The sequence below is a fragment of the Phyllobates terribilis genome, unplaced genomic scaffold (assembly GCF_046119375.1).
Source record: "Phyllobates terribilis strain yellow unplaced genomic scaffold, ASM4611937v1 Scaffold_2__4_contigs__length_985480577, whole genome shotgun sequence".
In the NCBI taxonomy this organism is placed as follows: Eukaryota; Metazoa; Chordata; class Amphibia; order Anura; family Dendrobatidae; genus Phyllobates; species Phyllobates terribilis.
Window position 1 is genome coordinate 443,339,869 of NW_027362762.1, and position 72,089 is coordinate 443,411,957.

The 72,089-nt window shown below is 43.9% G+C and overlaps 1 protein-coding gene across 1 annotated transcript; it reads right to left on the reverse strand.

The window, feature by feature from the left end:
- Positions 1–27,926: 27,926 nt before the first annotated feature.
- UNC45B (unc-45 myosin chaperone B) lies at positions 27,927–53,482 on the reverse strand. The gene is made up of 20 exons (XM_073670564.1): positions 53,370–53,482; positions 46,806–46,967; positions 44,747–44,783; positions 43,008–43,183; positions 40,875–40,964; positions 40,193–40,360; positions 39,470–39,635; positions 37,921–38,091; positions 36,816–36,987; positions 36,368–36,668; positions 35,839–35,933; positions 35,501–35,642; positions 35,278–35,418; positions 34,969–35,096; positions 33,653–33,719; positions 33,428–33,541; positions 31,367–31,482; positions 30,458–30,575; positions 29,420–29,578; positions 27,927–29,218 (listed from the first exon to the last, which is right to left on the reverse strand). Exons 1-20 carry the CDS (start codon positions 53,379–53,381, stop codon positions 28,958–28,960), a joined length of 2,796 nt encoding a protein of 931 aa, XP_073526665.1. The 5' UTR covers positions 53,382–53,482; the 3' UTR covers positions 27,927–28,957.
- Positions 53,483–72,089: the final 18,607 nt, after the last annotated feature.

Consider the following 72,089-nt stretch of genomic DNA (forward strand, 5'->3'; position numbering starts at 1 on the left):
GATGATGGATACCGATTCCTGGTCTGCGGCGGGCCAGGTTTCAACTTCCCGCTCTGCGGCACCAGTCAATTGTCCCAGCACAACAGCGGCTCTCTGTTTACCGGTCATAGAATACATGTCTAGCACACCGCATATTCTTCTCTTGAATCCGGACAGGGTGTCTGGTTTGCCGTTATACTGGGGGAGCCACTTCGCTCCAGGGATATACGGCAGGGCCATAGGTACTAATGGGGTCGCGACCCCTGCTGGTGGTGCGGCAGCTCCGGCCTGTGCAGCGACGGGCGCAGGTTGGGCATCAGGAGCGTTAACCGGTGCTCCGGCGGCTTGCTGGTCGTTGGCCATGGTTGCGCCCCCCTAGTGAACCGGAGCCTACCTTCTTCACTTTTCTTTATTAGGTAGGCCGCAGCTCCGCGGGCGACGGTCTTCTTCCAGGACCTTGCGTTGCTCGCGTCTGACGTCAGAGCGTCTTCTGGGCTCCTTTCAGGACCTGACGCTTCCTGGTTCGACGCCAGGGGCGGGGCGTGTCCTGGGCTTTGTGCGCTTCCAGCGGTTACGCCTCTCCGATTCCCGCGGTTACGCCCCTCTTCTTCCCGCGCGGCAACAGGAAGATAGCGGACAATGGCAGGAAATCTTGGGAATGGCGGGAAAACTTCACCACAGTGAGTACTACAGTTTCTTAAGGCGCACAGTACCCGGTGGCAGCGGGCACGGAATCCTGTTCGTGACGCCAAGGCTGACGCGCCCCCTGGGCCGTGGGGTACTTGGCAACCGGGCCTCTGGATGCCGGGGGATATCACGGTAGCTGGCCCGGTCCGTGACCCAGGGCAGTCAGTAAAAAGCGCGATTTTTATAAGGGATTTGGGAAAGTGTTCGTGATGCCACCTGTGGATTGCGGCTAGAGGGAGCCGCCGCTGCGGAGGAGTCCGCTGGAGCTGGTGTTATGGCAGCAGGGATGGTGTGGCTCTCCACAGATAGAGCCAGCTCCAGGGCAGCGTGGGGTGTAGTGGATGGTGGTGCAGGGGAGAGACGGCAGGACGGTCCCGGAGGAAAGACGGACACTCACACGGGGGTAAGTTTCAGTACCTTTACTGGTGATGCTGCAGGCACAGTCCAGGGTACTCCAGGTGAAGGGCGCACTTTTGGACTCTCCCCAGTGAGCGGGTATAGGGCCTCCTGATCCTTGGCTTTACTTGTTAAGCTTCTGACCTGCCTGGAGCTAGGCTTAGTTTGGTTACTGTCTCTCTTTGCACCTGCTGACCTGGTGGTAGGGCCTTCTCTTTGGAGATCACTCTCCCTGGACGCTGGGACCTCCGTGACTCCTAGCCCTGGTACTGCAATCAGCGTTTGGTGAACCTGGGACCTGTAGTCCTCCAGGGGTTCCGGTGGTTCCTACTGGGTGTAAAGGGTCCCTGTAGGCGCAGACCCGGTGTCCGGTATATATATCGGGGTGAGCCTGGTATGCTCCTCTGCCCACTCACTACTTCTTCCTTCTCCTCTCGCCTTCGGCCCACTCAAGGCCCTCACTAGGCCTTCGCACGTGCTGTAGGCCTTGGCTCGCCTAATCACAGCAGCCAGCTCGCTGCCTCTTCACTGCTCTCTCAGCGTCAGCACCCTCTCTGCTCAACTCTGAGCTGTGTTCCTCTCTGTCTCTGAACACTGACTGAACTCACTCTAAACTGAGCTGCCTGGCTCCACCCTCCCTATATATATCCCTAAAGGGCTCCCTCTGCTGGTCTGAGGTGGTAGGGTTGAGGTGTGTGAATGTGTGAGGGCCTCTTGTGGAGAAGTCCATCCATGCAACCTTCTGGGTTCTGTGGCACCAATGTGCAGCAGGGCGCCACATGTGAGCGGCCGCAATCTTGGACACGAAGAGACTCATCCCTGGATCCTGCCTCCGCTCCTGTCGCGCTTCACTGACAGGAGAATCTACCAGCCAGGGGTGAGTGCTTTGGAGCGGCTCCCCCCGGACACTTCTAGGGGGGCACTCACCTCATCCTCCCCGGTGATCCGGAGACAGCAGGGCGACCGGTGTGGAGCGCACCGTGGCCCCTGTGAAATCTTGCAGCGCGGAACGGTGGGGCTTCCCCTTGGACTGTGTGCTGGCAGGGGCAATGCTGGTCATGAGCTCTATATCTGCCCAGCAGAAATAGAGTGGAGAGGGGCTGAAGACCAGGGATCAGTCTATGGCCCGCCTCTCTCTGAAGATTTAACACCGTGAGTGAGGTAGAGTAACAGAGACTTTTGGGTCTGTAAGTGTGCCTTGAATCTGGCACAAGCAGAGTGCCAAAACTCTGAGAATACTCCTTTATTGAACTCTGATCATTACAGTAACACCTCTCACTTATTCAGTGGGGTTATACAGGAGTGTGTTAAACACCAAGTAACCAGTCTCCATTGCTGATTTCTGAGTGCGCTTCACTGTTCACCTTCACTGTCCATGTGGTCTTAACCAGGGTCTCTGCTACCATCTAGTATCCAGTCCTGGTATTGCATCTTAAATTTATAGCTGCTGCCATCTAATATCCAGTCCTGGTGCTGCATCTAAAATTTTATAACTGCTGCCACCTAGTATTCAGTCCTGGTACTGCATCGAAAATGTATAACTGCTGCCATCTAGTATCCAGTCCTGGTACTGCATTGAAAATGTATAACTGCTGCCATCTAGTATCCAGTCCTGGCATTGCATCTAAAATTTATAACTGGACAATAGGCAGTTTGCTTTGGTGAACTTTATTTTCTTTTTTTCTCTAAGCATGAGATAAGTGTTATGTTCTGCTACCAAAGCTAAGGAAAGAGAGGAGATCTGTCCCTACTATAAGACTCAGCTGAATCCCTACGAAGTAACAGGGAACCTGATCCTGCGATCAGACCTGCTAAAGTCCTAATCTAGTCTGTACGGAGACCTATAGATTTGGGGAGGGAATCCCTACAAGTACTAAGGACTGGGAGGAATATGGGACACCTCCTAACAGAAATAGCAGCAGACAGACGAACAAACAAAATAGATAGAACCTAGAGGTCCGTAGACCAAGCAAACTAACAGAGTTAGATACAGAGCACAGGCTAGCTAGAAAGTAGATATACAATGAAGTCCAGCAAAGCCAGAAGGGCGGAGCAGGATTAAATAGGCCAACAAGGTCATGTGACCAACAAAGGAAAAAAAACCTAACAGCAAGGTTCTAACAATAAGAACAGTTCGCAAACTATGAATCTTTGAGTCTTCCGGTTCAGGCGCTGACCATGTGAATCCTAATTAACCGCTTATTTTCTCCCCCCTTGTATTTCATCCAGCCACCTGATCTCCGAATTCTGAGTCCTCATGGTCTTTGAAACTGACACCAAGCTGAAGGCTATCTTTAAATATTAACACTTGTATATATGGACCGCTACCTCCTTCGTAGTGGGCAAAACAGCCCACCTCTTTTTGCCATATTAACAGTTCTAATCCCACCAAGATGGCCCCCACTCTTGACCAAGAGAAACAGCTTTCCAAAACAGAGGGTGGAGAGGAGTCGTGCCACCCCCTCAAGCCACCCCACATTTCTACCTCAAGGAAAGGGGAAGCACAAATGAACCCTTCAGAACTGGCAGCTGAGGTCATGACTTAATTACTACCAGAAATTAAAACCATAATTCAATCCACGCTTAACTCTGCCCTGATGGACCTACAGGTTAGGCAAGATGAACAAGCCGAACAGCTGACTGAATTAGAATCGCGAGTATCGACCATTGAGGATGATTCAAAGGAGGACCAAGCGAAAATGACAGCTATCGCTCGTGAATACATGTACTTGAGAGACCACATTAATGACTTGGAGAATCGCTCCCGTAGGAGTAACTTACGTTTGGTGGGATTACCAGAATCGTATCTACAAAATACTTTGAAGCCATTATGTGAAAACGATATTCCAAGGGCTCTAAAACTACCCGAGGGCAAAAAGGTGGAAAGAGTCCACAGGATTGGCCCCCTGCCCTCAACCTACCTGAACCGGGATGCATCCAGACCAAGACAGGTCATCATGAAATTGCTGGATTTTAAAAGCAGACATTATACGAGCATATAAGCAACTGAATCACCCACTGGTCATTCAAGGTCATAAAATCTTACTTTTTGAGGATTACTCCATCGAAGTGACCAGAAAACGCAAGGCCTTCACTCCATCTGCACTAGGCTCCATAAGGAAAAGGTCCGCTTTCAACTTCTTTACCCAGCTACTCTACGGTTGAAAGACTCAGATGGTTCCTTCCTTTAATTTATATTACCTGACAAGGTGGAGACTTTTGTCAACCACCTTCTGTGCCGAGGGGCCAGTCCTGAATGGACCCCCCAGGCTGATAACGAGTCTTCCTGTTCGCGGACCCCAGAGTCGGGCAGGTAAAGGAGAAAAGAGACCTAACAAAAATATGATTCAAATAGTTAATTAATCAGTAAACTATCTTCTCTATATATGGGGACATCAATGTGAGATGTCATTTGGAAACTGTTGCTCCCGCCCTTCTCTGTCTGGACTCTTAGTACATATGCCGATGGATTTAACTCATTGGGGGAGGGGAGGGGGGCGGAAATCGGGAGAAGATGAGGGGGGGAAACAAAAATGAAAATAAAATAATAGGGGAGGCTAATTGGAAATCTTATACACATGGTCGGGCAGAAGTGAAGCCCAGTAGAAAGGTTTTCCTAGCAAGCTGGAACAAAATGTCTCTGCTCCTGCTAGGACAAATATTTTCTAATGTTTTGTATGTTTGCTGTTTAATTTTGTTACACAATGTTGAGAATTGTTTCCTTTTTTATAATCTAGCTGAATGCCATCATTATCTTATAAGTACCTTACCAGCTCTGTCTAACCATACTGTTTCTGAATATGTTTATTGTGTCCTGGAATGTAAAGGTTTGAGATCTCCTCAAAATGCATGAAAATCCTCAGACATCTAAAACGCTTAAAACCTGACATAGCCCTCCTTCAGAGGTTACACCTCCCAGAGGCAGATTTCCCTCAGATGAAAAAATTATGGGCGGGTGGCATTTATGGTTCCTCTTCGGTGGATAGAAAAGCTGGGGTCCTAATCCTTATCAATAAACACTTCTCACACCAGATTATCAGCCAGCAAACATATAGTGAGGGTATATTGGCTCACCTAACAATATCTACGCCTTGTGGGGTTTTATCCATTTATAATGTCTATGCACCTAATGTAGGGAATAAATCCTTTTTCAAATAGTTGGAAACTAGACTTTTGCTCGATCAAAATTCTAATAAAATAGTAGGTGGTGACTTTCATTCAATATTATCGGTACATGAAGACAGGAAAAATATGACAGGCACCATCCAATTAACAACTACACATGACAAGGCGCTGTCGCCTCTTATGTCCACCTGGCAGCTAGTCGAGATTCCTTAATCCTAGCAATAGAGAGTATACACATTTCTCACACACCAATGATTCCAGGTCTCGAATTGACTATATATTTGTCTCCCCCTCCCTGTTGGACAAATTGATCTCTATACACATCGATAACATTGCTATTTCAGACCATGCTCCAGTAATTTTGGAATTATCAAAGCTTTTCCCCCGAGGCCCAGACTTTTTATGGAGATTCCCCAATTACTTTTGAAAGATGACTTTTTCATCTTCTCTCTCAAATTATGGTGGCAACAATTCATGTCGGACAACTCGGCACACCAAAATGATCCTATGTTACTATGAGAGTGGGCCAAGGCAGTGCTTAGTGGGAAAATTTTGGCGCATACATTTTCCCACAAAAAAAAAAAGTTCTAAAAAGATATGGTGAACTCTCTACTGACTTAAAACAAGACTACACCAAATTTTTACTTGACCCATCCACCATAAATAAAAAACACTCGTCGCAAAAACAAGTGGAGTTCAACCAATATGCAGACTTGAGGGACAAATTTCACCTATCTAAATCAGAAGCTTATTTTTATAGATTTGGTAACAAATCAGGGCAGATGTTGGCTAATTTGACAATAGTGATGAGAAAACCACAGGGAATTTTTCAATTAAAAAGTACCAGTGGGGAAATTCACACCAACCCTAAAACAATAAATGAGATATTAGGTTCTTTTTATAAGGACCTTTACAAGAATCCAAAATAAACCACTCCCTCTTCAGTTACAGTTTTAGATAGGGTCAAGCTGCCCTTCTTCTCAGAGGAACAAAAATCTATATTGAACAAACCTATCTCTTTGGAAGATGTCACGAGTACAATGAAGAAACTAAAACCAAATAAAGCACCCCGCCCAGATGGATACACAAATGAATTTTTCAAATCTTTAAGGGAGGAAATCTCCCCATTATTGGAATCAATCGTCAATAAAATATCTCAAGGCGATCCCATTTTTCCTTCTGCAAACATAGTGTTGTGGGCCACTGGGGAGGTGCCAGATGTTGCAGAAGGGCCAGCTGGGGTGTGTAGCCTCACTGGCAGCAGATAATGATGTCACGGTAGCTGAAGTGGGTCTTGTTAGAATCTATGTTGTTTTACTTTTCGGCCATCTTTTTGTGGTTTGCTGGCTTCTAGTCTTTTCCTCTGGTGCTGGGTGTCTTGGTCACGTGATCTCCTCACTCTTTATTACTCAGCACCTGTCTTCCATTCCTTGCTGGACATCAGTGTTGTTACGCTTGTGCTCTGGCTAAGTTGCCTTGTTAGTTCTTTGTGCTTAGGACAATTGATATCCTGGGACTTCTTGTTCCACCAGTTTTGTTCCCTTTAATCTTCGTTTCTGCAACTAACTTTTCTGTTAGGAGGTCTCCTGTTTTTGCTCCCAGTCCTTAGATCTTTTAGGGACCCCTTTCCCCTTCAGGTCTTCTTTTGAGTTCAGTGCAGGAGTGTCGGTGGGGCTATTCACAAGGAATAGGGCACCCACCCCAGCGTAGGGTTTAAGCTGAGTCTCAGTGCAGGGACAGCTTTTCCCTCCTATTCCTTAGTTCTTAGTTACAGTACATAACAGTATGTCCAGCCACGTTTAAAAAAAAAAAAGAAAAATTTTTTATTTTATTTTTTCTTCCTCTTCCTGGGTTTTCTTCAGTATGAGTACCATCCAGGAGCTTGCTCAACGCTTGAAAGGGTTTACTCTGGAGGTTGCCGGTCTTCAGCAGTACGTGAGTAAATACCCTGCAGAACGCTATGAAGAACCTAAGGTAGGATTACCTGAGTGTTTCTCGAGGAAACGATAGGATTTTTTTTTCATTTAAAAATGCTTGTTTGTTGTATTTTCGGCTCAGACCTAGATCTACAGTGTGTAGGGATTATTATGTCTCTATTGCGTAAAGAACCTCAAATCAGGGTGTTTTCCTTGTCTCCTGATGATCATTTTCTGAGGTCTGTGGAGGCATTTTTTGATGCCATGAGTTTGCTGTATGATGATCCTGATCGGGTTACATCAGCTGAGGCAGAGCTCAGTTGTCTCAAACAGGGTTCTCTTGATGCTGAGAGTTATTGCACCCTGTTCAGACGATGATCTGCAGAGGTCAAGTGGAACGACCCTGCACTCAAGTTTCAGTTTCTGGCAGGCTTGAGTGAAAGGGTTAAAGATTTGCTCATTGCATTCTCTGCACCTGATACTTTGCAAGTTGCCATGCAGTTAGCTATCCGTGTGGATAGAAGGTTGAGGGCCAGACAGAATGAGGAGAGGTTTCCTGTATTGCTGGATTCTGTTTCTCACGATAATCCTGCCGACACTGGGGAACCTATGCAGGTGGGGGCAATGTCATCCCATTCCAAGGAGAGGGACAGGAGGTTCTCTGAGGGACTTTGCTTGTATTGCGGTAAGGCTGATCATTTTTTAAAGCAATGTGAGGTTCGCTTAAGGAAAGAAAAAAAAATGGTCAGTAGAAATAACACTCCGCTTCGCATTGCGTTTTTACGTTCTGCTGGGGTGTTTTTTCCTGGTAATACCACCTGTCAGGGTCATTCGATTTAGTTTCAGGTAATGGTGGATTGTGGTTCTGCACTTAGTTTGATTGATCAACAATTTCTTGAAAAGTATAAGTTCGGTTCTGAACCTTTGTCGTCTCCTTTTCCTGTGGTGGCAATTGATAATACTCCCCTGGAGCATGGGAGCATTCTTCGAAAGGTCACTGGGTTTCCGCTTACTATGAATATGGAACATCAGGAGCAGATTGACTTATTTGTACTTGCTAAATTGCCTTCCTCGGTCGTCCTGGGGTTGCCCTGGTTAAAAGTGCATAATCCTTTGCTGGACTGGTCGTCTGGTTCCATAAGATCCTGGGGTCAGGGGTATTATGGTAAGTGTTGTAATGTTCACATTGTGGCTGTTGTGAAGGGGGAGTTACCTGAACCCATTCAGGATTTTTGGAAGTTTTTTTCGGAGGTGGAGTCGAAAGCTTTACCACCTCATAGAGATTATGATTGCGCTATTGAGTTCGTCCCTGATGCTAAGCTCCCAAAGAGTCGGTTGTTTAATCTGACAATTCCCGAGAGGGAGGCTTTGAAACAATACCTTCAGACTAGTATAGCTGCAGGTCACATAAGAGCCTCTAAGTCTCCTGTGGGGGTTTGGTTCTTTTTTGTCACTGTGCGCAATCCTTACCCGTTACCACTTATTCCGGATTTGTTTAACCAATTGACCGGAGCTAAATGGTTTTCTAAGATTGACCTTCGTGGGGCATATAATTTTCTGCGGGTGAAGGACGGAGATGAATTGAAGACAGCTTTTAACACCCTGGAAGGTCATTTTGAGTGTTTGGTGATGCCTTTTGGGCTTACTAACGCTCCTGCATTTTTTCAAAATTTCATCAATGACATTCTGAGACCTTTGATCGGTAGGAGTGTTATTGTTCATCTGGATGATATTTTGATTTATTCATCGGATCTTGAGTCTCATTGGCAGAGAGTCCGCGAAGTTCTTCAGATACTGAGAGATAACACACTCTTTGCTAAATTGGAGAAGTGTCAGTTTGCTGTCCAGAAAATTAGTTTTTTGGGTTACTTTGTCTCTTGTGATGGTTTTGAGATGGACCCGGTGAAAGTTCAGGCTGTGCTGGAATGGCCGAGGTCTGAAGGTTTGAAGTCCGTACAGAGGTTTTTGGGGTTTGCCAATTATCACAGGAAATTCATAAAGAATTTCTCTGTCATCGCTAAACCCATTACTGATCTCACCAAGAAGGGTGCTAATATAGTCCAATGGTCCACTGAGGCTATTGAAGCGTTTAAGTATCTCAAGAAGAGGTTCAGCTCTGCTTCTGTTCTTATCCAGACGGATGAGACCAAGCCATTTTTGGTGGAGGTGGATGCCTCATCTATAGGCGTGGGGGCAGTTCTGTCCCATGAGGGAGAGGATGGGGTGCATCCCTGTGCTTTTCAAAAAAAATTTCTGAGACAGAGCTCAACTATGATGTTGGGAATCATGAGTTGTTGGCTATTAAACTCGCGTTCGAGCATTGGCGACATTTTTTGGAGGGGGCTCGACATCCTATACAGGTTTTCACTGATCATAAGAATTTGATTTATCTGGACGCAGCTAAACGTTTGAATGCCTGTCAGGCTAGGTGGGCACTGTTTTTTGCTCGGTGAAAATTTTGCCATAACCGTTGTCCCGGGGACAAAGAATGTTAAGGCTGACACTTTGTCTCGTAGTTTCTCTCCAGCGGTGAATGCTGAGAGGAAGGAGTGTATTTTGCAGAGAGGGGTGGTGGTGGCCGCATTGGATTTTGAGTTGGAGAATAGCATCCTAGGAGCTCAGAGTGCGGCACCAACTAACACTCCGTGTGGTAAATTGTTTGTGCCTAGAGTCTTGAGGAGAGCGTTGTTTATTGAATGCCATGAGTCTTGGTTGGCGGGTCTCCCTGTGATTTCGGAAACTAGCAAGTCTATCGGTCGGAGTTTCTGGTGGCCAGGGTGGCAAAGGGAAGTCATCAAGTGGGTGCGTCAGTGTTCTGTGTGCGCTAGGTCGAAGGCCTCTCACGCTCCGGCTGCGGGGTTGCTGTGCCCCTTGGAAGTTCCTAGATCGCCATGGACGCACCTTGCCATGGATTTTATCACTGTATCGGAGGGTTTTTCTGTCATCTGGGTTGTTGTGGACCGGTTTAGTAAAATGTGCCATCTGGTTCCATTCAACAAATTACCTTGCGCCAAGACTCTTGCTAAGGCGCTTGTGAAGGAGATTGTCAGGCTCCATGGTGTTCCCACAGACATTGTTTCCGATAGAGGACCACAGTTTGTGGCTCGCTTTTGGTGTGCTTTTTGTGACGGATTGAAAATGAATTTGTCATTCTCGTCGGGGTATCATCCAGAGTCCAATGGACAGACTGAAAGGAGGAACCAGGATGTCGAGCAGTTTTTGAGATGTTTTGTGGCAGACAATCAGGAAATGTGGTCGGAATTTCTACCACTTGCGGAGTTTGCCCTTAATAATCATACTTCTTCCTCGGCTGGGTGTTCTCCTTTTTTTTGTTGTACTGGCAGGTATCCATCTTTTGGTCCATTTTCCAAAGTTGGGGCTGCTGTACCGGAGGAGGAAAATTTTTCTGGTGATTTGGAGAGGGTTTGGACCAGTTTACACCTGAACCTTAAAGAGGCTAACAGGAGATCAAAAAGGTATTTTGACAAAAAAAGAAAGGAGTCCTTGTTTGCTGTTGGGGACATGGTTTCGTTGTCCTCTAGGAATCTTTGTTTGAAAATTCCTTCTAAAAAACTGGGGCCTAAATTTGTGGGTCCTTTCAAAGTGGTTCAGATTGTTAACTCGGCAGCGGTGAGGTTGGGCATTCCCTCATCCTGGAGGATTAATTCTGTTTTTCATGTGTCGTTACTTAAGAAGGCAGACACGCCTGATAAGCAGCCTACTGTTCCTCCAGTTGATGAGGACGGTGAATTTGAGATTTCTCGCATTTTGGATTCCAGGTGGCATAGAGGGAGATTACAGTATCTTGTGTCCTGGAGAGGTTTCAGCCCCGAGGATAATTTCTGGGTGATGGCCGAGGACGTCTCGGCCTCAAGGCTAATTAAGGCTTTTCACAGGAGATTTCCTGGTAAGGCTCGGCCTAGAGGATCCGGAGGATCCTCGTAAAAGGGGAGGTACTGTTAGAATCTATGTTGTTTTACTTTTCGGCCATCTTTTTGTGGTTTGCTGGCTTCTAGTCTTTTCCTCTAGTGCTGGGTGTCTTGGTCATGTGATCTCCGCACTTTTTATTACTCAGCAGCTGTCTCCCATTCCTTGCTGGACATCAGTGTTGTTATGCTTGTGCTCTGGCTAAGTTGCCTTGTTAGTTCTTTGTGCTTAGGACAATTGATATCCTGGGACTTCTTGTTCCACCAGTTTTGTTCCCTTTAATCTTCGTTTCTGCAACTAACTTTTCTGTTAGGAGGTCTCCTGTTTTTGCTCCCAGTGCTTAGATCTTTTAGGGACCCCTTTCCCCTTCAGGTCTTCTTTTGAGTTCAGTGCAGGAGTGTTGGTGGGGCTATTCACAAGGAATAGGGCACCCACCCCAGCGTAGGGTTTAAGCTGAGTCTCAGTGCAGGGACAGCTTTTCCCACCTATTCCTTAGTTCTTAGTTGCAGTACATAACAGGTCGCTGGACTCCTCAACGCTTCCCTCATGTCCACAACAATTTTAAAAGCGGGAAGTGGCACTTGTGGATGGTATAGGATCCCCCGGGGGCACTCCTGTAGTGGTGGTGTATGGGTGCAGGTTTTCGAATACCAGTGATGTTTGTGCAATCTCAAGCAGCCAGACACGCAGGTGACCTTGTAAACATAACAATTTTATGAATGCGGTAACAGGCTCTCTTACATGCAAAGTTCACAGTATATTGTGCATACGGACGTTATGGTTTTCTCCTCATGAGACAAGCATTGTTATTGTCCAGCGTGACTTGATCAGAGTTCTCTTCGCTTGCTTGTACAGGAAATGCCATGCACAGTCCAGGAAATATTAAACTGATGGAGGGACAGTCACAGATTGGCTCTCTGTGGAAAACACACTAAAGTGTGGATGTACTTACAGTTTTCATCCCATCGTTCCCTCTTGCAGGGGGTAGGTTTAAACAAAGTCGGTGGCATGGCAGCCACGTGGATCTGGTCCTGGCTAGAAGCGATCAGGTTAACCAGAGAGCAGGAGAGTCCATGTACAGCTTTCTCTCTCCTAACTAGAAGACACTTCACTCTTTTTGTGAAGGAGATTATGTGAGGAAAAATGTCTCCTCAGCGTAGACTGGCATTGAAAACACTTCTCTGGGAGAATAATGTCTCTCCTCAATCTTCCTGAGGCAACAGGAACCACCCACAACTGGTCTGTACCAGAGTTTAGTCAGAGTGAGAGCCCTGAGCTGGGAGACTCCTCTCAGTCGTTGCTATGGCCACCACTTGTCGTGAGGAGAATAATCATTACTTCATATACACACATTGGCCAGTAGATGGAAGGAAAGTACAATTTACAATGCAATGTATTATATCCCCTAATTCAGTGCACAAAATGGAACAAATCTAGTACCACACTACAACTGTCTCATTTAGCAGCAGTAGAACGGGTACCGGGATGCCACAATAGCATATATTAAATTGTTAATAAAACCAGACAAAGACCCGTTATCCCCCAGCTCGTACAGACCAATCTCTCTCATTAATACAGACATTAAGATCATATCTAAAATAATGGCCGACAGACTGGCCTCCATTTTACCCCATCTCATATCTCCCGCCCAAGCAGGTTTTGTAAAAGGTCGCTCTGCCATGCTGAATATCAGAAAAGTACTATTGGTACTGGATAAAATCTACTCCTTATCTAACTGAAAAGGCTCCCCAGCGATTGTTTTATTGGACACGGAAAAGGCCTTTGATAACATAAATTGGGAGTGGCTATACAAGGTCTTAGCAAAAATGTAATTAACAGGCCCCTTCTTTAATTACATACGCAATTTATATTCGTCTCCAAGGGCTCAGGTATACACCCTGGGTTTTTTTGTCCACTCCCTTTCCCTTTGAGAAGGGAACGAGACAGGGTTGTCCGTTGTCCCCCCTCCTCTTCAACTTAGCTCTGGAACCCTTAGTCCGCATTTTGTCGGATCCAAGCACTTTCTCAGGTATCCAGTTTACTCGGAGATCAATTCAGGCGGCTTTTTTTTGCAGATGACGTCATTCTGTTTATGTCTGATCTCATTCAACATTTGCCAATAGTATTGGACTTGCTTAAAAATTTTGGTTCTTATTCTGGGTTTAAAATCAATATTAAAAAATGTGAAATACTCCCATTAACCGAGAAGGGAATAAAACTCTGCCCAAACGGGTATTTAAATGGTATATCCTTAGCACTCTTGCATATCACCTACCTGGGAATTAAAATAGGTCGCTCAACTTCATCTATCCCCCTCTTATAAAAAAAAATCATTAGCCAATTGAAGTCATGGCAAGATTTGCCCTTATCTTTTATGGGTAGGGCACATTTGGTAAAAATGATTAGTTCAGCCAGGATTATGTATCAACTACAAACCTTACCATTACTCCTGAAACACTCTGACGTAACTATACTCAATAGGGTCTTCAGTTATTTTATCTGGAGGGGAAAACGTCCTAGGATTAGTCTGAACAAACTTATGGCTTCAAAAGATGACGGATGCATTCATTTTCCAAGCATCAGAAATTACAATCTTGCCTCTTTAGTTACATAATAGTCTGGTTCCACAAGAGACATACGTATTCTGACTACACATTGAAATCCGACTTTCCATTCCCCTTTAACTTAACTGCCCTGCTTCATTCTCGGTTTACTTCGTTACCCCTGGCAGTTAAAAAAGTCAACGATCCTTACGGACACTATTTCCGCATTGAAGGCATTCAGGAAAAAATATGGCCTTTCCTTCAGAATCTCAAAGTACCTTCCAATATGCCAGAACCCAGAATTCCCCCAGGGTAGTGAAAATAAACTATTTTTAAATGGCAGCAGGCAGATGTACACAACGTATCCCATCTTCTCCATCCAACTTAGCAGAGATGGCTGACCTGTACAAACTCTCCATTATGGCCAATTTAAAAGACGTTACCTTTGAGGTTTCCCAAAACGAGTTGGATGTCATTTTGCTATCTCCAATGGGTACCCCTTCAATATCTGTTCTTTATTCTGTAATGAGGTCTAATATACTAGGGGTGCACCTGGATGTTTTTTTTAAATATTGGAGGCAACAGTTGGAGGATGTGGAGATTCCCGATAAGGTCAGGACAGGTTTGAATTTATTAAGAAAACACATTATAAATGAAGCGTGGAGAGAAACTCAGTATAAAATTATGAATGGGGCCATTTATGCCTTTAACATACCGAAAAAAGATCCACTATCAAATAGGCTAACTGCGTGTCCTAAATGCCACCATCCTTATTCCGACCTTATACACAGCCTTTGGTCATGCCCTGCGTCAGTATCATATTGGGGACAGGTATCAGATATGATTAACACCATTTGGGGTCCAGGATATACCCTTTATCCTTACCTAGCCTTGTTGCACTTCTACAGTAACACAGAGAACCTTGGTGGGAAGATGGGAGGCCCACCCAAGTTGCTCCACACTCTGCTTATACTGGCAAAGAAACAGTTACTTAAATATTGGTTAGACCCCAACACTCCCCCCCCATTGCAGAATTGACAGCTAAAATGAAACATTTATGGGAGTAGAGCAACAAGACACACTTAGTAAAAAGGAAACGCAAGCTGGCAAATTTCTTCCGAAATGGAAACAGTTTATTGTGAACTGTTGCTCATTAAAAACCCTGCTGTTCTGTTCGGGTCCATATGACCTGAAATTAAATTTGAGACCCTGCAGATTATTTATTATGCGGATCTGAAACTTGTGATTAATTGACTTTTCCTCATTTGAGGGGTTCTTACTGTGAGTGTTGTTTTTTTTTTTTGTTTTACTTTTTGCTACACGCTGATTGTTACACTTAATGTAATACTGTTCAACAGGTCACTAATTATTTCTGCCTGCAAAATGTATTTGTTTTCCTGTGTACTTCATCTCATTATTCAAAAGGGTGGTGGTTTCACTGTTCTAATCAGTGAGCAAGTACTTATCCAGTCATTTCTCTTTCAATTCTGTGAGAGAGGACACTGAGTTGTGAATACACATCTTTACAGGTATGTAGCATATAAGCTATGCTTTTCTTCTCAAATTATTTAATTCTGTTCTTTAGATTGCATATTGTAAAGCCATTTTTTGATTACTGTGTCATGATGTAAGCTAATGTGTGCCCGTCTAAAGGTACCCTTGTGTAGGCTTGTGTAGACTGAATTTTTGTCTAGGAGGAGGTGTATTCTCACTGATGTGATATATTGATTGCAAGGATGAGCATTGAGTACAGATTTGAACAGTGTCTGTTTTAGGGCCCCATCACACACACAGATGCACCCTTCGATTGCGATGCTGCAATGTCACAAACGCAAGGCTCCAGCATCACAAGCGTAGCGGTCACACTGCACTTTCTTCATCGCTGGGAGAGCGATGGGGCCCTTACTGTAGTATATAAGCTCTTTTTGTTGTGAAACTGGTTATAGATTTTTTTCTCTTTTATTGTTATTTATTTATATTCTTTGTTTTTTTCATTATTTTTCATTTGTTGTTTTATAAAATATGTTAACGCAAAGTTATATTTAGTTAGATTTCATGTTATAGTAATACAAATCTAAAGCATGTTTGTTATTTGTGTGCAGAATGCTATAAAGCGAACATAATTGCAAACAGCCCGTGTAACCTTTTTCTGAAAAAAAAAAAAAAAAAATTACGTTTTAATTTCATTTTTCATTTGTTTATGATCAACCATGTTCACATACAGTTTAATAATGAAATAGGTATTCAAATAAAACACTAGCTAAAATCAACATTTTTATAGGTCGGATCATATTGACATGAAACAGTACAAGTGTATAGTAAATGCAATCAGAACAGCAGGGTTAAGTGAAAATAAGAAAATGGTGGAACCCTTCATTTCTACAGCTTGGTATATACACTGCTCAAAAAAAGAAAGGGAACACTCAAATAACACATCCTATATCTGAATGAATGAAATATTCTCATTGAATACTTTGTTCTGTACAAAGTTGAATGTGCTGACAACAAAATCGCACAAAAATCATCAATGGAAATCAAATTTATTAACCAATGGAGGCCTGGATTTGGAGTCACCCCCAAAATTAAAATGGAAAAACACACTACAGGCTGATCCAACTTTGATGTAATGTCCTTAAAACAAGTCAAAATGAGGCTCAGTATTGTGTGTGATCTCCACGTGCCTGTATGACCTCCCTACAACGCCTGGGCATGCTCCTGATGAGGTTGCGGGTGGTCTCCTGTGGGATCTCCTCCCAGACCTGGACTAAAGCATCCGCCAACTCCTGGACAGTCTGTGGTGCAACGTGACGTTGATGGATGGAGCGAGACATGATGTCCCAGATGTGCTCTATCGGATTTAGGTCTGGGGAACGGGCGGGCCAGTCCATAGCTTCAATGCCTTCATCTTGCAGGAACTGCTGACACACTCCAGCCACATGAGGTCTGGCATTGTCCTGCATTAGGAGGAACCCAGGGCCAACCGCACCAGGTCTCACAAGGGGTCTGAGGATCTCATCTCGGTACCTAATGGCAGTCAGGCTACCTCTGGCGAGCACATGGAGGGCTGTGCGGCCCTCTAAAGAAATGTCATCCCACACCATTACTGACCCACTGCCAAACCGGTCATGCTGAAGGACGTTGCAGGCGTCTCCAGACTCTGTCACGTCTGTCACATGTGCTCAGTGTGAACCTGCTTTCATCTGTGAAGAGCACAGGGCCCCAGTGGCGACTTTGCCAATCCTGGTGTTCTGTGGCAAATGCCAAGCGTCCTGTACGGTGTTGGGCTGTGAGCACAACCCCCCTCTGTGGACATTGGGCCCTCATACCACCCTCATGGAGTCGGTTTCTAACCATTTGTGCAGACACATGCACATTTGTGGCCTGCTGGAGGTCATTTTGCAGGGCTCTGGCAGTGCTCCTCCTGTTCTCCTTGCACAAAGGCCAAAGTAGCGGTCCTGTTGCTGGGTTGCTGCCCTCCTACGGGCCCCTCCACGTCTTCTGGTGTACTGGCCTGTCTCCTGGTTGCATGTCCAGCCTCTGGACACTACGCTGACAGACACAGCAAACCTTCTTGCCACAGCTCGCATTGATGTGCCATCCTGGATGAGCTGCAATATCTGAGCAACTTCTGTGGGTTGTAGAGTCCGTCTCATGATACCATGAATGTGAAAGCACAAGCAACATTCAAAAGTGACCAAAACATCAGCCAGAAAGCATTGGTACTGAGATGTGGTCTGTGGTCCCCACCTGCAGAACCACTCCTTAATTGAGGGTGTCTTGATAATTGCCAATAATTTCCATCTATTGTCTATTCCATTTGCACAACAGCATGTGAAATTGATTGTCAATCAGTGTTGCTTCCTAAGTGGGCAGTTTGATTTCACTGAAGTTTCATTTACTTGGAGTTATATTCTGTTATTTAAGTGTTCCCTTTATTTTTTTGAGCTGTGTATTAGAGAAAATCAAAAGTAGCCGGGACTACTACGCCTAAATTAAAGAAGGTGAAGAAAGAGTAGGGTAGAGAAATCATTAGGCAAGGGTTTATAGTATGAGTATAGAAGGATTACTTCATCACGATGGCTTCAATAAGTTAGAATATCAGCTAGATTTTATGACAGCTTAGTTGATGTAAATTATAAAGTTATATGATTCTTAATTCTTGTATTGTTTGTATTACCAGTCAATGAGCAATGTCATTATATACCCAGTCTGCGTACGGGTATCTGATTATCGTCTTTAATCTGGTTTGTTCTTATGTTTTATGAAAATACCAATAAAAATTATACATAAAAAAAAAAAGACAGTGAGTACATGGTGCATTCACATTGGGATTGCACAGCCATGTACGATCCCAGATACTTGATTTAGCTGTTAGCAGCATAATCACATATAGCCCCCTACTGCAGTATAAACACCCCCCCTCTTATTTAATAATCACATTCCCACCACTTACTATAATCACACACAAGCACTTCTGCATACACTCATTGCAGTATGACCACTCCCTCTGTAACATAATTGCATATACAAAAGGTATTTATTGTTTGTACTAATACAAATATACCCCTTGCAGTAATATTTACCCGATGTAGTATAATAATCATTACGCTTTATAATGCTACTAATACTACAGTCCTACTATCACAAGAACTGTCACTCAAGGAGGAATGCCCGACCCACTAGAAAACAGTAAGTGAAAGAGACAATTGAGAATAACCTATTAAAGGGGTGCTTCGAAAATTAATCTTTATTTGTAATCCTAAATTTCTATTTATTGTCATCATCTAATCTATTTACTAATACACTGTAATTAAAAAGTCCCTATCGTTCACTCTCTACTCTGCTTTATTTATTTTTATCTTTTACTACTTCCTGTGCGATGATGCTTTGAGAATCTTAGTACAGTTACATAGTTACATAAGTTGAAAAAAGACCTAGGTTCATCAAGTTCAACCTTTCTCCACTAATTGTACACTTTGTCACTAATTGAACTATAACCCACAATGTTATGTTTACTGAAGAATCATCCAGCCCTTTTTTAAAAGGTGTTATAGAGTCTGCCATTACTACCTCTTGTGGTAGGGCGTTCCACGTACTAACTGCTCTAACTGTAAAGAACCCTTTCCTATTTAGCTGCCGGAATCACCTTTCTTTTACCCATAATGAGATAATCTCAGTGCAGTGCAATCAGTTGTTCATTCTGACAGACGCTCAGTAGTATTTTGTTACCGTGCACTATTCTTCTCAGTGCACAGTGACAATGCGCTCAATTGCCGAGAAGTGACAACTGTCATTGCGCATTGTAAGATTACCCGGTGTGCAGGAAAATCAGAGTCCAGCCTCGCCCCTGCAAGTGATATCACAGTGGATGGTCTCTGCTCATTCGTCTTCTTACAATGCGCATTGACAGTGCACTCTCATCACTTCTCATCAGAGCTGGCAAGCGAGAGCATTATCACTGACAGGGACTGGCTGGTATGGGTCAGAATGGTATATGCCCATGAACCATTCCACCACCAGCTGTTAAGGGCCACCAGGCCACCTGTGTCTTCATCGGCACTGCATCTTTAATTGTGATTGTGTGCCGGCCCTGCCAGGGCCGTGTCTGTTAACTGTGAAGTCACGCACATACTGTATGTAGTTCTGTGTACTGTGTGCACATGTCTGCATTTGTGTGCAAGTCTGCAACTGTGTTCTTGAGTAGTGTAAGTTTCACCCATGGCATATCTAGGGCAGGAGGCAGGGCATTTGCCCCGGGCGCAGACAGATGGGGGGCCCCATCAGACCGCCTAATGCAGCAGTCCAAGGTGGTTCCTTGGCGCATGTATTTTGCAGCCCTGTGTAGGGAGATTCGGCCTTTCTCTGATCCGGCTGTCAAACTGACAGCCGGCTCAGAGAAGGTGTAGCGTGCCGGCTTCCAGCAATCAATTGTACTTGCATCTTTCAGGCACGATATACAAGGGATGTGCTTGTATAGAGCGGGTTTAGGATCCGAGTACGCTCGATACCGGGCAGATGTCGGCTGTGATACATAGCCAGCATCTGCCTGTAACAGCAGTGATCAGCACTCGCCTTGATTAATGCTGTTTTAAGTATTTAAATTCCCTTGTCAATCACTGACAGTGACGTGATGGCCAGTGCATGCACTCACCAGCTCCCATTAAGCTGCTTTATGTTCATGTATAGATGTAGTAAAGTTCTGGTACCATATTTATACAATAAGCTTGGTTCTGTTCCCACATCTATATAGTAAGCTTGGTTCTGTTGCTGTATCTATGTACTAAACTCAGTTCTGTTATCGTATCTGTGTAGTATGCATAGTTCTATTCCTGTATCTGTGTTGTATTTTCTTTCTGTTCCTGTAACTATGTAGTAAGCTCCATTATGTTCACATATCTATGTACCAGCCACCATTATGTTTATGTCACGGGTATGTCAGAGATGACAGACAGTTGTCCTGCAGTTGGTTGCAGGAGATCTCTACGTTTAGCATTGCAGAAGCTTCTTAGATGAGTATCTGTTTTTAGGACCTAGCTGCTACCTCCCTCTGCTAATTAGGTCTCTGGCCTGGGTGTATATATACCTGGTGTGTCTGAGAGGGAATTGCCGGCTATATTCATTTCTACTTGTGAGGCTTAGAATGAGCAGTACTTCGTCCTCTCTGGAGCTTGAGGCCGTGTGCATATTTGGAGTCATCTAAAGCTAAGATATTTCCCCTTGTGTTGTCTACCCTTGTTGTCTATAGTGTTTAGTGGAGGTTGACTAGTGCTCATCTCCTCCCATCCCTAGCCGTAGCCATACACAAGGGAAAGTAGAGCAAGGCACGCTTGTTGTGATTGCTGAAGAGGCAATATAGGGATGGTAGTTGAGACAGGGTGACGCTAAACCAGAATAGGAGGTCTCCCCTTCCCCCTTTCCCTTGTGTCTGGCCTCCCTTTCCCTTTTCCCTCTGTGTTTATAATTGCCCGCAGGTCAAAATTTGCCAGCCAGCCCCTGTTCACTGGGTACTAAGAAGAATAGTGCACATTCACAAGATACTACTGAGCATCAATCAGAAATGACAACTGACGCATGCTCAGTAGAGCAGGGACTAGCCCAACCTCTGAAACGAATGTCACTGATGGCGGTTCTTGTCAAGGTGGGGGCAGAGGCAGTGCAGTGGCAGTAACCGCAGCCTCTGCCCCCTAATGACGACTCGTTTGAGTTCCCCATCATGCACTAGGATTCTCAAACGAAATGTCATCACACAGGAAGTAGTAAAAAATTAATAAAGCAGTTCGATAGAGTAGTAAGGGAACAATAGAGACTTTTTAAATAAAGTATATTAGAAAAGAGATTAAATTATGACATTAAAGGGAATCGGTCACCAGGTTTTTGCTACATCCTCTGACAGCAGCATAATATAGGAAAGAGACCCCGATTCCAACAATGTATCACTTAGTTTACTGGGTGCAGAGTTTTGACTAGTGATGAGCGAGTATGTTTGGTTAACCCTTTCGGCGAGTATGCTCAGGCGAGTAACGAGTATCTTCAGCGTACTCGGTGATATGTTTGAATCACTCCCATGTGCATGATTTGCAACTGTTTGACAGCTTTAATACATGTGAGGAATGCTTGATTCTTAAGCATTCCTCACATGTATTAAAGCTGTCAAGCAGTCGGAAATCATGCACACGGGAGTGATTCAAGCATATCACCGAGTACGCTGAAGATACTCGGTACTCACCCGAGCATACTCGCCGAAAGGGTTAACCGAACATACTCGCTCATCACTAGTTGTGACACAATCAGAGTTTTTAGATGTAGCATGCAGCATATCTCAGAAAGCTATCCCCGCCAACACCACAGCTTTCTATGTACATTGTCTATTGCCAGTGAGCTGCTTATCAGAGGATGAAGTGTGGTCGGACAACTGCTCACAGTAACACCAGTCCTGGCAGTGATAATGTCCTTGTGATAAAATCTTAGTTCTATGTAAACAACAGAACACAGCCTAATAAATGACACATCGCTGAATCCTATGTCTCAGCTGCTACATTTTGCTGCCCTCTTACATGTTGGCAAACTCATCAACCTGACGTCCACTGGACAGTAATACTTTATTACAGGCTTGGGCAATTAATTTTCCCAAGGGGCCAAATTATGTACTGTGACTGTTGTGGAGGGTCAAACCAACCAGCCAAACTTAATTCTACTTATTATTATTGCTTATTAGATCAATTTGTTTCACTTAATATGAAGCAGAATTAAGTCTGTTGACTAGTTATTACTGCTAATACATGTTACGAAAGGACTATTTGTAACATGTATTTTTACTTCTCACAGCTAATCAAAACCATATCATTTACTGCTTGATATAAAGTTTATATAAAACCGTAAATCATACTGCTCCTGTTATCCAGCCCTTGTATTTTTATTAACAGCTCCCAACACAATATGACGCTCAACAGTCACCATAAACAGTATGATTTCCCCACATAGTCCCTCAAACAGTATATCCCTTAAAACAGTATGCTTATTTTCAATTATATTTTTTGTTAAAGTTTGGATGTCACTTAAAGCACCACTCCAGCATTTTTTTCAGCCCTGGAGTGGTGCTTTTAACCTAAGGTCCCTGCCCCTTGTCTTATACTCAACCTCTGGCACCAGGGCCGGTGTCAGCAGCCAGCGCACCCGGCGCACCCAGGCAAGTGCCGGGGCCTAAGCAGGCGAGGGGGCTTACTCACCGTCGGGCAGCCCGCTGCGCTATGGGACCTGTGAGCGGAGGAGAGCGGTGTCAGCGCCACTTCCCCCCGCTTGCTCAGGGCCCTGGCAGCCGGCGAAACAATACTTACCTCTCCCCATGCCTCCGCAGCAGGTCCGGTGTCTTCCGCGTCCTCTGACTGTGACGTCTCAGGTCAGAGGGCGCGGTGACGTCTTTCCACCGTGCTCTCTTCTGAGCTGTCCCAGCGCAGAGCGGGAAGACGCCAGCGACGCTGGAGTCCAGAGCAGCGGCAGCAGATGAGACATGAGGTAAGTATTTGGTTTTGTTTTTTTTTAATGTATGGAGGCATGGGGCATTATAAGGGAGGAGGGGGGGTGACATCCTGCATGGGGCATTATATGGGAGGAGGGATGTGACATCCTGCATGGGATATTAAAAGGGGGGGGAAGTGATATCCTGCATGGGGCATTAAAAGGGGGGGGGAGTGACATCCTGCATGGGGCATTATATGGGGGGAGTGACATCCTGCATGGGGCATTATAAGGGAGTGGGGGTGACATCCTGCATGGGGCATTAAAAGGGGGGGTGACATCCTGCATGGGGCATTATAAGGGGGGTGACATAATGCATGGGGCATTATAAGGGGGTGACATCCTGCATGGGGCATTATAAATGGGGGTGACACAATGCATGGGGCATTATAAGCGGGGTGACATCCTGCATGGGGCATTATAAGGGGGGTGACATCCTACATGGGGCATTATATGGGGAGGAGAAGTGATATACTACATGGGGCATTATATGGGGGGGAGTGACATCCTGCATGGGGCATTATAAGGGGGGGTGACATCCTGCATGGGGCATTATATGGGGGGAACAGCCTGCATGGGGCATTATAAGGGGGGAAACAGCCTGTGTGGGGCATTATGTGGGGGGAACAGCCTGCATCAGGCATTATGTGGGGGCACAGCCTGTATGGAGCATTATATGGAGGCCAGTATCCTGTATGGAGCGTTACATGGGGGCTAGTATCCTGTATGGAGCGTTATATGGGGGCCAGTATTCTGTATGGAGCGATTCGCCGGTTTCTGAGCTATTGTGGAATTTACAATAGATATCGGTCATGTAATGTAAGAAGTGAAATCTTTGGCATTGTACTATATATATATATATTTCGCTGCGATATCTGTGCATCATGAATCATGGTATGTGTTAAAGGGGCCACTGAGACTCTTTTGCCCAGGGCCCACAAAAACCTGGAGCCGGCCATGTCCGGCACCTTCACTTTTTTTCCAAAGCTGCTTCCATCCCATGGCGCCATCTTTTGAAAGCAGCTTCTGACTGTCTGAAAGTCATAAACTACACACGTGGTCAAAATTGTTGGAACCCCTCGTTTAATGAAAAAAAACCCACAATGGTCACAGAAATAACTTGAATCTGACAAAAGTAATAACAAATTAAAATTCTTTGAAGATGAACAAATGAAAGTCAGACATTGCTTTTCTGCTTCCACAGAATTAAAACAAAAATAAAACTCATGCAATAGGCCTGGACAGAAATGATGGTACTCTTAACTTAATATTTTGCTGAACAACCTTTTGAGGCAATCACTGCAGTCAAAAGATTCCTGTAACTGTCAATGAGACTTCTGCACCTCTCGACAGGTATTTTGGCCCACTTCTCATGAGCAAACTGCTCCAGTTATCTCTTGAACGCAGCTCCTGAGGCTGCTTAATGCAGCCCGCAGGCACCGGAGCCCCTGTAATGATTGGTCCTCAGTTCCGCCGAAGTCAGTGATTCTTTTCAGTTGAATGTTCTACGAGTTAGGGACCAGGATTGGCAGCACATTACTACAAGGTGAGGACTGGGATGAGCCATTACTACAAGATGGGGACCAGGATGGGGGAAATTACTACAAGATGCGGACAAGGATGGGGAAACTACTACAAGATGGGGACATTACTATAAGACGTTGGTCACAATTACTATATGGTGCAAATTGTAAGGAAAATAAATCACTGTATGTGGCCAATTAGTGGACACAAAAAGGAAATAAAAATTGTAAAACTGTAAACTTGTAAAAACTATAAAACTGCACCATAGCCCATAAAATGAATGCCATGTAAAAGAATAAAATAAAAAAGCCAAAAATGTTCAAAAAATGATCCATAAGGTGTTGCGAGGCAGTGACCGGGATCGTATACGATGGACGTTATATATCCCCCAGAATGTGTACAGAGACCTATTAAATCCATTGGAGTGCATTGCAGTCACAAACTCACCTGTGGTTGCAATGCAGGAATGAATATGAGCAATGACCTGGTCAGACTACCTGGCTAAGGCAGATTAAGTAAAACCCGGCAGGGCCTTCATTTCTTGGAGGAGGTCACAGGAGGCAGTGGGGCGGCCTCCTCCCTCCAACCCGGGTTTTCCAGTGGCTCTTGCCACAGGTCCTTTAAAATCCCTGCACTAAGGAATAGTGTGGTTCTATGTTGGAACCTGCTAGGAGCATAGCAGGTTAGCTCAGCAGGTTTGAGTGTGGCTGAACCCCCGCCTGGGAAGGCTCTGCACTTGTCAGGCTCTGAGCGGCCCGGCGTGGCCGTTGTCCCCGGCAACTGTTGTTTATGGACTCATGTTAACTCGGCTGCGAACCGGAGGACTTTCTGTTTACCCGTGAGTGCTGAATAAAGCTGTTTATGTTGGACTTGCTTGGGTCACTGCCTCAGTTACTGCACGGTGTGAACACCGCCGCCTTACAGTGTATAGAAAAAAACAATATGGTATCATGAAAAATTTCACATCATCCTGCAAAGAATGCGGCCCTTCAAATTCACATTTTTTCTATGTCCATATGTAGCGCCCCGAGGGCTCGGCCGCTACAGGGGTATTGCACCTCTGCCAGAGGTGTGGTATTCCACTCCCGGGTAAGGATGGAGTATGGACCAGGGCTCAGTTAGCTGCATACAGCACACACACCCCATTTCCGAGGGACAGCTCAACGGTGCTCCCACTAGACAGAAGTGCAGGCACGACCGACTATGTCCCTGTCTGGAGTGGGGAGGGGGGTGGAACACCCAGTGCTGTAGGGGCAGATAGGGGTTGGTTCCTGAGCGTAGGAAGGAGCCCATTGGTTGCTGGTCACCTGGGCTCATGGTCAGAGGGAGGTATAAAAGGTGGGCACCATCTTAGTTCAGGGAGAAGTCCAGTCAGAGAAGACAGGGAGCAGAGGCTCTGTAGGAGCTCTGCTCAGAGGCAGGCCTAGAGAAAAGGCCAGAGCCTGAGAGGAGGAGGAGAAGAGGGCCTGGAGAAGAGGCCAAGGGAAGGAGGAGAAGACAGAACAGGAAAGAAGGAGAAGAGAGAGAAACAGAAGGGCTCAGGAACAAGAAGGCGGAAGGGACCCTAAGAACCCACGAGAATCCAGGGTGAAGGGTCAGGCAGATTAAGGGTACCGGATCCCAAGTTGGTGGAGGAGAAACAACCCTCAGCCAAAGACCGGAGGCTGTGACCATTTATTGGTGCAGCACCTCATCAAACCTGCTAGGAAGGCACCATAAAGGACAGCGGGGAACGGGGCCCACGTTTACCTGCGCAGGTCCGCGGCGACCGGACAAAAGTGGGTCACTGGTGAAGCAGGCCAGAGAAAGGAAAGAAGGGGGTCCTGTGCCATACTCCTGAACTGCCTGGGAGTTGACCGAGCCCCTCACCTGGTGGACGCCGCACGGCTCGGGCAGTCATTCCCTGCAGAAGTGACTTGGATATTAACCGTGAGTAAAGACCCTGGACTGCAGTACGTTGTCTGTGTGCTTTTTCGCTCCTCCGGCACTCCCGGTACTGGGACTCTCACCACCATCACTCCCACCATCCACTACACTGCCCTGGGGCCGCACTCTTCCCGTGGGGAGTCACACCATCCCAGCTGCATACATCATCGGCCCCAGCGGTCTGCCCTGCAGCGGCGGTTCTTAATAACCGCAATCCACGGGTGGCGTAGTCAGACCTCACTTAAAACATCTAAAAGACTGCCACTGGTCTGACCACCCTGAGCCACGGGACCGGGTCGCCACCACTACTCCCATCGTCTCCCTATTGCCCGGTTCCGGGTGCCCCACGGCCCAGGGGGCGAGTCACATATACTTAGCCGAGTTTGAGACCCCTGATTTAAAGCATCGCTCCAGCGGCAAAATAAACAAAAAAACGTGGGATTGGTGCTTTCATAAAAACATAGTTAATGGAAAGCAGTAAAAATAATGTGTAATAAATGGAAACAAACTATTAATACAAAATCTGCTTTATTAAAGATTATGCTACAAATTATTTTTATTTGCCTATAAAGAGGTTAAAGTTTGAAAGTTGAACTACCAACACCTGTTCATCCAAACCAAAAGCATTCTATAACCGAACCACCAAACATACAACTGCATAAAACGCTCCAGGTCATTGACAAATGATCCACAGGCAATACATAGAAGCAATTCAATTCATTAACCATCTAGCAAACATTCCACATTATTACAATTTACTGTTCTTTTTAGCACATATGTGTCTCTCTGCACATGTTTTTAAACCACCTAAACCTGAACATCCAGGATGGATTTAGGATCACTCTTGATAGAACTTACAAGGAACCTGTCACTTTGGAAAACACTATTTATCTGCAGATTTCGGGTTAATCTGCAGCTAAACATCATTAACTTGGCCACCTTACTGAATGAGAAAATTATCTTATTTCCTACCTAGAGCTGCAGGCTTTAAGTCATGGGGACATGCACAAACCGGCTACAGTCACCACTTTCATCACCTGAGTGGCGGCTTTAAGCACGCATCAGCACTTGGATTGACAGCTCGCTGTACACAGATGTTCTGCAGCGTCGGCTGTCAATCAAAGTGCTGGGGCGTGCTTACAGCCGCCACTCAGAGTATAATTAACAAATAAAGTAGCACTCTGCAACGATAAGTATGTATATATGAAGTATGAAATATGAATTGTATTACTGCTGTGAAAAATAGAAATAAATGAGGAATTTTAGCGCATGTAAATATGAAGTATGAAATCAGAATAGCATTACTGCTGTGGAAGATAGCAATAAATGAGAAATCTTAGCGCATAAATTGGCCAATTCATGTGTACCTGACAGCCGCGGTAAGGTGTTTCTCAATGTCAGGACCTAACAATGTGAATACCTCTCTAAGGAACATCCGTCTGCTTATATGTGGGAAAGTAAGATACTGCTGCAGAGTGCTACTTTATTTGTTAATTTTATATGGAGGTAGCTCCTCCTAGTAAGCACCTGTTCACACTTATTTCTTGTATTGGAAGTGCCGACAGTTTTTTCTGTTTCTATGTTTAAGCTTTGACTGAGCACTCCACCCCTATTCCGCAGGTGGTTTTAATTGCATCAGGATCTTACTTTCCCACATATAAGCAGACGGATGTCCCTTAGAGAGGTATTCACATTGGTAGGGTTCTGACATTGAGAAACGCCTTACCGCGGCTGCCAGGTACACATGAATTGGACAATTTATGCGCTAAGATTTCTCATTTCTTGCTATTTTCTACAGCAGTAATGCTATTCATATTTCATACTTCATATTTACATGCGCTAAAATTCCTCATTTATTTCTATTTTTCACAGCAGTAATGCTATTCATATTTCATACTTCATATTTACATACTTAGCGTTGCAGAGTGCTACTTTATTTGTTAATTGTATATGGAGGTAGCTCCCCCTAGTAGGCACCTGTTCACACCTATTTCTTGTATTGGAAGTGCCATCAGTTTTTTCTGCCACTCACAGTACAGTGACCGATGCTGTGAGAGATAACTGTAGCCTTTCCATGCACACCCGATGACTGAAGGCCAGCGGCTTCTGGGAGGAAATAAGTTCATTTTCTCCCTTTCATTAAGGCAGCCATGCAGCATTTCAAAGCTTTTTACCAGCAGATTAACCCGATATCTGCAAGTAAATAGCATTTTCAAAGGTGACAGGTTCCCTTTAAACAAAATAGATGATGCTCTACACTGCGTTCAGGTGCTACATGGTAGATTTTAGTTAGTTAGTACTGTTCTATATGTTGATAATTTGTACAGTAATTATTGCATTGCAACAAATGTAAAAAAAAAAATGTGTGACAGATGGAGCACACAATGGTTATCAGAAAATCTGCAGCAGATCCACACAGAGAATGTGCCATAAATACACTATATGTGAAGGTGGCCTTAGAGGAAACAATTCTTTATCATCTGTTTCTTTTTCAAAACCTATTATCTACAACAACAAAATACATGTGATTTTAAGCAAGAATGTTAATGTTTTGTTTGCTTTATTGTGTAATGATTCCTACCATACAGTAATGTCTTTATGTATGGAATGTGATCTTTAATAATGATTCCTTGGGTATTATTAAATAGCAATAAATGAAGATTTACTATAAATCAGGTGAATCTTGTGCTTAAGAAAAACTAGTGAATGCAGAACTGCCTTACTTTTCAGACCAGATGGTCTAAAGAAGGTTAAACTTTGACCACCTCAAATACAGGTGCACTTTTTGAGAAGTGCCTCATATTAACATTAAACACACATCTACTTTCAATTATTTTTCAACACACGACAATACACCCCTATATACAAAGGGAATGCGCCTTTGTCACATGGGATCTGATTTATGACACACACTTATAATCACGACACAGGCTTGATAAGCCCATAATCTAAACATTTAACCAGGGCTTCTCTGGCCACAGCTATGATATTTTGCTTGCTGGGATTGTTCTCTTCTTTTCCTATAACGGTTAAAATCTCCAACATCTCTGCCTCCACCAACTTCTTCGCCAGTTCTTGGTCTGCGGAGATGAGGTTATAGGCAATCACAATTCCTCGATGCTGAACTTGCAAGTCTTCATTCAGACAAAGTCTCTGCAGGATCTCCATCCACTGTGTTGTCTGAGAACAAGCAAATACATCTGAATATCAACCACAACGTGTAACCTCTCCAGCATAATTTCTAACTACAGTTATAATAAATGAATGAAAAAAAATTCAAATAGCATTTTTGAAAAACCATTTCTTCAACGATGGAAAAAGTCATCCAAAATAAACTTTAATATTACATAATCAGTTCTATATCATACTGCTTGTACTTACTACTTCGGTCATTTTATGGCACAGCTGCTTCTGGGCACCAGTGAGAACAGCGAGAGTTCCAGCTGCTGCTCTTTGTAGTTTAACCTCATCCTCCTCTCCACAAAGCAAAATCACCAGTTTCAAACGGTCATTTCCATCGGCTGTGAACCTCTCCTGAACCTATTGGAATATATTATAGTGTATTATGATACAAAGATAAGTTATAACATTGCAATATCCTAAAAAATTGTTGGTAAAAATCAGACATTATGGATATATTTGTAAAGATGTTTTGAGTGACCGGTTAATATTTATGGGTAACACATTAACCTTTCCCAGATAAAATGACAATATGAATTGAATAATCAGATTCAGGGCCATCACTTGAAATATCTACGTCCCCTGTCATATATCTTATACACAATCAGGTACTCTTAAACCATAAAGGGGTTGTCCGGTCCAAATCAACAAGTCTGCAGTCACTCTCTGTGACTGCAGACCTATGAATCCCCCCAAGCACACGTACTGTGTGCTGTGGGAATTCGCCGTTTTCTGAGCCGGGACCGGAGGGTATGTATGTGTTATACATACTACCGGCCAGGGCCCGTGTAGTGGGAATGGCCTCACTCCATACACTTGTATTGAGCGAGGTCGCGGACCAACTAGTGATGTGGTCGTCCAGTGGGTGTGGCCGACTAGAGGTTGCAGCCTTGCTCAATACAACGGTATGGAGTGAGACAGCGCCCAATGGACAGGCCCTGGCCGGGAGTATGTATAACTCATACATACCCTGTGGTCCTGGCTCAGAAACTGGCGAAGCACTGTGCTTGGGGGATTGATAAGTCTGCAGTCACACAAAGTGACTACAGACTTATCGATTTGGACCGGACAACCCCTTTAAGAAAACATAGACCACTGATTAATTGTCAATGCCCCACTGCAATTACTATCAAAATACTGAAAACAAATATCTTACCTTGGGCCCATCTTTTGGACTCGTTCATCTGAGTACAGTATAAACTGACATGCCTAAAAGCAGCCCTGAACACATTCACCTACCTCTTTATTCACCGACAGGTTGCACATACATTCAGTGGCAGCTTGTCGGATCTGTTCATGATTCTCAAACATGTAATTCTCAATATCAGAAAGAGCTTTTTCCTTAATAATTTTTTGTCTGTGTAAGAAAAATAGATGAGTCGATCATATATTTACACTGAAAATGGTAACAGCAAGATTTCTGGGCTGACCGTGTACTAAGCTCGGCTGTCCTCCAATTATCTCATCCTATCAGATCGGATCAGAACATGCTGACACTCTGATCAAACTCTGATCAGATTTTGATCAGAGTGTCATTTGCATAATTGGCCCAATTCTCTTGGATGAGAGAATCTACGACTGTCTGATTCTAGCCTTACAAGTGCTCATTCGGCCATTAATTGGACCAATCTTGCCTAGCTTCAAAAAGTTCTTTTGCTAAGAATCTTCATCAATTGGCGCTATTCCACTGATTCTGGGACAGATTTTCCTTTTTCTTCTGTGTCACTTCATTCCAAAGTTATGCAGCCAGGTAAAAATTGTGCAAATTTTCCCTTCAACCAACTTGGGATGTATCAAAGAACATCTGTGTTGATATGTCCATGTTTTGATTAGTCAGTTTCAGAGAAGAAACAGCAAACACCCAGTTGGTTGAAGGGAGCATTTTCAGCTTTATTACAGAGGGCACAACTTTGGAATGGAGGGGCACAGAAGAAAAAAAAAACTTCCAGAATCAGTGGAGCAGAACCAACTGGAGGAGGAACTCAGTTTAAATTGAAATATGCAGTGAAAGGTCCTCTTTAAGATTTTGTTTTGTGGGTAATTAGTATGGCCAGTCTATGCAATAATATTAAAATCGCGTATACATTTTGTCCCCTCCTTGATATGTTGCTCCAATTATAATGTCTATCTACTATTGGGAATACAAACCTTAATTTATCGCTCTTCCCAGAGAGATTTGTCAGGGCAAGGAGTGCTTCAAAGTTCTGCATACCATCTTTCTCTGTGTTCAGGAGACTGACCAGGGGACGCACCACTTCATATATCTGAAATAATAGCTTTGCAAGTTGGTGTCATTTTCCAATTATCAGTTTTATTCTAATGTATCTAAAATGTGTATTAAGTTAATCACACAACAGTATACTTTGTCACGATCTCTACTGATAAATAGAAACATTTCAGTGTACAATCAGGGGTTGGTCACCTAAAGAGCCAACACTTAGCACAGCTTAGAGGTGGGTCTGTTTAGACAATCTTTTTTTGTGTTAAACATATACCAGAATAAATTTTTCTTATACAAGTATTAAGCTTTCTGAGGTTAAGGGTACATTTCCATAGGGTCTTTCCTGGGAATCCTTCCCCTACAAATGAAGTACATAATGATGCAGATTTCCTTGTGGAAACCCTCCAATATGGATGAATTACAACAATTTTGCAAAGATGAGTACACCAAAATTCTTCCAGGGTGCTATAAAAGGCTCATTGCCAGTTCTCACAAACAATTGATTGCAGTTATTGCTGCTAAGGGTGGCCCAGCCAGTTTTTAGGTATAGGGGGCAATCTCTTTTTCACACAGGGCCCTGCAGGTTTGGATTTATTTTTACCTTAATAATAAAGACCTTCATTTAAAAACTGCATTTTGTGTTTACTTGTGTTATCGTTGTCTAATATTTAAATTTGTTTTGTGATCTGAAACATCTAAGCGTGACAAACATGCAAAAGAATAAGAAATCAGGAAGGAGGCAAACAATTTTTCACACCACTGTATTACTTTAACATGCAGTGGAAATTATGATGCTTATATGAAACATGAAAACTCACCCAAAGACAGGACAAGTTTAAATGAAATCTATCAGTAGGATCAACCCTCCTAAGGCTGCATGCCCACGATCCATAATAGCAGTGTTTTGGACGCAGCTCACCTGCACTGCATCCAAAACACTGCGTTCTACAGTAGAAGCAAAGTGGATGGGATTTATAGAAATCCCATGAACACTGTGCTTCTATTTGATGCCGCGTAAACTCACCAGTGGTGCAGCTTTTACGAGCCGCAGAATGTAAATTTCCCCAATAGAATGTATAGGATTTACCTCCGTGATCGGATGCAGTGCTTTGGATGCAGCGCAGGTGAGCTACATCCAAAGTGCAGCTATAGCCTGATCGTGGACACATAGCCTTAGCCGTCTACAGTATATGAGCATTCAGCTGATAGAAAGTTCAATAAAATGATACCTTGATATCTGTGATCTGGTGTCTTATTCCAGAGAAATCCACATTTTTCTTAATATCTAAATGAGCTGTTAAGATCTATGGGCCTGACACAGATCTCCATGACATTGCGCCTCCAGATTAAATGAACACTGGCCAGTACCAGTGTGAGACATGTAGATCAGGAAAGCGGGCAGTCAGTTATTACATGTCTCATACTTTTAACGCCCTCCTTCATTTAAAATAGCTCTCCCTGAGAATCTGCCTCCAGAGCCTATGTCCAGCCCATAGATCTTAACAGCTCATTTATGTATTTTTATTTTATTTATTTATTTTTATTTTACTCACTTATATACTTTACTCACACCATTAATTCCACAACGCTTTACAAACATTATCGCCACTATCCCCATTGGGGCTCACAATCTAGATTCCCTATCAGTATGTCTTTGGAGTGTGAGAGGAAACTGCAGAACCCTGAGGAAACCCACGCAAACACAGGGAGAACATACAAACTCCTTGCAGATGTTGTCCTTAGTTGGATTTGAACCCAGGACCCCAGCGCTGCAAGGCTGCAGTGCTAACCACTGAGCCACTGGGCTGCCCATATGTATTAAAAAAAATGTGGATTTCTCTGGATTTAGACATCGGATCGCAGTTATCAAAGGTATCATGTTGTTCAACTTTCTATGATTTGCATGCCCATTTAGATGGCCTAGATGGATTGATCCAACTGACAAATCCTTTTTAAAAGATGGTAAATTCAAGTTCCTTATTACATACCCTCTCTCCAGGAAAAGCAATATCTGGGTTTGACACAGCTGCTATCTTAGCCAGACCGTGAGCGGCCTTTGTCTTCCCTACTTCTGTACCTTCTAGGGCTAGAGGAATCATGGCCTATCCAAACAAAATGCAAGCATTATACAGTAGATCCAAAACCAGCAGTTATACTGCTATACAGCAGACTCTAATATAAATAATAAAATCATCGTGTTACTCTGTATTTACCTTGCCTCCTCCTTGTGCAACAATTGTTCCTCTGTCCTTAGGATCTTCACACAATGCTAAGAAAACCCTAAAAGGTTCACATTATTATAAATTATTTTTAATAACAATTTTGCAATTGCACTTATGGTTTTTCAACAGCCAGATCATTTGAATAAAATTTCTGATATGCAAAGTCAAAACTTTTTACCTATATGTAACAAGTGGCATTCATAAAATGTCTTCTACTTCTGAGAAATTGATGATACCCTTTAGCCACTATTTTTCAGGTAATAAATAAGGAAATATATTGGTTTTCTCCAGATTAAAATGTTTCTTCATGGTAAAGACCTCAAAGAACAGCGGGCCACATCTGAGATTTCTGGACTTTAATAAATTCATTTTTCTCCTAATCATAAAAGGTTAAAATTTCAAAGTGCTTGTAAAAACAAGAGACTTTGCAATTTACTTGTTATTTAAAAAAAAACCTATCCTTTCTCAAGAACAGAGTCATTTTTAATTCTATTATTTACTGATCATTGCCTAGATAACTGCTGCAGTGTATCAGAGGTGACCAGTGTCCCAGGCAAGGAGCATAGCACTTACAAGTTCTTTGAAATAGAGCTTCTAAGCTCTGAAACTGGCCAGGTCACTGGATCCAGCCAGCTCCAATGCCCCTGGACTCCACCAAAGCTGCAGAAGCAAAGTTACCTCTGCTAACAGCATCAGAGAGCCAACAATGTGGCCCAACGAAGCAACAATACCACTGGTCCAAACGGTTAACCAATGAATCAGGAGTGCCCTCTACCCTCCAATCCCCTCCCCAGCAAGCAGGGGGCTGGAAGCGGTGCACTCCTGCTGAAGAGGATGATACAATACATTTATTACTTATGTAAGTTTACAAAACCTAGCAGGAAACCAAACATTATATTGGAGTCCTTGCCTTAAAGAGAAGCAGTGAATTGGGCTCAACACCAATTAAGCCCAAATTTTCTTCTCTGAGATTCCCATATATCAGCATAATTGGGGGTCTCCTAATCCCTGTGCATCACTTCAGAAAAGAAAGTTTCATCAACATAAATTACAATGGAGACAGCAGCACATGCATGTAGGACAATTACTTTCCGGAGTGTGAGCAAAGGAGAAGAAGACCCCATATTTTACAATAAGTGGGAGTCCTGGTATTATCCTGTTAAGTTTTATTGTTGTCTGGTTCAGTCTGACAAAGTGGCTTTCAGACCAGAGGAGGCAGTGCGCCCATGATTTTCAGTATAATGTGCTACATTGAGATATACCTGGCCAGTCTATGAGAGTTGCACAGTAGTTTATGACATATTTACCTTGCCAGCTGTTCTTTGGTTTGATCTGTAAGGATGGCATTGTCTGCTTTCACCATGCAGGACAAAGCTGAGATGATATCAGCTTTTAGCAGTCTCTTTACACGTTTTGTCACAAAGTCTTTCTTATCCTAGAGCAAGAAATAATTTAAGTAATTGTTACCGAACACACCAACGTGTACATTTTTTTCTGTCTGAGGTTTATGTCATTAAAGCATCTTATTAATGCATGTTGCCCTAAGAACAAGTCATATACACTTGTAGCCAATGCGAAGGACATTAGTCCACTACTGGTAGTAGACCACGACTTGCCTTTGGGTGTTGCTCTGGAACATGCTGCTTGGAAAATTTAGCCAGCTGGACAAGCTCCGGAATGACCTCCTTCACCTCATAACTGTTTGTGCAGTTGACCAAAGTTGAAGCCACAGAGTAGAGAATGGTCTTATCACTTGTCTGTGCACAAGTGAAATCATGTTAGTACTTTTGTATACAACTGTATCATGACATTATTAAATGTGTACATGGCCTTACGTACCTTTGACATGTCAAACATGGCTTGCAGTGCTTGTTCGTCTTCAACAAAGTCATCTTTTACATCGGCATCAAATGTCAGATATGCCAGTCCTTCCACTGCCCACTTCCTAGTCTGTATGTCAATGCCTGGGTTACACAACCACCTATGATGAAGAACCAATCACCGATTTTAGGTTATATTACTATTTAAGAAGTATACCTAAACTTATCATACCTAGCATTATTATGCACATACAGGAATTCACTGGCCTTTCAAACATCTTTCATATTTCAGGGCTCTGGAATATGTAATTATACAGTTTAAAGATGAGATATCATTTACATTACATATATACTCACTTCCTACATTGCTTTGCAAGTTTATCAGTGGATCCTTCTGCAAATTGTCTTAAAGCGTAATCTGTACCTCCAGCTGATCCCAGCTTGCAAAGTCCCTGAAATTCAGAAAGTACTATCGCTAATCCAAATTTCTCAGCAGCATAATAAGATGAAATTTATATGATCTACACAATGAAATATGTAGAGAAATTGGAACATAAAGTTCTACAAATAACTCACAAAACACGTTCAACTTTCAAAAAACAGAACTGGTTGTCTTTAAACGGTATAAACAGAAAATTAAATGTCTCCTCTCAGCAGGATTCAGTCGCCTTTTTTAAGCATAGGATGTCCCAACTTGATGCCCTAATAGCAAGACTTCAATCTTTAATTGAATTAAAAAATATATTTATTTTCATTACATTATTCTTTTTAGCTTCCTGATCCCAATTACCATCTAACATTCCCATAAAAATATAACAGAGCTATATAAGGATATTTTCCATAGTCATTGTCTATGATGTAAATTACATTATGGACATATACTCACCACCAAAGCTCGGATCTTTATCTTCTCATTTTTGGTTTTCTTGTAGATGTCTTTCAACAAGGATACTCCATTTGTTATAATGAAAGTGGCCCGGCTGAGTTTTGTAGAGGCATGAATAAGAGCCTCCACTGCAACCAGTTGGTCTACTTCATTTTCTGACCCAGTTAGTGCTACCATCATTTCCATAACCCCCTGCAATGCCAGGAGTTTGTTTCCCAAATCAAAGGGCCCCTGCAAAATCCCTGACACAGTCTGTATGGCATGCAGATTCTTCTCCATATTTTTGGGGTCAAACTGTCCACTGTGATAAAACAAAGCACAAATATTCAATATAGTATATGATACACCATGAATTTCACTGATGAACTCTCATATAAAATTAAGTTTTGTGATAAAGTTGATCATTTTATCATAGAAAAGTTTCGCTTTTTTTCCTATAATGACTTACGTTATATACTCCTCACAAATCTGTCTGAAGTTATCTCTCTCTGGATCACAACGGAGATCATCATACAGTTTATTTAGAAGGATTGAAGCTGTTAACCTGGTATTGACTGTCAAAGGAAGGCAATTTGGTAATTCAGGAATCTGACTTAAGACCTTAAGAATCTTCTTTAAGCCTAAAGGAAAGATACAAAATTTATTTATTTTTTAAATTACATTTTAAATAGACCCTGAAAGACTTTACAGTATCCATACAGGTATAAGGGTATCACTATTTTATGAAACCAGTATACTAAAATCAGAATTTCAAAACATTTGCCATCACTTTTCACATGTATAAAAAGTAAGGTAGTGTAAAGTCATAGTAAGGCTAAAAAATTAGAAAATGTGGCCTATTTGAATCCTCTAAAATAATATAACTGTGTGCACGGATAAATACTTAAACTTTGTGTAAAAAAACCCCTAACATTTGAAACTTTTATAATACTGTTATTATTTCCTGTTCATTTAGTATTAGATCAAGAGTATGCAAACTTTTAAACATATAGAGAGAAGAAGTCTCTTTTTCAGGACAGTCCATGTCTGTTTCCCATATGGAGTGTTAATATATGTATGTTTTACACTCTTAAAGGGCATTTGTCAGTAGGATCAACCCTCCTAAGCCATCTATATGGGCATGCAGGTCATAGAAAGCTGAATCAAATGATTCCTTCATATTTGATGAATGGTTCCTGCGAAAGCCACGTTTTTGATATATGTAAATGAGCTGAAAAAATCCCTGTGCCAGACTAACTTTCTATTACCTGAATGCCCATACAGACGGCTTAGGAGGGTTGATTGCACTAATATACTCTCTTTAATACCACTGCAGAAAACGTGGTAGTGTGTCACACTAGCCAAGGGTCATACTGCCGTATCCTCGACAAGGAATGCAACATAAGAAGAGCTTACAAGAACTCGGCTTTCCCGTTCCTGAAGAAGGAAGTAGTGGTACTGATCAGCACCATGTGCCATCTAAGGGACCAAGAGATTTTGGCAGCTATAGAGACTATAAAGACTGAAAAATACAGTGATTTGTAAATGGTAAGGACTATCAGAAGACAACTCACCTGCGTCAACCACAAAGAGAGTCTTGGAGTTGTCCTTATTCTTCAGGTCATATCGTGGGATGTTTTTATTAAGCAGGTTAAGAGCTTGATCTCTGCCATGTCCAGAAACATTTTTACTAACAAGCATGTCCAACAAATGCGTGGTGATCATCCGGAGGTCTTTCTTAGTATCTATAAAAACAAGAATATTTACTGCTAAAACTCTTTTCCTAAAACATTTTATTACCTTATGTAATGAAAGTATAATATGTTTAAAGGGGTCATCCATCTTGTTTAAATCGATGATCTATACTTAAAATAGATAATACATTTTAGATTGGTGACATTGATTGATGGACTATCTAATTAAAACTTTGGATTACCCTTTTAAATTTATTTCTTGGTTTTATGCATAAGCAGTGGAGCAGAATGAGAGAGTACAGAAGATAAAAAATAATAAAATAGACAACCAGTGTTCCATAGTATATTCAAAGAGAATAGCACATTTGGACCAAAATCAGACTGGGTTGCAGTTACCTGTAGGTTAACTCAGGCATCAGTATAAGGCCCTCTTAGATTAATATGTTTATTGATGACCTTGTGGAGGGCTTACAGAGTAGAAATTCAGTATTTGCAAATGGAATAAAACTCTATAAGGTAATAACCATAGAGGAGGATAATATAATATAGTGACCGAATATAAGGTTATATCCACAAAAAAGATCCATGGCATTCAGCAGTCTCGTGTAAATTATTTTTTATTTAAATATTAAAACACTTTCATCATCAGGGTTGGAGCAGACTCCTTTCTCTGGGCCCCTGGATGAAACATCACACCAAATGGCCTTCGTGACAGACAACAAGAAAGGAATCCATTAGAGCCTTTATGCTAAAAGTGTTTTACAAGTGTTGTACAAATATCTGAAGGAACACAAGAAATCTTTTGATTCTTCATTTTTATACCTAGAACTTCAACAATGAAGAAAAGGTATGCTTTAGGTGAAAGTAGGTTTTATCATCAAATTAGATGGGGATTCTTTACTGTAAGAGCATTGAGACTTTAGAACTCTAACACAAGATGTTAATTAATGAAACAAATTTAAGAAGGGCCTTGTTGCTTTCATTGAAAAATATAATATCACAAGTTATGCACAGTAGATTTCTAGAGATTGAACAATGATCCAGGGATTTATTTGGGAATAACTTATTCTGGATTATTTTTTCCCCTTGAATGCGGCAATTTACTTTCTCAGAATATTTTTTTTGTATTTTACCGGATCATCACAGTTGGATTTTCGGTGGATTTGATTTGTCTTCTTTTAACCTTCTCATCTATTTAACTACAGTATAACTATATAAAAGCATTAACCAATCCTGGTTGAGTGCAATATATTGTACACCTTAATACTTATTACACTATCAGTACTTATTTCCTATTTCCTTTGTTGGATACCCTGTATCTAGAAACCGATTATGTTTGTATGGTGACCATCATTATTTTTTAAATATAAATGTTAAATTAAACTATAAATAATTATACGCACACACTTTTCAGGTAACAAACTCTTACCTAGTACAAGAGCTTCCTCTTTGCCATGTTCTTTCCGATCCTCTTTAGTAAGAGAGTCCACAATATTCTGCACAAGATTGCATGTTGCTAGAGCAATTTCTTCATTGTCCATAGCCATAATGCGGCAGATCCGATCAAAGCAAACAACATGCAGAATAGCAGCGGCCTGTGTAGAATAAAACGTTATTTGTACTTCACATTGGTAGACGACAACATACAAATGCAAGGGCTGGACAAGGTTTGCCTGTATGATTCAGGATTAAATATACTTCAACAACTCTAGTTTATCTTACATTAGCAGACAAATAACTCCCAGTTCTACATTAATTCTGGAATATTGTTGATTACTACTGCTAGTTTACCTTCAATCAAATTTGCAGTAAAACTTTTGTTCACCTTTTTTTATAATATTCAATCAACATAATGTTCTTACTTCTAAATGTGCTTCAATATATATCGGCTTAACGCATAACAGCTATTCTACCCGGCTCCCCCATACATATGCCTACTCCTCTAGGCAAAGCATGATTGTAATCTAAATAGGAAGAAGGAAAAAGGTAGCTTATAGACTCTTCTGACTATTCCTGTGAAAAAAAGGACTGGGCATGTTAAAATTCAACATGCCTGATCTTACATTTATCTGATATCTGCCATCAGGGAAAAGTTGGCCAACTGTATTCTAATGTGTGTGCACCTATCATAAAATAATAAGCAAAGACTTACCCGTGCTCTATGCCCAGTACACATTCCAGACAGTGTTCTCACTGCAGAGAGAATTAACTCTGTATCTTTAGTTGCCACTAACTGCAGGAGAAGATTTACACCATTGTTTTGGAAAATCCGCTCGGCACCAGCTTCCTCTCTGCCCAGAACTATAAGATTGTTGACAGCCTGACGGAAAAAAATGGATGCATAAGAAAATATTAAGCACCGGTTGATTGGTATCTAAATCTCTGCTGATCATTTTTATTTAGTTGATAAATTGTTATTCCTTGCACAAGTAAAGGGTTATGTTTGTAGATAAAGCTATCCTTTATGCCTTTTTTAAGGTCCCAAAATGTAACAATTTATGATTTAACCAGGCAAAGCATTCTATCTAAGGTAGAAGTATTATAGCAGTACTAATGTCATGCTTACTATGACAACAATCCTAACACCAGTTTACATTTTGAATAAAATAACATTTTAAGATTGGCTTCTTTCGTCTGAAGAAAGCTGTTTAGGGAGGCTTGTACCATGCTAAGTTGGGTGCTTTATTTACAAAGCTATTCTACCTTAAAAGTAACAATGAAGAGGAAGGAAAAATATTTGATGAAGTATTTCATGTGTTTTTTGTGTCTTATTTTTAAGCCTGCTTGACATTAGAAAGCCAACTCTCAAAAAGAAAATGTGTCCTGTAACTCACTTTTTCCCTCTTCTCTTTGTCAGTATTAGGGTCCAGCAGGATTTCAAACATCTTTTGAACCCGAGAGTCAGTGGAAAACTGAACATGAAGCTGAGACAAAGAAAAAAAGCATGGTGCATATAATTAGAAAGACTGCTCAAGGAACATGCAAGATTAGAACAAAATAACAGTGATACACTTAGGTCCTAAGCACATGGCAGAGACATGTCAAACAGGCTGTACATCAGCACATGGAGCCCCCTGAGGCTTTGAACGCCGTGTACTTCCTGAATGGTTCATATTGGTGCCAAGCACATAGATTTCTGCAAGGCCTGATCAGAAATGTGTGCAACAAATCTGTCACTTGTGAAAATCTCGATAACCAATCCACTGCACGGTGTATTGAGGTCTGGAATTATTAAAGGGAACCTGACAGTTGACACTTTATGCAAACCATGGACAGCATGTATCAGACATTGGCTAAATGATTTTGTAAAGTGACCGAGACCGGTAGTCATGACCGATCTGCTGTCCTGTTACGCTCTGGCACTTAGCAGGAAAACCGTGTCCCAGTCCCAGTGTGCTGTCAGGTGTGGGTGCATCACCCTCACTTGCAGGCCACAGGCCTCCGCTGTTTCCAGGCCTCCATAGTTAGGAGGCGCCACACACAACTCAGGGGACACCAAGTTCATTTCAACCAACAGAAGATTACTGGACAGTTCAAGTTCATCTTCTTGTAACATGTGGAATAGGGCACAACACTTCTTATTCCTTACTTCCTTAGCACAACACATCTTCAACCCTACGATTCATTCCTCCTAGACTATCCCTATGCCCACTGGCTTCGTCAGCCCCAGGGATTTGCTGTCCAGTTCTGCAGTGCACCCTGGATCCGCAACCTTCCCTTCACACGGTTCCATGTCTGTCTTCCCCTGTGCACCAGAGGACATGATGCGCCCATTAGCCCCTATCTCGGGCGTTGAGCTCCTGATATTGCCGGAATATTTGCACGGAATTCTAGCCTCTCACTGCCTTGAATGATAATTACATGCTGGCCCTAGCAGCCCTCTGAACCTGACCTTATGACTGTACTTTCCTATCTGAGTCACTACCAGGAAGTGCCTGATTTTCAGTAGCACTACCCCCTCCCACCACTGAGAATAGGTGATGACCTTTGTACATGCTCACTAGACACTTCAATACAAAAGATGAGTCGGGATCCAACCATTGTGACTAATGTACATGTTATTTCTAGAAATAATAGGAAGTTAAGAGTCTAAACGACTTAGTGGTCAGTGTGAAAATTTCAAGAGTTTTATTTTTTATTTTTAATACAGATTGTGCTATGTAAAAAAAAAATAATAACACAAACACCTTTGTACATCTGATTGTACCAGACCCGATTCATTATACCTTTCAATGCAAAACACAGTTAAACTTTTGTAAAGCTCTGATGAACAATTCACATCTCCTTTTTCTAAAGGTGCATTTACACATTCAGACGTGCAGGGTCAAACGGCTGCCGATTAGCAACATATTTACAGGTTGACAATTATTTAATAGCCTGTTTGCACAGATGCTCACTGAACAATCTGTAATAGGTTGCGCATAGGCTGCCATTGTTCTTAGCAGCACAGGTCCTGTATAAACAGGATGATGCACAGCCAAAAACTATGATCTTTTTGGCAAATCAAACACAAAACAAATCACTTCACATGTCGAACAAGCGTTTGGCTTATTCGTCAGGTGATCAGAAACCTGTTTACACATAATCCTGCAACTGTAAAAATTTTATTAATGCCAGAAAAGTTGGCGAAAAGATATTAATTGCATTCATATTTTTTTTATAAAATTCCCCTTTGCACTGGCAGATATGCCCAAAATGCATCAGTGTACATCATAGATCTGATGTCCTTTGAGAATAATGACTAAACAGATTCTAATAATCCTGGCTTGACTGGCACTGCTAAGAATAATCTCTGCCAGCTCTAGCTTCAACTGCATTAATATTTCTTTGCTTTAGCTCCCCCTGTTGGTCTGCATGAGCTGCATAAAGTTAATTTGACTGACACAGCCTAACATAGTTGTAAAACGTTTTACAGCTTGCCTGAAAGTGCACTTACTTTGTAGTCAGTAGTCGTCGGATAGACTTACCTTCTGGTGGATATCAGTGCCTAGTCTGTGCAGAATCTCTTGGAATGTTTGATTCTTTGGCTCAAGTGTTGCACATCTCTGAACATCCTTATATGCTTGGTCCAATTTCCCTAGTTTTTCAAGGGCCTGACAGCGCCTGAATAAAGCCTTAACATCTGAAGCATCCACATCAATGGCTGAAATTAGAACAAAACACTTGTTTTTCAATTGACCTGACCAAACTGTGCCAGATCTTTCACTCAGGCTATGGTCACATGAGTGTATACATCGGATGAGTGCTATCCGATGTTTTATCGGATAGCACTCAGACCAATATTAATCTATGAGGCAGCGCAGATTTGTGGGTTTTTTTCATGTCGATTCGGCATGAGAAAAAATTGCAGCATGCTGCGAGTGGATCCGAGTCTATGGGAGCATGTAAAACAGCGGACTGGATTCAGATGTCATCCGAGTGCAGTCCGATTTCCGCAGACTCAGACAATGGAGAAGATGAAAAAATTAAGTTCTCCATATTTTCCCCACCTATGCTACGATTTTCTCATGCAAGAGAACCGGATCACACTATCTGACACTCTGATCAAACGTGAAGCAGAGTTTGAGCAGAGTGTCCATAACATAATCAATCAGATTCTCTCGCAGAGAAAATATACAATCGCGTGACCCCAACCTAAAAATGATGTCCGATGAAAACAAGTTATGACCTATTTACAAGGTTGATGATAACTTACTGATCGGTGAGGGTCTGACCAATGGGACACTCATCGTTCAGCAGAATGGAAGATTTTTATCCCCGATCGGGCACTTATATTCCAATTATAAACTACAGTCGCAGGTCAGATTCCCAGTCAGCTGCTTCATTCATTATCGCTGCGAGAAAAAGCCGAGCGCAGCACTCAGCAAATCCATAGGTAATAAATGGAGTGGCATTCGAGCATGGGCATTGCTCGAATGCCTCCTCCACCGGCAGCCATTTTGTGGGCAGAAGTCCTGGTCAGTGTGTGAGGAAAGCTGCAATAGCAACAGAAAGTAGCGACTTCTTTAAAGGAAACCTGAAACCTGCATGAATCGCATCCTGGTTACATGATTTCAGTAAGGTATATTGTACTTTGAAACACTCTGGTGTTTCCGAAAAAATATACTTTGAAGATGTGCCCGGGACCAGACTAGTCAAACCAGACCTTCCTAGCGCTGCTCTAGGTGATTGACAGGTCTCTCTCTATGTGCACAGAACGGAGAGACCTGTCAATCAACTACAGCAGCCCTGGGAAAAGAGAGCAGGGGGTGGCAACAGACTAGTCTTGTCTTCGGCTATGTTACAAATCTTCAAAAGTATATTTTGTCTGAAATACTGGAGTGTTTCAGAGAAAATATACCTTACTGAAATCGTACAGTATGGCTCTGATTCATGTTGCCTGCAGTTTGGGCAGCATGAATCATATGACAGGTTTACGTGTACTGACATAATTAAGGGTGCAGTTCTTTTTTATGAATGACCTAACACTGGCAGATTTTATATCAGTTTTTCACATCTATTTGCACATGGCAGGATTTGTCTTCTACATATCGGTTTCTATTAATGGAATGAGAACTCACAATGATTGTTGATATTTGATTGTGTACAGATCAGCTCAGTGAAGTAAATATAACTCATCCTCATCAATCTGAGCTATTCTAGACTAAACCACATCACAACAGAATATAGACCTACAAAGGGGAGTCTACCAGGAGGGTCTACATACCTTTGGAGGCATCTGAGGCTGCTTGAACATAGTTCTCCTTTGAAAATATAAAACAGAGAAGGTAGATTATTAGGCTCTGTTCACACTTTGCTTTTTTGTTGCATTTTTTTCTACAGCTAAAACCTGATCTCTTGACAGTAAAAAAGCTGCAGACATAACGCAGGTGTTGCTGTTTTTTTTTTTTTGCTGCGTTTTTGTTAATTTTTTTTTCTTTGTATTTCAGGATCCCAAAGTTCAGCTTTGCTTCCACTCTAAGGCAACATGAGTTCATGAAAAAATACACAATTGAAAATGTAGAAACAGCAGGGGAAGTTGAATTGGTAGGGCATTGGTTACTTAACATATTGGTAGGGCATTGAGTTGGTAGGGCATGGTTTACTTTCACACAGTGAGAGGACATTGAGCTTGTAGGACATTGTTTACTTTCACAAAGTGGTAGGGCATGGAATTGGTCAGGTATTGTTTACTCTAACACATATCACTAATTTAAGTAAACAGTATTAATGCTAATATCCATTCTCATGTGAGGATACCAAGACATTATGTGTTAAACTTGGGAAAAATCACAAAAATAAATAGGTTATACATCCTGGTATGCCTGTGTTTTTCTCACCAAAATGCTGCAAAAACTGAGAGCAGCATTTTTGCTGTGTTTATGCTGCATTTTTACACTTACTCATTACCTTCTATGGGTGAAAAAATGTTGCAAAAACACTGAAAGAATTGACATACAGCAGTTTTAAAAAATGTAGCAGTTTTCCAATTCAGTCAGGAAAAAAAAAACAAGCGTGTGGATGAGATCTCTGAAATCTCATAGCCTTTGCTGTTACTGTAAAAAGCAGCCTTTAATTTGCATAAAAACTGCAGCAAAAACGCAACATGTGAACAAAGCCTTAGAGGTATGGTGAAGTAGTTAGGAACTAGTATCAAAAGCATTGCACATGATGGGTTGGAAGTTAGATGCCCTACTCTACTATTCCAATGCTCGTACTCCCAGGTATATTGGAATTGTGTCGAGGATCTCAGCAGCAGGTGTTCAGTTTGCCTGCAGCACCATCTCACAACAAATTCATGGGGTTTTTCAGCTTTAACTTCTTAATAACATGTAACAAACTTACTTACCCTCAGCAGCTGCAGTGATAATTCTATGTCGCTACCTAAGGTCTTTGCTGACAAGGCTGCAGTGGTAAGGTCTGGACGAGAGCATGTGACCGCTGAAGTCAGGTACTCGGCTCAGCGTTCTTGTGCTATCTACATTAAAGGGGTTGTCCGGAACTTTAATATTGATTGCGTATCTTTAGGGTAAGTCCTCAATGACTGATCAGTAGGGGTGCGACACACTGCACCCCTACTGATTAACTGTTCCCAGTGCCAGTGGCATCCGAAACTGCTCAGTTGCGGAGCTGCACAGCACATCTCGGTCAATTGTATAGTGGCCACAGCTGGATACTGCACATCTACCCCTATTCAAACGAATGTGAGTGGATCAGCAGTACCCCGTTGTGGTCACTATACAGTTGACAGTGGTGTGCTGTGCCGCTCTGCAATTAAGCACATACAGCTGCCACGAGAACCACAAACAGCTGATCAGTGGGGGTGCCTGGTGCTGAACCCCCATCAATCTGATATCAATGACTTATTCTTTGAATATGCCATCAATATAAAAGTACTGAACACTCCCGTTGACTTTTTATGAAATCACATTCATTTTGCTTGGACAGTTAAACATAGCAGATAAACTGCACAAAAAATTCAGCATTTAAGCTACATGGGAACATGGCTTAAAGGTTCACATACTATTGCCACTCACAGACATGTGATATTGGATCATTTTCCATATTTAAAATATGACAAAGTCTAAGATTTTCAATTGATTTGTTTGCTTTATCTAATTGTGTGAAAATCAGATGAGGTTTTAGGTCATATTTATGCAAAAATATAAAAAATTCTGAAGAGTTCACAAACTTCCAAGCACCACTGTATACTGTATATATTTGTAGTATTCATGTATTGACACTAGTTTTCAATAAAGAAATGCATTTCTTGTTTAAGCATTTACCTTTTTAAGTTGGCAGGCCGATCGATTACGGTATAGAACTGCCAACATTTTCTTATCTTTTAAAAGCTTTATAGCTTTGGTATAACAGTCAATAGCCTGGTCGTAGTCATTTGCCTTAAAATATTTATTTCCATCCTCTTTAAGCTGTATCGGGTCTTCCATCTGTAGAAAGAAAACGTAACTTAATCAATAAAAATATTAGTAATCGCAGTGGTCATTTTAATAGAACAGTCTTCCAAAAATAATAGTATTTTCAGGTAATCTTAGCTGTAAATGATGGAGAAACCTGTCATCAAGTATTTACTTTCCTATTAAGGGCACCGCAGAATAATTGTGTCTGACTGAGTACAGATTAAGGGTGCAGGACGAAGATCACATTGCAATGCTCGGACTGACCGTCGGCCCTCCTGACGTGAGTGTGACAGCATTTATTTCTATGCAGCTGTCATGCTCGGGTCAGGAGAGCCGGCGGCCAGTCCGAGCATTGTGATCGTCGACCAGGTTATACCACCGACTGACTGCGCCCTAAGTGACACTTTAGCTACTTTTGTCTCTTTTTGCTGGAGATGCTGTACAAGGGACTTTCTTCCATTATAGGGTTTGTTCACATTGAGGTTTTTGTGAGGCTTTGGAGCAGAAAATGAATGGAAAATCGCCAAAATCTCCTTGAAAACTCAAAACTTCTCAGAGGAAATGTACTTTGAAGTACCTGCCGGGGATCATAACCGTAGCCCAGACTAGTCCGGCTCTGCCCCCAGATGGCTTTTCCCAGCGCTGTCTAAGTGATTGGCAGGTCACTCCCTATGTACAAGAGAGGGACCTGTCAATCACCAGCAGCGGCACTGAGAGGAGACAGGTAAGGGTAGCACCAGACAAGTCTTGTTTCCAGCTATGGTCCTCGGCCAGACCTAAAGTATATTTTCTCTTAAATGCCAGAGGGTTTCAAAGAAAAACATACCTGCCTGCAATATTGCAGGCAGGATGAGAACCATGCTGCCTATGCTTTGTGCAGCATGAATTGACTGACAGGTTTGCTTTAAGTACTTATAGGGATATTCCCATCTCCAAGATCTTTTCCCAACCTTAGTTATTCATGGTTATGACCACTGATATAGTGACAGTTAGTTAGCTAGTTGCTAGTGGTCGTAAGCATGGATACCTAAGGTCCAGCAGTGCCTGCATATGAAGAAAGAGAAATAGTGAATCAGAAAAACTATACTACATTTCTAATTTAAGGTATTTTCTAATATTATTATTATTACACCTACTACATATTGAGATATGATCTTGGAGATGGGAATACCCCTTTAAGACATACATCTTTAAATAGCACAAGATTGAAAAGCCCAGTGATTGGTTGAAGGCATGTTGTAACATTAGGGACCATCCATATGAGGTAGACCTTGTCATGGTTGGATGTCTTTTATACTTTTTGCTCAAAAAATGTTAGCTAAGCACCTCTTGTTCTAATGTGCTGACACACAGTGTATGTATATGTTTGTATATTGGCCACATAGTTTATTTATACACCTGCATATTAATTTAGTATTATAAGTGTCCCTTTTTGTTTTTTTTTGCAGTTTGTAAGAGGGGTGGCTCCCTCTCGGGCTCAGAAACCTTCTCTATCCATCTTTCCCAAAAAGGTTTCATTACTAGCTAAGCCTTGTATATATCTCTTCCCCATTTTATTTGAGGCCTGTACGGACAACTGGAAGGGTGAGTCATTAGAGCTTGAGACCATTTATGTGAGGTATGCCTGGTCATAGCTGGATGGCTTTTGCGTTTTTTGATCAATAAATGTTAGCTAAGTACATCACGGTTTTTACATGCCAAGCAATAGTGGAGTTTATATATGCATTAATCATAGTGTGCTGACACACAGTGTATGTATACTGTATGTGTTTGTAAAGGTAACGTCATCAGTGCAGCCCTTTAAACAAAGGCTGGAAGGGAGCAACCAGGTAAGCAATGCTAATGTAGTTAGCAAACACAGTGTTGTCTCTGTTTCTCTATGAAATTGGACAACCTATTCAACATTCCTGTTTACAGAAGAATACATCCCACAGCTGCATTTACACTTTCACCTTACTTAGTTATAGAGGACAGTTGGTAAAAGACATTTCCATCAAGTTCAACCAAAGGATGGGATAGGATAAAGGAAATGGGTTATAGGTACAACCAGGCTTGGACTGGCCCACAGGAGAACAGGAGAATCCTCCGGAGGGCCCCTGTACAGGAGTGGGCCACCACCCTCTTATTTGAGCAGTACTTGGCACAATATACTTGACTCACTATGTACAGACAAAGGCAGCATCTTATTCACTTACCAATCTACCCGGTTCATTGTTCTATAAATTTGTGATTGAGGATAATGTCACATTTGCATGTAGGAGAAAAGTGGGCCCTGGAGTTGGTTACTGGTGGGCCATTGGCACTCCAGTCCACTGGGTACAACCATAATGTGCGATCCAGTCTGCACTACACTTGCAACTTTTTCCCCCCTGATCCCTTGTATAGATCAATTAGATCAATATCCAAAACAAGAATAAACACCATATTTCTGTGCATCGTGCCTTCCGAACTGAAATTTTCTAGTGTTCCATGCTTTATCAATGTCTCCACATATATCGTGTTGATGGAAGTGAAATTTATACCAAACAATGCAGAGTAATCTGATGTAATGAAAACTGGAGATCCCAGCAGACAGATGATATGTTAATGAGATTTGTAAAACCCTCCTTCATATTTTTTTAACGAATGGTTTCAGAGCCAAAAAAAATTGCCAGGCATACTTGATATATGTGAACTCATCCTAAGAAAACAGCAGAATTTACATATCTACATTACATTCTTTTGTATTTAGAGTAAAATGCCTGCATGTATAATTTATTTGAGGACTTAAAGGGGTTGTCCGGTCCAAACCGATAAGTCTGCAGTCACTCTGACTGCAGAGTCGGGACCGGAGTGTATGTATGCGTTATACATATGTGGCACCCCTGCGGGGGATTACCACAGGATCCATAGGTGCAAGGAGAGATGTACACTTGGGCACACACAACACCTTCCACCCCAGGTCTGAGAGGAGGAGTCAGTTTCCAGGGAGACAGCAAAGCGGCAGTTAGTCTTGTGAGGGGTGAAGGAGGAGAGACAGAGAGCTGTTGGCCGAGGACCAGTTAAGCCCTGAACTAGGAAACAAGTCTGTGTTGTGAAGCGCCCTAGAGAGAGGGACGGAGGCTAGAAGGAGAAAAAAAGAGATAAAACTATTATCCCTTTAGCTCACCCGGACATCGGAGTCCGAGATTGCTACTAATTCAGGAATAGCATAGAAAACCCGGACAGATCAGGAGGATCTACTCCCCCTGAAGAAGAAGGGGAAAGAGTTGCCAAACTTGACCAAGTATAGGACCAGGGGCCCAGAAAGAGAATTGGTAGCCCCAAGGAAAGGTCCTCATTGTCAGTTGTGGAGAAGGACCCCAAAGAAAGTGAAGGTGGCATGTTCAGCTTAAGGCAGGACTGATCCCAAACAACGCACACATTGTTAGAGGAGGCCTCACAAATCTCCAAGAGTGAATATCTCTACCTGCACCGAAAACCTGGTTACCCTCCTGAACTGTACCTGTTACCGGACATCAGTAAAAGAAAGGTACTGAAACAAAGACTTAATGTGTGTGTGTGTGCCTACTTTGACATTACTGCCTATAGCGTTCGTACAAGCCGTATGCCGATCACCTCAGCAACCATACACAGCGCTGGTAACCGATTTTACCAGTTACCACAGGAGGCGTCAGGACACAATACTCCCATCATCCTCACCCCCTTCCCTTTACTGACGGTCCAGGGCACGGAACCGGGAACCGACCAACCGTGATCCCCACAGAAGTAACCCATCCATCCCGGTATCCGAGTACCCCTACCCCTGTCGACCGACTCACATACCCCCAGCCAGTGGGCATAGCCTCGCTCCAAACACATATATATGGAGCAAGACCATGCCCCATCTAGTGACGCGGCCGGTCAGTAGCCATGGCCAACTAGAGGGCATGGCCTTGCTCCATATAAGTGTATGGAAGCGGGTCCACGACCACTGTCCAGGAGTATATGTAACTTATACAGATCCTCCGGTCCTGAGTCTGAAACCGGTGAATCCCCGCAGTGCACAGTGCCTGCGCTGGGGGAATTCATAAGTCTGCAGACACACAAAGTGACTGCAGACTTATCAGTTTGGACCGGACAACCCCTTTAAATATAATGTTGTTAGAACCATTTGCCATAAATTTTTAACATGCTACCTATCATTGTGATGGATCATATAACAATAAGATTTCCGTATCAGGGCTCCATTGGGTAGCATTTGCAAGAGATGCCCTTTTTCACATCACTAGTGACTACAATGTGTATTTAGGACCACACTGTTTACTGCTATTTCACAGTTTAATTTGTATATTTGTAACCAAATAGAGGTCATTGATAATGAGACAGACAAGCATTCTGATATCAACAGTTTGGGACATATGGTGGTCTGGGAGGGTCTGCTTAATGTACTTCACACCAAACGAGCGTCTATTCAGCTGACTAACTACTGACCATATATGGAAGCTGAATTGGTCACGTTAGACCATGTGTCATGGCCACCTGTCTTAATTCTAGCCTGTGACACAAAATTGTCTTTGTAACCTAGAAGCTCAAGAGAGCTTCTGAAAATTCACTATACTCTATATAGAATCCAAAGTTAGCGTGGTTATTATGCAGCCTCGATGTATATATAGATACACATTGACTATTGTGCTTTGGGGAAAAAAATCAAAGCTGCATAATAACTATGCTAACTTATATGTATATATACACACACACATTTATACATGTATATATACACACACGTATATATACACTCATCAACATTGTTCAGCAGTCTCAGCAGTGATGAATTTAATCAGAAAGAAGGAAAGGTCATGGGATTATGGAATCTGTAGACATGTTCATGATATGAAAATGATGAAAAAAGGGTATTACAATTTTCAAGTCACATGTCACAACCATTATAACGGTTAATGGTTGTCTGAGGAATGTTCTGCCACACTAAATGTACTTGGACACGCAAATCGGCAATTGCTGACCAATGATGTCCAAGATGTGCTTGGTGGGAAACAAGTCCGGAGATACTGCAGGCAATGGTAGCATGTTTAGGCCAGACAGACTGCTGATAGTAACACAAGCAACATGAGGTCTAGTGTTGTCATGTTGAAAAACTGCTCCTGTGATATTTTAGAAGTGGCCATACCACTGGTTCCACCACCAAATCAATGTAACTCAGAGCTGTTAATAATACCTGAAATGAATACTAGAGGGGTCTTCATACCATAATCCTGGAATCCTGGACCATCGTTAAAGCCTATTCATGGTTACCCAGAAGGATGCAAGAGGCTGGAATAGGGCAATTGAGGTCTATTCTCTTCAGAGATGAGACTTACTTTTTTCTTGGATGCAGTGATAGCCAGAGATTGGTCTGGAGACCACATGGGCAGATTATTATGTGAGGTGGCATAATGTACTGTAGTTGGACCGCTTTAGTAATTCCAGGTACAATTACATTGATTAAGTGGTGGAACCAGTGGTACTTCCATTTTTCAGAAGTGTCCCAAGAACAATTTTTCAACATGACAGCACCAGATCTTATGTTGCTCGTGCTACTGTGTGACCTAAACTTGCTACTACAGCCTGGAGCGTTTGCGGACTTGTCTCTCATAAAGCACATCTTGGACCTTTTTGGTTGGCAATTGCAGAGGGAGCTGCCAGGAGCGGATCTTGATGATGTGCCTGCCCAAATGCATTCACCGTCATAGAACATTCCTCAGACAACCATTAATAACCTCATTGATAGCATGCCAAGTGTGTAAATGCGGGGATTTCTGTGTGTGGCTCTTATACTCGATACTGAATAAATTGAGATGTTTTGAAAAATTTCTTTCCATTTTTGCACCATTTGAATATTATTAAACATGTCCATTATTCCTGTGATTTCCATAACTCCACAATTTTTCCTTCTAGGCACTGCAATTTCAGTTTTGAGGTATATATATATAGTATATATATAACCTTACCCTATACCAGCAATGGGACTAGGTTCCAGATTATAAAATATTCTGAATCAGGTTCTGGATCTTCTTCAGAAAGGAAGCCCAAATAATATTTGCCAGTTTCTGCACAGTCTTCACAATACACAAATTGTAAATATATGCATTCCTACAAACGATATGATCACAAATATACATTTAATATTATTGTACTTATTTGCCTTCTTTACATATACATATAACTGGTAAATATAAGAGAGTACAATGAATAATGCTCAACTTTGCTTGAATGGGAAAATGCAGTATTCAGGAGGTCACAAAAAAAAGTACACCCTCAGGTTAATACTGTATTGCTCTGTCCTAGTAATGCCATTGAAAATTAGCATAGCCCTACCAGATACAGAGATCAATGAAGACCAATAAAGACTATTGAGACCAATAAACCAATAGACCAATCTAAACGTTTCACAGATCAATAGACAGACTGCATTACCTTTGCAGGCATATGAAATGCGGGACTTCTCTGGACTTCTGTTCCTGTAGTATTCTTCAGCCAGCATGTGTCCTCTGGGTTATATATAGATGTGAATGAGATGGTCCAGTTTTTTGGAATGTTGGCACACCAGACTGGTACAGGGGATTCTCCTGTTAAATAATTCTGTTTAAATGCTACAAACAAGATACAAATAACTATAACATTAAACTATAAATAAGCAAATAAATAATGAGATGTTTTTGAATTTATTTAATTCGCAAAGTATAATAAAATGTTAAAAGCCTTCTAAAATAGTAGCAGTCCCCCTGCTACAGTGGGCAATCCCACCTGCCCTGCCATTTAAGGAGGTGACAGAAAGGAGTGAAGTTGATATAGTGAGAGATGATCCAGAGCAGCTGTCATTGCTGGAGGTGGCTAGCAGCTTCTGGAAAGTGAAGTGCGCCCATGTCACTAGGTCCCACTCATCCACTCCTAGCTTTTGTTTCCTCCTGTTGTGACATAGCATTTCTAATTCATTAATCCAATGACTACAAATGTCCATATTTTCAACGTTTGGAAAAGTCCTTTTGTCCCTTTAGCATAAACTCTGTAAAATTGTGCAGTCTCAATTCTTCTACAAATGAATTAAATGTCATGTACTAGACTCGGATGTACTAGATTAGCAAACATTTTATAGTGATTTTAACATTTTGAGTTTAAATGGGTTGTCCAGTCTAGAACGACAAGTCTGCACTCACTCTTTGTAACTGCAGACTAATGAATCATTACAGCGCACCAACTGCGCACTGTGAGCATTCTCCATTCTCCACGCAAGTATATTGCATGAGGCCAGAAACAGTGTAGTCGGATTCTGGCCTGGAGTAGGCATATCACACATTTGCAGTCACATGACCACTTTTCCCAGCACTGATAACGGAGAATCCTCTAAGTGCGCAGTGCGTGTACTGTGAGGATTCACAAGTCTACAGTCACATAGAGTGACTACAGACTTGTCATTTAAGACTGGACAACCCCTTTAAACACTTCCCAAAATTGGACATACTGGTACGTCCTATTTTGTAATGACTTCCGACATTGGACATACCTGCACCTCCTGGCGATTATGCGTGCACAGGAGCTGTGCCCGCACGATCGCCACCGGGAGCTCGGCTAAAGTGATAGTCGAGCACCGGCTGTCACAGCCAGGGCAGATGCCCGTAACACCCCCAGCTGTTTAAACCTCTAAATGCCGCGATCAATAGCAATTGAAGCATTTACAGTGGTGGCCAAAAGTATTGGCACCCCTGCAATTCTGTCAGATAATACTCAGTTTCTTCCTGAAAATGATTGCAATCACAAATTCTTTGGTATTATTATCTTCATTTAATTTGCTTGCAAGGAAAAAACACAAAAGAGAATGAAGCAAAAATCAAATCATTGATCATTTCACACAAAACTCCAAAAATGGGCCAGACAAAAGTATTGGCACCTTCAGCCTAATACTTGGTTGCCACAACCTTTAGCCAAAATAACTGCGAACAACCGCTTCCGGTAACCATCAATGAGTTTCTTACAATGCTCTGCTGGAATTGTAGACCATTCTTCTTTGGCAAACTGCTCCAGGTCCCTGATATTTGAAGGGTGCCTTCTCCAAACTGCCATTTTGAGATCTCTCCACAGGTGTTCTATGGGATTCAGGTCTGGGCTCATTGCTGGCCACCTTAGAAGTCTCCAGTGCTTTCTCTCAAACCATTTTATAGTGCTTTTGGAAGTGTGTTTTGGGTCATTGTCCTGCTGGAAGACCCATGACCTCTGAGGGAGACCCAGCTTTCTCACAATGGGCCCTACATTATGCTGCAAAATTTGTTGGTAGTCTTCAGACTTCATAATGCCATGCACACGGTCAAGCAGTCCAGTGCCAGAGGCAGCAAAGCAACCCCAAAACATCAGGGAACCTCCGCCATGTTTGACTGTAGGAACTGTGTTCTTTTCTTTGAATGCCTCTTTTTTTTCCCTGTACACTCTATGTTGATGCTTTTTGCCAAAAAGCTCTACTTTTGTCTCATCTGACCAGAGAACATTCTTCCAAAACGTTTTAGGCTTTCTCAGGTAAGTTTTGGCAAACTCCAGCCTGGCTTTTTTATGTCTCGGGGTAAGAAGTGGGGTCTTCCTGGGTATCCTACCATACAGTCCCTTTTCATTCAGACGCCGACGGATAGTACGGGTTGACACTGTTGTACCCTCGGACTGCAGGGCAACTTGAACTTGTTTGGATGTTAAGCGAGGTTCTTTATCCACCATCCGCACAATCTTGCGTTGAAATCTCTCGTCAATTTTTCTTTTCCGTCCACATCTAGGGAGGTTAGCCACAGTGCCATGGGCTTTAAACTTCTTGATGACACTGCGCACGGAAGACACAGGAACATTCAGGTCTTTGGAGATGGACTTGTAGCCTTGAGATTGCTCATGCTTCCTCACAATTTGGTTTCTCAAGTCCTCAGACAGTTCTTTGGTCTTCTTTCTTTTCTCCATGCTCAATGTGGTACACACAAGGACACAGGACAGAGGTTGAGTCAACTTTAATCCATGTTAACTGGCTGCAAGTGTGATTTAGTTATTGCCAACACCTGTTAGGTGCCACAGGTAAGTTACAGGTGCTGTTAATTACACGAATTAGAGAAGCATCACATGATTTTTCAAACAGTGCCAATACTTTTGTCCACCCCCTTTTTTAGGTTTGGTGTGGAATTATATCCAATTTGGTTTTAGGACAATTCTTTTTGTGTTTTTTCATTGAAGACAAATTAAATGAAGATAATAATACCAAAGAATTTGTGACTGCAATCATTTTCAGGAAGAAACTGAGTATTATCTGACAGAATTGCAGGGGTGCCAATACTTTTGGCCACCACTGTAGATGGCTAAGAGAGGGAGGGGGCTCCCTCTCTGGCCCGATCGGCACCCTAAGTTGTGATCGCGAGGGCCGGATGGTAGCCATAGCAACCCGAGGTCAAATGACAACCTCCGGGTCTGCCAGCTATGGTGGCATGTTAGGAGCATGATCTAAAAGGATTTCTGTCAGTGTATCACTGACAGGTATAATGCATTGCAGTGTATGTGCATGGCAATGCATTATACCAGTGATTAGAGTAATAAAAGTTAAAAAAGTTAAGTAAAAAAAAGTAAAACAAATTATAAAAATATTAAAAAAAAATAAAAATAAAGAACAAAAAATCTGAAAAAAATATTATACTAAGAAATACTATAGGAAAAGGGGATTTCAGGACAATAAATTCAATAGTAAACAAAGAAGACTCAATTATATACACTGCTCAAAAAATAAATGGAACACTCAAATAACACATCCTAGATCTGAATGAATGAAATATTCTCATTGAATACTTTGTTCTGTACAAAGTTGAATGTGCAAACAACAAAATCACACAAAAATCATCAATGGAAAGCAAATTTATTAACCAATGGAGGCCTGGATTTGGAGTCACCCCCAAAATTAAAGTGGAAAAACACACTACAGGCTGATCCAACTTCGATGTAATGTCCTTAAAACAAGTCAAAATGAGGCTCAGTATTGTGTGTGGCCTCCACGTGCCTGTATGACCTCCCTACAACGCCTGGGCATGCTCCTGATGAGGTTGCGGATGATCTCCTGTGGGGTCTCCTCCCAGACCTGGACTAAAGCATCCGCCAACTCCTGGACAGTCTGTGGTGCAACGTGACGTTGGTGGGTGGAGCGAGACATGATGTCCCAGATGTGCTCAATCGGATTCAGGTCTGGGGAACAGGCGGACCAGTCCACAGCTTCAATGCCTTCATCTTGCAGGAACTGCTGACACACTCCAGCCACATGAGGTCTGGCATTGTCCTGCATTAGGAGGAACACAGGGCCAACTGCACCAGCATATGGCCTCACAAGGGGTCTGAGGATCTCATCTCGGTACCTAATGGCAGTCAGGCTACCTCTGGCGAGCACATGGAGGGCTGTGCGGCCCTCCAAAGAAATGCCACCCCACACCATTACTGACCCACTGCCAAACCGGTCATGCTGAAAGATGTTGCTGGCAGCAGATTGCTCTCCACGGCGTCTCCAGACTCTGTCACGTCTGTCACATGTGCTCAGCGTGACCCTGCTTCCATCTGTGAAGAGCACAGGGCGCCAGTGGCGACTTTACCAATCCTGGTGTTCTGCGGCAAATGCCAAGCGTCCTGCACGGTGTTGGGCTGTGAGCACAACCCCCATCTGTGGACGTTGGGCCCTCATACCACCCTCATGGAGTCGGTTTCTAACCGTTTGTGTAGACACATGCACATTTTGTGGAGGTAGTGACCCCATCCACGTCTTCTGGTGTACTGGTCTGTCTCCTGTTAGTGCCTCCAGCCTGTAGACACTACGCTGATAGACACAGCAAACCTTCTTACCACAGCTCGCATTGATGTGCCATCCTGGATGAGCTGCACTACCTGAGCAACTTCTGTGGGTTGTAAGGTCCATCTCATGCTACCACGAGTGTGAAAGCACAACCAACATTCAAAAGTGACCAAAACATCAGCCAGAAAGCATTGGTACTGAGATGTGGTCTGTGGTCCTGACCTGCAGAACCACTCCTTTATTGAGGGTGTCTTGATAATTGCCAATAATTTCCATCTATTGTCTATTCCATTTGCACAACAGCATGTGAAATTGATTGTCAATCAGTGTTGCTTCCAAAGTGGACAGTTTGATTTCACAGAAGTTTGATTTACTTGGAGTTATATTCTGTTCTTTAAATGTTCCCTTTATTTTTTTGAGCAGTGTATATTCTACCAAAGACCAAAAAGAGTCAGTATATCTTCAAAGAATATAGATTAAAAAAATTGAATTTTATTAGATCAACATAACATTAAAAACAAAGGCCATGCTAAATAGCAATGCCAAAACAGGAAAATATTTTTTCATACAATTGTATAGATTGAGGTTAACAGAATGAGCTCAAAGAAATAAGGGAGACAGAGCCTGAATGCATGGGACATAAAAAGAAAGTAACAGAGTACGGCCATAGCACCAAACTGTCTTTTTATATAGTGTATGTAAACTTCTGGTTTCAACTGTATATTAAATCAGGTAGCCATATTCAGTAAATTGATGGTGGTTACACATATGGTGGTTGCAGACTGAACACCCAATGAAAAGCTGATTACCGTATCTTACCCATGCCCCACGATGTCTATCCTGGTGCCCCAACGCACGTTTTAGAATTACCTTCTTCGGGGGGTGGAGCTTATGTGCCTGTTGCATGTACTATATATCTAGCTAATGCCAGGTGTATGGAGTCAGATTAATGCGGCGCATGCTCATGGGTAATGGCGTTGTCCACGGCGATGCATCTGGCCCATCCGATGACGCGCACAGGTCAAATGGTGCACTTCTTGTGACGTATCAGAGCAATTTGCAGACACCATGTTTTGGGGTACTGCCTCTCTTCAGTGCAAAGTGTGAGATATGGTTTGGCTGGGTGAGAGGCATCAGACCGGTATCCAAGGGGTAACTGTCACGAGTGTGTCAGGTGTGACAGACAGTAGAAGGTCACTGCTCTTGGCATTCCACCTTCTCCTACTGATTGACACACTCTTGCTGGATAGTTAGTCTCAGTTTCTCCAGAGAGTCGCCGGTGATGGTTCTATTTACCTCTGTGTAGACTTGGAGCACTAGCAGTTGGCTACGTTCTTCTCTAGTGCCCTTGAAGGACAGTTGGCATTATCTCTCTGGTGTCTGCTCAAGCTAAGTGTATCCCCTTTGTTTGTCTACCTTGTTGTCTTTAGTTTGTAGTGAGGCTTGACTAGTACTCACCCTGTCCCCTCCCTATCAAGGGCCAAGCTCTAGGGACATTCAGGGCTTAGGTTCCTGCTCGACGATAGGTGTGTAACCTATGTAGGGATGATAGGATAGGAAGGGTGATATTAGATCTGCCTAGCGGTCTCCACTCCCCCTTTCCCTAATGTTTGGGCTTCCTCCCCCTCTTCCCTTCGTGTTGCACTTTGTCTTTCCCTCAACTTGCGTGACAGTAACGTTTCTCCTAGTGGAGAGTGACATATTAAGCATATCAAGGTGAGGAGACTTTTAAGCTGCAATGCTCCTCTGGGAAATATGCAAATTGTCTTTTCAGAGAGGAAGAGGACTAGAACTCTAGTGCCACCTATAGGAAGTAGCAATCCTAAAAGTCAATATCGACCCTTAAACGAAACACAGTGTCTGCAAATTGAGATTATGGTTCTGGCTTTTATCCTAAGTCATATGACAAGACTCATTAAAGGGTCGATATTGACAGATAAACGCGATAAAAAGTAGAATGTAAATAAAAATGGTACCGCTGAAAACGTCATCTTGTCCTGCAAAAATCAAACTGCCATACAGCTCCGTCAGCGGAGAGATAAAAAAGCTATAGCTCTCTAATACTTTTACTACATGGTGAACAGCATTTAAAAAAAACAAAAAACAATTCCTGTATTGCTGGTTTTTATTCATTCTGCCTCCCAAAAATCGGAATAGAAAGCGATCAAAAAATTTTATGTGCCCAAAAATGGTACAAATAAAAAAGACAATTAATCAGACAAAAAACAAGCCCTCACATGACTCTGTCAGCAGAAATATAGAAAAATTATAGCTCTCAAAATATGGGGATGCAAAAACTTTGTGATAGCAGCCAAACAGAAAAAAACAATATAAATCTGGTATTGCTGTTGTCTAATCACTTATACCGCACGAGGAACAGCGTCAAAAATAAATAAAACCATTTCTTGACCTGCTGTAGGTTTTTTTATTCTGCCTCCCAAAGATTGCAATAAGGCTCATCTCACATCTATCCTGCGCTCTGCGCTTACGCCGGGGTTTCCACGTAAATCTCTGAAATATGTGATTCAGACGGAATCCCCAGCAGAAGATTCCCGATAATGAGTCAGATGGAGACATTTTGGACTCTGTCTGGTCTATGATCCCGCAGTGTCTATCTTTTTAAACGTGCATAAAAGTGCGGTCCACCACAGTTTTGTGCACTTCTGAAAAGAAGGACACCACTGAAAAGAGGCCAGACAGAGTACAGAGTATCTCTGCTGCATCATTATAGTGAATGGATCCCTCAGGGGTTTCATCTGAGTCACGTCATTCGGAGATTTAGATGGAAACCCCACAGTAAGTGCTCAGTGTAGAGCACAGGATAAATGTGATCCAAAATTTCATGTAAAATGTTCCCAATAAAAGCTTCAACTCAATCCACAAAAAAACAAGTCTCCACTCAGGTTCGTCATCTGTTAACAGAAATATAGGGGGCAGGGCCGGCTCCAGGTTTTTCTGGGCCCCGGGCGAAAGAGTCTCAGTGGGCCCCTTTAACACATACCACGATTCATGATGCAGAGATACGGCGGAGAAATATAAATAAATAAATATATATATATATATTACAATGCAAAGATTTCACTTCTTACATTACATGAGTGATATCTATTGTAAATTCCACAATAGCTCAGAAACCGGTGAATCGCTCCACACAGAATACTGGCCCCCATATAAGGCTCCATACAGAATACTGGCCCCCATATAAGGCCCCATACGGAATACTGGCCCCCATATAAGGCCCCATAAGGAATACTAGCCCCCATATAAGGCCCCATAAGGAATACTGGCCCCCATATAAGGCCCCATACGGAATACTGGCCCCCATATAAGGCTCCATGAGGAATACTGACCCCCATATAAGCCTCCATACGGAATACTGGCCCCCATATAATGCTTCATACGGAATACTGGCCCCCATATAAGGCCCCATACGGAATACTGGCCCCCATATAAGGCCCCATACGGAATACTGGCCCCCATATAAGGCCCCATAAGGAATACTGGCCCCCATATAAGGCCCCATACGGAATACTGGCCCCCATATAAGGCTCCATGCGGAATACTGACCCCCATATAAGGCTCCATGCGGAATACTGGCCCCCATATAAGGCTCCATGCGGAATACTGGCCCCCATATAAGGCTCCATATGGAATACTGGCCCCCATATAAGGCTCCATACGGAATACTGGCCCCCATATAAGGCCCCATACGGAATACTGGCCCCCATATAAGGCTCCATACGGAATACTGGCCCCCATATAAGGCTCCATACGGAATACTGGCCCCCATATAAGGCTCCATACGGAATACTGGCCCCCATTTAAGGCTCAAAACGGAATACTGGCCCCCATATAAGGCTCCATACGGAATACTGGCCCCCATACGGAATACTGGCCCCCATATAAGGCTCCATACGGAATACTGGCCTCCATATAAGGCTCCATATGGAATACTGGCCCCCATATAAGGCTCCATACAGAATACTGGCCCCCATATAAGGCTCCATACAGAATACTGGCCCCCATATAACGCTCCATACAGGATACTGGTCCCCTTATAAAGCTCCATACAGGATACTGGCCCCCATATAAAGCTCCATACAGGATACTGGTCCCCTTATAAAACTCCATACAGGATACTGGCCCCCATATAACGCTCCATACAGGATACCGGTCCCCTTATAACGCTCCATACAGGATACTGGCCCCCATATAATGCTGCATGCAGGCTGTTACCTCCCACATAATGCCCCATACAGCCCCCCCCCCTTATAATGCTCCATGCAGGCTGTTACCCCCCACATAATGCCCCATACAGGCCCCCCCCCTTTTAATGCTCCATGCAGGCTGTTACCCCCCACATAATGCCCCTTCCAGGCTGCCCCCCCCCCTTATAATGCTCCATGCAGGCTGTTCCCCCCCACATAATGCCCCATACAGGCCCCCCCCCATTTTAATGCTCCATGCAGGCTGTTACCCCCCACATAATGCCCCATACAGGCTGCCACCCCCCCTTTATAATGCCCCATGCAGGCTGTTCCCCACCTTATAATGCCCCATGCAGGCTGTCACCCCCCCCCTCTTTATAATGCCCCATGCAGGATGGCCCCCCCTCTCTTTATACTGCCCCATGCAGGCTGTCACCCCCCCCCTCTTTATAATGCCCCATGCAGGATGGCCCCCCCTCTCTTTATAATGCCCCATGCAGGCTGTCACCCCCCCTCTTTATAATGCCCCATGCAGGATGGCCCCCCTCTCTTTATAATGCCCCATGCAGGCTGTCACCCCCCCCCCCTCTTTATAATGCCCCATGCAGAATGGCCCCCCTCTCTTTATACTGCCCCATGCCTCCATACATTAAAAAAAAAAAAAAAATACTCACCTCCCTTCTCCTCACCTGCTACCTGCTGCCCGCTGCCCACTGCTCGGGTCCGAACTCCAGCGTTGTCGGTGTCTTCCCGCTCAGCGCTCCCTGTGACGGCTCAGGGGAGGGCGCGGTGTAAGGACGTCACCGCGCCCTCTGACCTGAGACGTCACAGGGAGCGCAGAGCAGGAAGACAGCTGATCTGCGGAGGCACGGGGAGAGGTAAGTATCCAGCTGCCGGGGCCCTGAGCAAGCGGCGGAGAAGGGCGGGCGCTGACACCGCTCTCCTCCGCCCATAGCCCAGCGGGGTGTGCGACCGCCAGTGGGCCCCTCTGCCTGCTCAGGGCCCCGGCATTTGCCCGGGTGCGCCGGGTGCTGATGCCGGCCCTGATAGGGGGCTTCCATGTTACTGGTAGCACAAAGTCTATGGAAAAGTGTTATGGTTCCTTGCCCCTCAAAAGAAATCCAGCGACTTTTGTGACGCACCCCCTGGGCCGTGGGGTACCCGGAGCCGGGCCTGTATATGGCTGGGAGTTGTAGTCACTGTGGCGGCGACCCGGTCCGTGACCCAGGGCGGTCAAACCAGTGGCAGTCTATGTGTATAAGTGATGTATAGTCCGACTACGCCACCTGTGGATTGCGGTTATGGAGAACCGCCGCTGCGGAGCAGTCCACTGAAGCTGGTGATATGCGCAGCAAGTGTAGTATGACTCCCCATAGGAAGAGTGTAGCTTCAGGGCAGCGCAGGTGAATGATGGTGGTGGTTGGGCGGGCGTCCCAGTGCAGTGAGTGCTGGCGCGGTAAGAAACACGGAGACAAAGCGTTGCAGTCCCAAGGTCTTTACTCACTGTTGTTGTAGTTCAGATTACAGGTACCAAGCAATCTTCCCCCGTCTTGCTGTGCGTACTCAGTGAGGGGCTCAGTCCACCCTCAGGTATCTCCAGAGCACTTTTCAGGACCCCGTTCTATGTACCTTTCTCTGGCCTCTCTCCTTGTACCTCACACCTAGCGGCACCTCTGTCCAGTGTCCTCGGGCCTTGGCGGGCGGCGTGTGTTCCGTCCCCTGGCCCTATGTGGCTACCTTCCTAGTGGCTGGTGTGGGCGGCTTGCCGTACTTGAAGTGCTGCAGCCTCCGGTTCCCAGTTGAGCCTTGTAGTCTCTGCTGGTTGAGGGATCCGGTTCCCTTTCTTGGCCTGACCCCCCTACCTCCTGGCAGCGGCGGGCGTACGGGTGGCGGCTGCACGGCCCGTACCCCTGGGGTCCCTTCTGTTCCTCTCCTGGAGCCTTCCTGCTCCCTCTTTCATCTCCTTCCACCTCCAGGCTCAGGCCTCTTGACTAGGCCCGCCTGCAGAGCAGAGCTCGTACAGAGCCTCTGCTCCTAACACCTCCTCCTCTGACTGAACTCTTCTCCACACTTCTCTCTGAACCAAAATGGTTTCTACCTTTTACACCTCCTACTCCAGTGCTCCCAGGATCTACGTCCTCCACCCATCACACTACCTAGTTCCCCCTCTCTAGTGGTTCCTCCCCACTCCAGCCAGGGATCAGGGACAGTTGTGCTTCCCCACAGGAGCATTGTTGCCCTGTCCCCCGGAAATGTGGTGTAGTGGATGTAGTGTTAGGGTCCTGAGTAGTGTTGAGTATTCCGATACTGAAATATCGGGTATCGACCGATATTCGCTGTATCGGAGTTCCGATACTGAGTTCCGATACTTTTACAATATCGAATACCGGAATCGGAAGTTCACATAATGCCTGCGCTCTGCAGTGTCTCTGAAGGATGACAAGCTGGATGGCAGCGCTCAGCTGCGATCCAGCCTGTCATCAGAATGCCATCCCAGCGTGGGAGAATTCTCCTGCTCAAGCGCTGACATTACATTATCTCCCTTACATTACAATTAAATGGAATAGCAGGAATTAATATTTTTTTAAGACGTTAATGCCACAGCCATGGTGGTTGTGGCATTACAGTGGTTGCCCAAATCGATGGGAACAGTGCTCACAGTGAAACATGAAAAGCCGGCAATTCATCAGCGGCATATACCGGTACCCGACAATTTAGAACAGAAAGAATAGAGCTTCACACATAGATTAGATAGATAGAAACATGTCAGTCACATATATAAGAAGTACAGTGACAGTGTTGCTTACTGTACTTGTCATTTAGTGTTAAAGGATTTATTTAAAAAAATAATAGTGTTTTCATGCACCGTCTCTTTAAAAAAGCCGGCCGGCAATTCAGCAGCGGTACCCGACAATTTAGAACAGAAAGATAGAGCATCACACATAGATTAGATAGATAGAAACATGTCAGTCACATATATAATAAGTACAGTGACAGTGTTGGTTACTGTACTTGTCATTTAGTGTTAAAATAAAGGATTTATAAAAAAAAAAATTGGCGTGGGGTTCCGCGTAATTTTAGTCTCTAGCGGAGGTTAAGCAGACGGCTGGGGCAGATGTTTGAGGCCTGGGAAGGGGGTAATACCCACGGAGCTTCAAAGGCTACTAATATCAGCCCCCAGCTGAATACCTAGCCTTTACTAGCTATTAAAATGGGGGACCCCCAAAAAAATGATGTGGAGTCCCCCCTATTTTAATAGCTAGCAAAGGCTAGGCAGACAGCTGGGGGCTGATATTAATAGCCCAGGAAGGGTGCCATGAATATTGGCCCCCTCCCAGGCTAGAAACACCAGCCGTCAGCCGCCCCAGAAATGGCGCATCCATAAGATGCGCCAATTCTGGCACTTAGCCTCGCTCTTCCCACTGCCCTGTAGCGGTGGCAGTGGGGTAATAGGGCTGGGGTTGATGTCAGCTTATAATGCCAGCTGACATCAAGCCCAGGTTAGTAATGGAGAGGCGTCTATAAGACACCCCCATTACTAACCCCATAGTCAAAGTTAAAAAAAACACAAACACCCAGAATAAAGTCCTTTAATTGAAATAAACACACAATTCTTTATTGTTCTAAATTAAACCATACTTACCATCACGCCCATTCCAGCTGAAGCCAACGATCTCCTGCAATAAAAGTAAAATAATAAAGCAACATCATTGTAGCGTCGGCGTCCCTGCCTCCTGCTAGGCAGGGACGCCGTTCCCCTCACCTCTCCGCTCCGTGCCCGGCGTCTTCCTCCCGCTCTGCTGGCAGCGCGCGCTGCTTCCCGGCCACTGTGCTCAGGGCGCGCGCGCCGTCCTAAGGAGTCCCCGGCCAATGGCCGGAGGATCTCACCATATATAAGGCACCTCCTCCAAAATGGAGGTGCCCGAGCAATGTTGTTGCAAAGCCTTTCAACTCTGCTTCAGCCCTCAGGTCCCGTTACCAGTTACCTGCCAGTCACCTGCCAGATTCCTGCCTGATGCCTGCCTGAAATCTGCCTACCTGCTTGCAATCCTGTGGTCCGACAGTCTGCCTACCAGCACCTGCCAGTCTGTCTATGGATCAGTACGCCTGCGGACCAGGAAGTACCTGCCAGATACCTGCCTGATACCTGCCTGCCTGTCCAGAGACTCTCTCCCGCTCACCTGGGAGCGCTCTCCTGCTACCTGCCTGCTAGCCTACCTGGAGGCTTAGCCGTCACTTGCTGTGACCACCTGCCTGTCCAGAGACTCTTACTCGCTCACCTGGGAGCACTCACCTGCTACCTGTCTGCTAGCCTACCTGGAGGCTCAGCCGTCACTTGCTGTGACCCCCTGCCTGTCCAGAGACTCTTACTCGCTCACCTGGGAGCGCTCATCTGCTACCTGCCTGCTAGCCTACCTGGAGGCTTAGCCGTCACTTGCTGTGACCACCTGCCTGTCCAGAGACTCTTACTCACTCACCTGGGAGCGCTCACCTGCTACCTGTCTGCTAGCCTACCTGGAGGCTCAGCCGTCACTTGCTGTGACCACCCGCCTGTCAAGAGACTGTCCCCGTCACTTGCCGTGACCACCCGCCTGTCTAGAGACTGTCCCCGTCACTTGCTGTGACCGTCCTGCCCTTCTACCCTGGGCCTGTCCTTGTCACTTGCCGTATCTACCTACCCGCCTTCCCTGGGAGCCACCTGCTTCCTTACAAGGACTGCCCCTTGTATAGTAGCTCAGAGGTTCCACCTCCCAGACCCGTTACAATCATCCTTACCTTTCCATGGTTCCCAGGACGGCTTCAGCTCTGCTACATTCACATGACAGGCTGGATCGCAGCAGAAAGCTGCCATCCAGCCTGTCATGCCTCAGACACTGAGAAGCACAGGCATGCTTGTGCTCCTCAGTGTCTGGCTGTGACGGCATCCAGATGAGCTGACAATGAACTCAGCTCACCTCATGCACGTCACTGACAGCGTGGGAGAATTCTCCTGCGCATGCGGTGAGCGTGAGAGACTCGGCTCATCTGGATGCCGTCACAGCCTGACACTGAGGAGCGCAAGAATTGTGTGTTTATTTCAATTAAAGGACTTTATTCTGGGTGTTTGTGTTTTTTTAACTTTGACTATGGGGTTAGTAATGGGGGTGTCTTATAGACGCCTCTCCCTTACTAACCTGGGCTTGATGTCAGCTGGCATTATAAGCTGACATCAACCCCAGCCCTATTACCCCACTGCCACCGCTACAGGGCAGTGGGAAGAGCGAGGCTAAGTGCCAGAATTGGCACATCCTATGGATGCGCCATTTCTGGGACGGCTGACGGCTGGTGCCTCTAGCCAGGGAGGGGGCCAATATTCATGGCACCCTTCCTGGGCTATTAATATCAGCCCCCCGCTGTCTGCCTAGCCTTTGCTAGCTATTAAAATAGGGGTGCCCCACGTCATTTTTTTGGGGGTCCCCCATTTTAATAGCTAGTAAAGGCTAGGTATTCAGCTGGGGGCTGATATTAGTAGCCTGGGAAGCTCCGTGGGTATTACCCCCTTCCCAGGCTTCAAACATCTGCCCCAGTCGTCGGCTTAACCTCCGCTAGAGACTAAAATTACGGGGAACCCCACGCCAATTTTTTTTTTAATAAATCCTTTATTTTAACACTAAATGACAAGTACAGTAACCAACACTATCACTGTACTTATATATGTGACTGACATGTTTCTATCTATCTAATCTATGTGTGATGCTCTATCTTTCTGTTCTAAATTGTCGGGTACCGTTGCTGAATTGCCGGCCGGCTTTTTTAAAGAGACGGTGCATGAAAACACTATTATTTTTTTAAATAAATCCTTTAACACTAAATGACAAGTACAGTAAGCAACACTGTCACTTTACTTATTATATATGTGACTGACATGTTTCTATCTATCTAATCTATGTGTGAAGCTCTATTCTCTCTCTGTTCTAAATTGTCGGGTACCGGTATATGCCGCTGCTGAATTGCCGGCTTTTCATGTTTCACTGTGAGCACTGTTCCCATCGATTTGGGCAACCACCTCCCCCAATACATTCTACATTATTGTTAGTTGTTTTCCTTTATGTAGAATTAACCTACAAGGAAAGAAAGGGTTTATTTTCATTCCGATATTTGTGTCCCATTGACTTGCATTGGTTTCCGGTATCGGAATCGGCGATATCCGATACTTTTTGGGTATCGGCCCGATCCAATCCGATACGATATTTCCTGATATCGGAAGGTATCGCTCAACACTAGTCTTGAGCCATACTCCTTCCTTACGTGAGAGTGAGATACCACACCTCTGGATGAGATGCAATACCTCTGTGGCGACCGAACCCTCAGGGGCGCCACATTTGCACTCCCAAATTCAAATGCCCCTCTCCCTTCTGAGCCTCAGTGTGCCTAAACTACATTTAGCGTCCACATGTTTGGCATTTCTGTAGCGATGAGAGTCCGATTAATTTACGGGTGCATGTCTCCAGAAGCATGAGCTGGACACAATGTATGGACACTACAACGTGCTGGGCACTGCAATACACGGGCAGTACAATGGCAGATTTGCAATTTTCACTCAGCAACATCCATGTGGCTAAGCAATACTGTACAGTCACATATTGGGTATTGCCACATTCAGCAGAAATTGTGTGACAAATCTTGGTGCCATTTTTACCCATTTTTCCATGTTAAATCTAGGGCTAAAACAATGGTATAAAATTTTCTGACACCTGTGGTGTCAATATGCTCGCTGCACCCCTAGATGAATTCATTGAGAGGTGTAGTTTGTAAAATGGGGTCACTTATGGGGGGTTCTGCTGTTCTGTCACCCCAGGTGCTCTTCCAATGTGACATGGCACCCTCAAACCATAGCAGCAAGATCTGCACTTTATTATGATGCTCCTCACCTACTGAATTTTCCACTGTACCTGAATAGTATTTCCTGAGTATATGTATGGTATTGGCGCACTCGGGACAAATTGCACAACAAACTGTCAGGTCTATTTTCTCCTATCAGCCATTATAAAAATGAAAAACATTTTAGTGGTAAAAATGTAATTATTAGTGATGAGCGAGCACTAAAATGCTCGGGTACTCGGTGCTCGGGTCGAGCAAATTGGAATACTCGGGTGCTCGACCCGAGCAACGAGCCCAATGTAAGTCTATGGGAAACTCGAGCATTTTTCAGGCGGCTCCCCCCGGCAGTCTGCAGAGGGCCTAAAAATTGCCCAAATCGATGGGAACAGTGCTCAAATGACATAGGAACAGCATGGGGAAGACCCCTGGAAGCATCTCTGACTCCCAGATCACTGCTGTCAACAACGTGGTCAGAGTATTACGCCACTTTTACGGACTCACAATAAAACATACAAAAACGAAACCAAAATGGATTTTCCTGGGAAATATGTTACATCCTTTCCAAGGTAATGTCTTGTATATAACGCAAAATAAATAACCAAAAACAAAAATACTCGTCCACAACTTGGGCTATGTTCACACGTAGTGTTTTTGATGCGATTTTGCACTTTTGCATTGCTTTCAACCAAGACAAATGCATTCACCAGGAAATGTCATTTTAACATTTTACAACCTTATCTGGCCATGTGGTGTGTGACACATCATCAGACACATGCATATAGTGCTGAAAAGACATGGGAACAGCATGGGGAAGACCTCTGGAAGCATCTCTGACTCCCAGGTCACTGCCTAAAAGTGTGCCCATCATAAGTGATCCTTGGTGCCTGCGAAGATGCCTCCCACCATGCACCTGTCATTGCAGACTTGCAACAATCACCGTCCACGTCCTTGTCCCACTGCAGCGTTCAGTTGTCCCTACCCCATTCCTTGGAATGCAAGCGCAAGTATGCAGGCAGCCACCCACCCACAGACTGCAATACTATACTGGCAAATTTTTGACAGCTACTTGCACTTGAAATGTGGCCTTTTAGGCTCATGGAGGTGGAAGCTTTTCATAACCTCATGCCGGCGGCGGCCGGGTGTCCATACTGGGTACCCAGCGGCCACTATATTTCCCGGTATTGCCTCCGCCTTCCACAAGCACGGGTCCCACAACATTACCCATGCCCTCCCCAGTGCACTTACTGGGAAGGACCGCCTAACCACAAACACGTGGACAGGTGAATGTGGCCAGGGACGGTACGGAGCCAGTCCACAACTTTTTTTGCTGAGAGTTGTATTTAGCTCGGTGAAAGGACTGGCACAGAAGGAAACCGTATCTACCCTGCGTGTCATTTCTCCCAGGAAGTCCTGTAATTGAGCTTGTTGCAGAAGCAATGGCAGCCCGTCCAACATCAACTCGCACTTGTCGGTGGTGCTTTGACACACACACATCTTTCTTTGCGCATTTAATTTCTTGAATACAGAGTTGGACAATGGCCTGATCTGTAATGTGTTTTGAGAAATAACATGCATAATCATGGCCGATCCACATTAAAAAAGCAGCCATAGAATGTCTGGGAACCTTCCCCAACACTTTTCTTAGCCAGGGCTGCTTTTCGGCAGGGTTGGAAGGGCCCACCAGAGAACTGGCGACTCCTCCGGCGGGCCCTGGCTTCTCCTTCAGGAGAGTTCATAGTGCCGAGGTGAGGCCATGATGATGATAGAGGCCACCATCTACTTAGTTTTCTGTCAATTGGAATGCAAGTGCAAGTATGCAGCCAGCCACCCACCCACAGGCCGCAACACTAAACTGACAGATTTCTGGGCAGCTCTTTACACTTAAAATATGGCATTTTAAGCTCGTGGAGGCGGAAGCTTTTCTCAACCTCATGCCGGCAGCGGCCGGGAGTCCATACTCGGTCACCAGCCTCCACTATATTTCCCGGTATCGCCTCCGCCTTCCACAAGCACGGGTCCCACAACATTACCCGTGCCCTCCCCAGTGCACTTACTGGGAAGGACCGCCTAATCACAAACACGTGGACAGGTGAATGTGGCCAGGGACGGTACGGAGCCAGTCCACAACTTTTTTTGCTGAGAGTTGTATTTAGCTCGGTGAATGGACTGGCATAGAGGGAAACCATATCTGTGGCACCCCAGAGGGTTCAGTCGCCACAGAGGTACTGCACCTCAACCAGAGGTGTGGTATCTCCTTCTCTCAGGTAAGGAGGGAGTGCTGCCCGTAACCCCAAACACCTGCATCCAACACTACACTGCTCCAGGCCGGCTGGAGGGGCTAGACGCAATGTATGTTTCTGCTGAGCCCTGACCCTGGCTGGAGCGGGGGGAACCCTGAGGTAGGGGGAACCAGTAGTGGGTGTGGGTGGAGGAAGTAGTTAGGGGGAGCACTTTCGTAGGAGTATATATAGGGAAGCCATTTTAGAGAGGTTCAGTTAGTCAGTAGAAGAGAGCAGTTCAGAAGAACAGCTCAGGGCAGTTCAGAAGAACAGCCCGGGAGCAGAGTCTCTTTAGGAGCTCTGCTCCACAACTAGGGCCTAGTGAAGAGGCCCAGGAGGGGAGCAGGGAGTAGGCTCCGTTCTGTTGAAAAGGATCCTAGGGGGTACGGCGCGTGCAGGATGGCACCCGTACGCCCCGAATCTGTCAGAAGACAGAGGGATCGTAAGCCGCATTCTAATCCCCGTGAGGGTCAAGCAGGTCTGTGAACTCCGAAGGACAGGAGGGACTTCAGAGCATCCGAACAGGATTCAGAGTGGGCAGCGCAGGGCAGGAGGGAGAAAGACCCAGCGTGAAGTCGGTCTAGCTAGGAATACGAGAAAGTGGGGTTCTGCCAGGCATTCCTAAATCACCTGCGGAAGAGTTGAACCCCTGCCTGGTGAATGCAGCGCGACGCAGGAGACTGTAAACTGACAGTACACCCTGAGGAACTAAAGAACTGTGAGTAAAAACTCGGATGACTGCACCGCCCTGCCTCCGTCCATTCTTTAATCTGCGCCATCATTCCCTCGCTGCACCACAACGCCCAGCACAACAACCATCTACTTTACACTGCCCTGGAGCGAGCTCTACCTGTGCAGAGCCACACCACCCCTGCTGCCATAACACCAGTTCCAGAGGGCTGCTCCGCAGTGGCGGCTCCCCTTGGCCGCATTCCACAGGTGGCATCACAAACTTTCCAAAAATCCCCATATAAAAATATCCCCCTTTTGCACTGACCGCCCT

Excerpts from the sequence above, each read along its gene's own strand:
- UNC45B (XM_073670564.1), bottom strand. Across the intron at positions 44,784-46,805 it reads CGGCCTGCCAACTTAAAAAG|GAGAACTATGTTCAAGCAGC; the intron begins GTAAATGCTTAA and ends ATATTTTCAAAG. Across the intron at positions 43,184-44,746 it reads AGCCTCAGATGCCTCCAAAG|CCATTGATGTGGATGCTTCA; the intron begins GTATGTAGACCC and ends TTCTAATTTCAG.